The sequence below is a fragment of the Chiroxiphia lanceolata genome, chromosome 23 (genome assembly GCF_009829145.1).
Source record: "Chiroxiphia lanceolata isolate bChiLan1 chromosome 23, bChiLan1.pri, whole genome shotgun sequence".
Classification (NCBI taxonomy): domain Eukaryota; kingdom Metazoa; phylum Chordata; class Aves; order Passeriformes; family Pipridae; genus Chiroxiphia; species Chiroxiphia lanceolata.
The window spans coordinates 6,754,657-6,825,929 of NC_045659.1; the positions used below are offsets into that span (position 1 = coordinate 6,754,657).

At 45.9% G+C, this 71,273-nt stretch overlaps 1 protein-coding gene across 1 annotated transcript; it reads left to right on the plus strand.

Annotated features, from left to right (window-relative positions):
- The first annotated feature begins 8,264 nt into the window (after window positions 1-8,264).
- BARX2 (BARX homeobox 2) lies at window positions 8,265-42,004 on the plus strand. The gene is made up of 4 exons (XM_032709695.1): window positions 8,265-8,680; window positions 36,580-36,874; window positions 39,872-39,956; window positions 40,711-42,004. Exons 1-4 carry the CDS (start codon window positions 8,452-8,454, stop codon window positions 40,963-40,965), a joined length of 864 nt encoding a protein of 287 aa, XP_032565586.1. The 5' UTR covers window positions 8,265-8,451; the 3' UTR covers window positions 40,966-42,004.
- The last annotated feature ends 29,269 nt before the right edge of the window (window positions 42,005-71,273 follow it).

The following is a 71,273-nucleotide window of genomic DNA, read 5'->3' on the forward strand; positions in this document are numbered from 1 at the left end:
GCTGAGTCTGTGTTAAAGATGCTCTGCAATTGCTGCTGTTCTGTCCAGCAAGATGGAGAGTGGAACTTTATCTGCTCCAAGAAAACTTTGAAATAGGTGGAAGGCAAATGAGAACAGTTCTTTCTTGCAAACAGACATGATCAGGATCTGTGCAGTGAGTTAAGCCCTGAATGAAGGACACTGCACCTCTAACCAGGGAGCAGCTGAGACCAGCCTTGAGGTTCCTGAGCTCCCTGGCAGCAGGGATTAAAGCCTTCCAGAAATGCCAGTGGAAAAGGGCTGGAGAGAGCAGGCAAGGAAATTGGTAATGGTGAGAAGACAAACAGCTCAGGGTCAAGCATAAAGCTGAGACTGTGGGCAGAAAAATGGGACAACTGAGTTAAGGAATTTGGAGGTGCTCCTTAAATGCAAGGGGACTGGACTCACTGGACACATGCATCAGTTGTTTGATGTCCTACCTCCCCTTGCACTGATAAAACAGTGAAAACTCTGGGGCTTAACTGTTGGCACCAGGGTCTTAACAGCTCTGTGTGTTTGAATGTCCTAATTACACTGGATGGCAGTGGAATTAGAGCCGATCCCCCCCCACCCCCCACCCCGTTCCTCACGGGAACCAGCTGGTCTGTCTGATCCCTGGGCTGGGCTCAGGGCCTGTCCCTGCCTGGCGCTGGGAGCACCCAAAAAGCTCTGTCTGAGAACACACTGCAGCCCAGAGAGGGGAAGGGAGGCAGAGCTGTGGGGTGAGCGGTGGCACAGCCTGAAGGATTGCAGGTTCCTGTGGTGCCTTGGCTGGTGTTGAGCAATCAGAGTTTGACAGATTTGCTTCCAGAACGTGTGGTGCAGTCAGGTCATTCTGCAGGACCAAATCTTTTAGTCCAAGGCTGCTCTGAGGGTTTCAGTGCTACAAGTAGTTTTGGGTGATGAACCTGAGCACTCCCCAAGCATCCCAGAGTCTCCCATGCAGAGCTCCTGAACCCCTGGAGCTCTGGGCTGGCTCCCAGCTGATGTTGAAATACCCAAGAGGTAACAAATCCTTCTGGGAATGGCACTGCTCTTCAGCTCTGGCCATGGAATGGATTCTAGAACTGTTCCACAGGTAGGAACTTCATGTGAAATTGTGCAGGTCGAGGAAGGACACTGAGCATCACAGGCAGCCAAATTAGGCACTTCTAATAGGAGGGAGACTCTCCTGTGTCTCAAGCCCCAACCCCTCTCTTGGCTGGCTCCATGCACACAGCAGCCCTTTGTGTGAGCAGCCTCCTCAGGAGAGTAAATTTGCCCAGGACCTCTGAGAGGGACTTTTCACTGTAGCTGAGGTTTTGCTCTTTCCTTGTTTAGAAGGAATTAATCTATTTATAGGCATGATCAGGCTCTGCCTCTCTGTCCTTCCCTCAGCATTAGGCAATGAAAGTTCTGGCCTTACCTGTGAACCCCAGAGACCCAGGAATGCTACAGCTAATTCTGGTATGTTTTGTTATTTATTGACTCCCAGAACTCCTGTCTCTCCTTGTTTGTCCTTGTATTAATCAAGTACATCTATAGCAGGGAACGGCACAGCACAGCCCCTGGGTAAATGAAGAGCAAGTCCTACTCCAGCATACTGGGGTAACTGGGCTTCTGACTGGCAGATCCTGACTCTCTGCAGCCTTTTGGGAGGGGATCCTGTAGGACACACAGTCCCTGGGCTCTCTCTGGGATTGGTGGTCTTGGTTTCTCTTGAATGGCTGTGCAAAGATCCATCTACAGGTTTGGATTTGGGTCCTGCAGAGCCCAGAGTGATGAAGGCTGTCTAGAAACCGTTAATAAAACTCAGTCCTTGATGGCATCAATAACCCCCTCTGGGCTTCTTGCAGGCTGAGATAGTGGCAGATTGTCAAAATTACTTCAGGTCCTGGAACACCACCCATTCCAGGATGAATAGGCTTCTTGTGTACAACTCACATGATCCTGGTGTTTTTCTGGTGTCTCTATGGAGACTGGAGACATTCTTCCGATCTGATGGTTTGGGATCTTTGCTGCTTGCAGGTAAATTGTCTTGTAGCAAAAACGAAAGTAGAGATAATCCCCTGAATAATGAATAAAGCATCAGTCACAGAACACCAAAACATCCTGGCTGTTTTATAGAAGGAGTTAGAAATATTTTGATTTTTCCTTTTTAACATGCTACCATCCAGCTTGGCAGAGATTTAGCAAGACTTGTGCAAAAAATAATTTGCCTTAGGCAAAGCTGGATGAAGCAGTGAGCATTCACATGTGGATCCTCACCCAAATGAGGCTGGAGCAGGGATTAAAGAGTGAAGCAGTGTTAGATTTGGGAAGTCTTCCCTGCCAATAATTGGGGGTGCTTTTTGAAAGATGTTCCAGTTCCAAACACTTTTTCTCATGAGATCAGAAACTTCCCCTCACTGTTGGCTCCAGTTCCTCTAGGAAAGTGGGTTAAATGAGATTTTTGTTACCTTGGCCATATTAAAATAGTTGTCTCTGTTTTCATTGGCATCCTGAGGACAGCACTGTGGGGAGGATGAGGATGGTTTGGTGCTTCCTTGCCCTTAGGGGTGGGTTGTCACAACAGTGTGGAATTCACTGGAGAAATGGATGCATGGGGAAAATACTATTTATTGTCCCATGGATATTTGGGAGGAATAGTAGGGGACCAGGTGATTCTGTCTTGCCCAGACTGGCCCCTCAGGTGGTGTGATTAGGACAGGAGCCTTCTGGGATGTTCTCCAGGATTTTTTTTTTGCCTCCTCAGCAGCGGCCTGGCCATGACTGGTACAATCTACTACCTCTGCTCCACAGCGAGTGCCCCCATTGTGTTTTACTGTTCAGGGTGAAATAAAATGCTCTTTGCATTCCTGGTTGCCACTCCCAAACTCCTTAGCCCTAGTTTATGAGCCCAGATCCTACCAGCCATAGCCTGGATAAACAAATCCCACTTGCTGAAGGATGGCAAAACCTCAGGTGTGCACGGTGTCTGTGCAACACCCAGAGAACCAGAGCACCCCATAAATATCTCTCTAAACACCTCTGTTCTGCCAGTGGGGCTGTCTCAGCATTCATTAGCATTTATTCTGTCCAGTTTGGCTGTTCTTTGGTGCCCCAGCACAGCAACGTCCTCGGGGAGCTCACGGAAACCACTTCAACCCCAGTGCCAATGGTGGGGCTGGTTGGATTTTGGCAGCACTAGAGCCCAGGAAAGGAGAAGCTGCTCAGGTGTGTGTCCCTGCAAAGAGGTTACTGGGAAAAGATCAAGACACTGTGTCACAGCCCCTAGGGCTGCTGTGGGGGAAAAATAAGGTCACGGGGGAAAATACTGGGATTTAGACTGTGCTCTGCCTGGACAGGCACGATGGTGAGTGAGGCCTTTGCCTCAGTTTCTCTCCATGTAAATCTGAAGCCGCATCAAGATCTCCTTCTAAGGGACTTTACGATCTGTGGGATGAACTTTGTGGCTTGTGTGTTCTCAGCCCACTATCAGCACTGATAAAAATGGTTATTAGCTGTACTATTACTTTAAAGCAGAGCATCTTAATTAATTTGGGGACTGGCCAATGGATCACTCACATGATAAATACCATTATACTCTATTTCCAGATGATTCAAAGTTGACTCTAAGCAAAGCAGATTAGCTTTAAGGCTTGGGGCAGAACAGGAAACAAAACAAAGGTGTCCCAATTGACAGTTCAGCTTTCAGTATAATTTGGCACCTTGGTTTATTCTGACCATGTCAAGGGCTACTCTGTAGTGCTGCTGCCCCAAGCCCAGGGCTGTCCCTTAGGGACAAAACCTGCCAGTGGAGCCAGGGCTGGTTTGGGCCACACAAATGCTGCAGCACTGCAGTGGGGTGAGAGGGAATAGGGGGACAATCAGTCGGGTTCAGAGTGAGGTGTGGTGAGACCCCAGGAGGCTGCAGACAGGTTTGAAGGTGACAGGGGGAGTAATGGCATTGAGGAGTTGAGACAGGCTCCGTAGCTTTGGGGGCTGGAAGGAAATTCCAATGAAACTGCTGGACTTGGAGGAGTTGTATTCCAGAGTCACTTGGGCCAGGAGTGAATGTGCTTGTCAAGATGAGCTGGGAGCAGCAGCCTCCCTGCAGGGGTGGGGTGGGAGGATGTGCAGTCACTGCTCTGCTCTGGGGTTTCTGTTTCCTCACACACTGGAGTGCCCCAAGGTACCATCCTGCCATCTGCAAAGGGGCCAAGGTAAAGTTCAGGGTCAAGAAACACTAAATTTTCCTCTCCATCCTATGGTGGGATCCTGCTTTTCCAGACGCTTTCCAGGAGATGGGGAGGAGACCCTGCTCAGAGGTGTCTTTGAAAAAGCATTCCTGTCAGGGGAACAGAGAGGACCAAGGGCTCTGTGGGTTTACCTTCTATGTGGGATGTTTTACACTCTTACAGGCTTCAAAACAGTCTTCCTGGCATGGGGCAGATACTACAAATTAGTTTTATTTATGTGAGGCAGATGCTGAGATCTTTTACTCAAAGGGATTTTTATGCACTGAGACCTTTCACACTGAGAGGACAAAGCCTCTGGATCCCCTGGAGTGAAACACTGGCCCAAATTGTGCCTCCCTCTTTCTAGCCACACATTGGATTTTTCTATTCTGGATCAAGTATCCAACCCAATATCACGCCGAAAAAGGCATACACTGGAGATCAGAGCGCTGGTGTTTAGCAGGATTGGTTATGTCTGTACATATCTGTTTTCAAAGGTGGTTGGATTTCACTGGAAAAGGGACTTTTCTAGTGATTAAACCTGGTAATGTCAGGGGCTTGGAAAGGTATCTTTGCCCTTTTGATATGGAAAAAGGAATTCAGAACAAGAGCCAATGCACTTTAAGGCTTTGGCACTTTAGTTTGTCCTGCCCATTCTGTCAAAAAGGGTTTGCATTTTAAATTCGTGTTTGAATGTGGAAACCAGTGAGCTGAAAACCTACTACACAGAATTCCTTTCCTTAGGGAAACGATCCCAGGGTACTTGGCAATGTATAAATACAGAAGCAAGAAATCACAACCAGCTAACTCTGCCCTGAGCAGAGCCAGGTACTTGGGTACTACCTAAATAACAACTTCAGTAATACAGCAGCAGCTTAATTCCCCTTGCCTTAATCACTGTCTTACGATACCGTTTGTGCTGGGACTAAACAAGACAGCTCTAAGGTGCTTAATCCTTTTGCCGGGGTGCCCTGCGCTGGGGCTCCAGCGCTGCTCACAAAGGGCCTGGGAGCACCAATTGTCACAGAATTAAATCGTCTCCAGAAGCGCAAGTTCAGAGCGTCTCCTGCCGTGCCTTTCCCGACTGAACACGACTGCCCTCCTGGAGGACCTGCTTCCAGCCCCGGTGCCGGGTTGCCCTCCCTGCTCCTCCTCAGGAACAGCCCTTGCTGACTACAAGCTCAGAGTTCTATTTTCCTCCTCAATTCTGGCTGAAAAACCGCTTCAGTCAGTGAATTGCGGGATTTTGTCCCCTGGGGTAATTCCCCGGTGGAAAAGGCAGCGATCCCGGTCTCTGCTGTCCCCCCGCATTGGCGCCGTGCAGGTGCCGGGCTCACGCACCTAAACTGCGCCAGGGCTCTGCCCTCAAACCTCCCCGAACGCGCCTTTCCCTTCCCAGCCTCCCGGCCGGCCCCATTCCCCGACCCCAGAGACACCTCCGGGAGAAGCACTTCCCAGCAGGGCTGTCCTGCCTGGGAAGAGTCCTGGGGCTCCAACAGCTGCTCGGGGTTTGAGTCCCCTTGGCAGATGTTCGCTATTCCAGTCACTTCATTAATTTTGGAAACAAAACCCCTGATTATTCACGACCAAAACACCCCCTTTTTGATTGACAGCCAGCGTGTGTTTCAGACAACATAACCCACGTATTGCTCTGTCCACTTGCTTTTTAAAAAATCATAAAAGAAATCAAGTTTCGCGCTGATCCCACCTGCCAGTTCACCCCCCCCCCGGCTCAGGTGAGGGCACTGCGTGCCCGGGGCACGGCAGAGGTGCCAGCCCCTCGTCTCTGGATATTCAGCTCTTCAGATGGGAGAAGGAAACGTTTAAAGAGAAGCAGAGACTCTTGTCCTGGGATCAGTTTGTGTGTGAATTCAGCGAGCCCACACTTTGCTTCCCTTTTTGATTTCTGATCTAGTCAGGATCTTGGGATACTCTCGGATTCCCGGTGTTGTGCTCTCAGTTCAGGAAACATTGCTGTGCTGTCGAGTTTTGCACAGGCAGCGAATGCAGGATGGATTTGGGAGGGGGTGGAGGGGCTGCAGCTCCTTCCCGGACACGGAGGGAAAGCTTTGCTGCAGCTCCGGGGTTTAAATCAGTGGTTTGCTCAGGATGTTGCTTCCAAAATATTCTTTGCAATAATGTGCAGGAAGCACTAATTGCTGAAGGTAACGTTGCTGGTAATTATTTTGTCTCCTAAAAAAAAAATAAAGTGTCTGGAAAAAGCAAAGAAAGTAGCTCTTAAAATGGTTTACGTGTGAACGAAGAGGTGAGTTTTCATAAAGTACATTCACAACAAAGTCAGTTCATCTCCTTAAATATCCATAGTTGGTTTAGGAATTAAAGCAACTGTTTAAGTAATTTAAAAAGAGTTATACCATCAGGGAGGGAAGAAGTCCTTGAACCCTTTAGTTGTTATCATACTAGTGAAATTCCTGGTACCAAGATGACTTTAGTTTTGCAAAATAAAAAGAAACAAAACCATTTCCAGCCAATTTATTTTAAATTGGAATGTCCTCCCAGTGATTTAATGAGCAAAATATTTTTCTTTAGCTTTGTTTTATTATAATTTGCTGTGCAGTGTTTGGTTTTTTTTTTTTTTAAAGTAATAAAGTTTTAAGAAAATAAGTTCAACAGATATATCAAAAGTCTGATATTTCCTTGCTTTTGCCTTCCAGTTTTGACAGCCTGTGGACAACACAAATATCTTATTTTGATTTTGGGGCTCTCCAACTCAGCAAATGTATCTTTGAAATGAAAGGCAAATGGTACTTTCAATTGAAAAAGAAATATTGCTTTCACAAAAGAGGTCAAAGATAGTTTTGTAGTTTTTTGAGGGCTTTTAAAAAATACAGTTGACAAAACAGAAGGTGCCCAAATCGTTGAGGAGAGTTTGAGATGGTTGTTGCCTTCTGCAAAGACAGGTTGAGTTTTCTACGAGTAAAATAGGGGTTTGCTGCCATTTGGATCACCGGAGCATGAGAGTTGAGGGTGGCTGATGACTTTTTGCAGATTATATTTAAATCCTTGTATGAAGCCTACAAATAATAATTTTTTTGGGGGGTGACAGATCTCCATAATGAGCCTCTCTTTTCCCATGTAAAGCCTGCGAGCCGGCTGCGGCTTCTGGAAAACCTGCAGTTCATTGGGAGGATTCCACCGATTCCCCAGTACAGGGTGTCCTGGTGATTCCTGGGCTCAACCAGGTGTCCGAGGCCACGGAGCTGAGAAATAAAACTCAGAGCTCAGCCTGGGAGGGAAATTTTCAGTGGGGAAACCTCTGCCCTCAGAGGAAGGGGCTCAAAGCTCAGCTTGGCGAAAAATCCAGCTGAACTAAGCAGGGATCCGCCAGAATATCCTCTCGGACTCGGGGACCGAGTAACGCCACTTCGGAGAAAAACATCTTCTATATATTAGGTATATATTCTATATATACCTATAGGTGCAAGGCACCTATAAACAGGATTTTTTTCTCTCTCTCTGCCGCTCTCCAGCACTTCGCGGCCGGGGAATGGGTTTGATGCCGGTCCGGGGAAGTTGTCGGGGTCGGGGATGCGGCATTTTAGGTTTTTTTAAGTAATTACAGTCTAGAGGACGGGGAGCGGAGGAAGAAGAAAGGAGGAAAAAAAAATCCAGCCCCAATCTGGACCCTTTCCAGTTTTTGCACCAAGAAAAAAAAAAAAAAAAAAAAAAAAAAAAAAAAAAAAAGCCAAGCCAAGCCACACACCCCGGTATCTTAAAATAGCGAGCAGGGAGGGGAGAGGAGCGGCGGATCCTCCCAGCCCGGTGCGGGGTGACAATGGGGCTCGTCGGGGAGCAGCGGGAGCCCTGATTGACAGCCCGAGCCTCCTAAAAAGGCCGCGAGGCCATGGCAGAGATGCTTCTCGGAGCCTTTATATAGCGGGGAGAGCGCGGAGCGGCCGCGGAGGGACCGGCGGGGACACTGCGGGGAGACACTGCGGGGAGACAGGGGACACAGCGGGGACACAGCGGGGACACAGCGGGGACACCGAGGGGACACCAAGGGGACAGAGCGGAGACACAGAGGGAGACAGAGGGGACAGAGCGGGGGCACAGAGGGGACACAGAGGGAGACAGAGTGGACGGAGTGGGGACACAGCGGGGACACCGCGGGGAGACAGAGGGGACACAGGGGGACACCGCGGGGGCCGCTCGGGCCGCCGGCCGCCCATGCGAGCCGGGCGCGGCCCCGGCAGCCCCGCGCAGGGGTCCCGCCATGCACGGCCACCCCCAGCCCCATTCCCAGCCCCCTCCCGAATCCCAGCCGCATCCCCAGCCGCGGCTCCCCGCGCCCGGCCGGCCCAAGGCAGGCAGGAGGCGCTACAAGACCTTCATGATCGACGAGATTCTCTCCAAGGAGACCTGCGACTACTTCGAGAAACTTTCGCTCTACTCCGTGTGCCCGTCGCTGCTGGTCCGGCCCAAGCCGCTGCACTCCTGCGCCGGTAAGCCCGACCCCTGGGGGCCGGGGGGTTCCCGAGCGATGCCCGGGGCTCGGAGAGGTCGGGGGGGCTAGAGCGAGCGGCTCCTGAATCTCCCACCGCATCCCAGCGCTGCCCTGGATGAACCCCGGCTTTCCCATCCCAACCCCGCGGAAGGGATTGCTCCCACTCCCGCTGTTTGCCAGCGCGGGGATAGTTCTTAGTTACCATCTCCTACTACCGTTGGTTACTATCGGTTGTTAGTTACCATCTCGTACAAACAGTCACCCGTTAGTTACCCTCCGTGGGCAGCGGTGGGTTCAGCCGAATCGCCCTCGGGGTGGTCACAAATCCACAAACAGCTAAAGACGAGGAGTTAAAGAGCTCCACAGGAGCAGAAATCGCCCTTCACCTCGTGCTCATTGAAACCTCCGGTGATTATTTCGTTGCGTCTGTGGGAGTGCAAAGAAATTAAGAGAAATACTGGGAAAAGGAGGAAAAAAATGCTCTAGAGGTACAGCTTTTCTACCCTAAATTCTCACGTCTTTGAAAGAGCTTAAGCTGTTTTTATCAGCAAAGATAGGAAAATAATTCTGATGATTTTGCAAACAGCGACACTACAAATAAATACACCAAGTGGCTCTGCCCTGTACAGGCAACACAAGGAGTGACTGGGTATTGACCATGCACGTTAGAAAATTTCCCAAGCAGACTGGTCTAATGTGAGCCTTTAAAAATCCACATTAAAAGTAAAAATAGCAGTCTTAGAATGCATTTCAGATTCTAATAAATAATAATAATAATAATAATAATAAAAAATCCCTCTGTCTGGTGAAGCAGGAAGTTTTGCAGGTTTCTGTCCTTCTCATAAGGCCACTCTTCCAGTGGTGACACCTGATGTGTTCAGAGAAATGAAACGATGAAACTGCAATTTAAAAATGCAGTCTTCAAAAAATCTTATCTATTGACAAATATTCGTAAAGGACTAATTGACAGTAAAAATAATATCTATTTCAAGGTCATAGAATTTCTAGTTTTCCTTTTTCTCTTTCCTGGGAAGCTCATTTTGTATTTGTATTAAGTTGTGTTCAAAAACTCAGTGCCTGCACTTTGCCTTAGGTTTGTTGGTTTGGTTTGTGGGTTTTTTATTGCTTGGCTGAATATAAATAAGAAGGATCTTTTCAGCTCTTAGCAGAGCTGTGCTAATAGAAAACTTGCTGTTGGGATGTATTAAGAGTTTGACGAGTAGAGTAAATCCTTGGTCCAAGCACAAATCTTCCTCCTACCTCAATATTTATTTTGTAAATACAAGTTATTAAAGATCCAGAAGGGATTAGGGGGCTGGATCAGAATTAAGGCTCATGATGACCAGCTTTGGGGAAGGAGAAGTTGCCTGAATAGTGTGATCCACACTCAACATCTCCTTCTCCCGATGGGTTTGCCCGTGATGTCCCTTCCCTTCCCGAACGAATCGCTGACATGTTTTTATATAGGAACTGGTTGTTAATCAAGATATTGCTGACAAGGGAATTTTTCAGAGCTGATCCCTTGCTACCGCACAGACAGGGAAATTCAGTGCTTGGCCAAATAGGCATGAAGGTCCCAAAGGGGTTCAGTGTGTAACACGCAGAGACCCCGATTCCGCCCGCAGACCTCAATCCACCAGGATAAGGAAAGAGGTTTTCCTCTCCTTCTCTACAGAAGGAGAGAGAATTAGACAAGAAAGTCTCTTTAGCACCCAAAAGGAATATTATCAATGTCCAGAAGCTGTATGAATAACTCAGCATCCAAAAATACAGCCTGGGTGTCACCTAAGGGTTCCTCGGGATTTTGGATGGGTGAGGTGCTTCCCAGCAGCTGGTTTGACTCTCAACAGCCCCATGGGAAAAAAAGAGAAAAATTTTAAATACATTGTTCTGGGTCAAGTGTATCACGTTGTCTGTGCAAGAGGAGTTATATTAATGAAATAATCATTAATATCCTCGGATGATTCAGCAGTGGATTCGGACGTGATGCTGCTGTGCCTCCTGTGCTTACTCTTCAATTAAAGCCCTATTTCTCTTTGTGCCTGGGATCTTTAATGAATTTGCCTCAAGGTTGTGTTTCTGGCCCAAGCTCTGGCCTGTCCCTGTGTCAGCCTGGTTGTGAGTATCTTGCTTTTAATGGAATAAGCTTCATGGACTCGCAGCACTCGGGAAGTGAAATACAGAGAGAGATTGTGGGATTAAAACTAAAGAATAAACTGCTACAAAAGTCCATGGTTCCAAACTGTCAGATCCTAAGGTTTATAGGCACAATTAAAGGATTATGTGTATTAGGTAATGGGAATTTTTTTTAATTATAGAAGACAGGAAATTATTGACTAAGAAACGGACAGTACCACAAAGGAGAACTAAATGTGAAAGACCTTGAACAATATCCAATACAAATCTGTAAATAAAATTAAAAAACCAAATGAACACAAAAAATAACCCAAAGACACACACACAGAGAAAATAAACAAAACAACCCCAAACCACCTGGGAACTAAAGGCTGTAGAAATACAGTACTATGGCATTTAACTTACTGCCCGCCTTTGCTTTGCCTCTCGAGTTAATCAGGACGGAGTGAGCACTTAGCCTCTTCAAGATCTAAAAAACTTAGTCTTAACCCAAACCTAAACCACAGAAATTTGCCTTACTGTAAGGTAAGCTGAGACCTGGGAGGGTTTGAAGCAATGATGAGTAACAAGTTTCTCCAGCTGAACCCCTTTTCAGTGGCTTTTTGTCGAGTCGGGAGTCAGGTTTTGTAGCTGTTTTCATGGGCTAAAGAGTTAATATTTCTTTCATCTTGGGTGAAGTCAGGGAAGGCTGATCTGCCTTTATAATTTATTTGGAGCTGAAAGATAGAAGCTGTTGTACGTGTGCAGTCTGTGTGTTCAACAACAGCCCTCGTTAAGTGACGAGAGATCGGAAAACTTCGGTGACCCGGCAGAAAATGGGGCTCCTTCGGCTGTGATGGAATGTTGGATATTTGAGTGAGTGCAGCTGAATTGGGAAAAAACAGATCGGCCAAGTAGAGGGAGAAGGGGGGTGGAAGGAGCGTTCGGGACTTTTCCTGGGCATGGTGAGGTCACAGATTGACAGTTTAGTTGCAAGGAGCATTCGGGAGGTCTAATGTGAAGCCATCAATGTTCACTGGGAGATTCCTATTGCAGAAGCCTGGAATAACCCCCAACCCAAATTTTTCTTTGGAAAGAAAACTTTTTCCCTGTGAAAGGGTTCCATCATCATCTTAAAATTCGGTGTTTGAAATTGTGGCGTTTACTGAGCAAATAAACAAGGCTGTACCCACACCAAATCTGTAACAAAATGCTGGTCTGTGTCCAGAGCCACTAAAAAAATTTAAAATAAATATTAGAAATATTTTTGGATGGTGGGTAATACTGCTTTCACTTGTGACTTTTTGGGTTGTGAGAACTGAGGGAAAATACAATTTTGTTTCATGGTATTTATATTTTTATTGGCTTTTCATATTCTGTCATAGCTAATTAATTTGTATAAGTAAAGACACAGTGTTAATATACTTGGTTTGTTACACTGATTGCTGAAGGTTTAGCAGACTCCTATAAGAATCACTTTTCAAATTGTCTTTATATAATTTTTCAATTTTGCATTTTAAAATATCCACTGTAGAGTCTGTTCCAATTCTGGTTTGTCTCCTGTATTTTTCATAATCTTGGGTAAACCATACATTTAAAATCCAGTTGCCATATTTGTAGTTTTGTGCGTGACAAAGAATTCAAGGACTTTGTCATCATATGGTGTTACAAGGTAAAATTGGAAATGCTCCCTATTTATAAAAGGAACTAAAATAGTTTAAAAATTAAATCCAAGGTGATCATGGCTGTGGTGTGGAGGGGAATTGTGTGAGATCCCTGGTCAGGGTGGAATTTGTGACATTGTGTATTAATAATCAACAATATTGCTCTTGGATGGTGTTTTTTAAGCTCTCCAAACAAACTGAGATGTCTGGATTGCAAAGCCTTGCATTGCTCTCAGTTACAGACTCTGCAGTCATTTCAGCAAAGTCAGTCGTACAAATTATTCATTGTCTGCTGGGTGTTCATTTGTACCAGGCCCTATTCCAGAGCTCATAAAAAAACCCCAAATTTGAATGTATCTTAGTGGTTTATAATTTAAATCCTAATGAGCATCAGTGTAATTTATGTCTGTCCTAAGCCAAGGTTTTTCCTGGTGCCTGTCTCAGATGGGGCTGTGCTGGTTTCTCTTTAATTGCTATACCTGAACACCACCTTGGAAGGCACAAATACCTCAGTATATTTTGAGAGAATTAGCTACTGCACATAAAGATATTTACCCCCTGTGGAAGGGGAGTTGTGTCCAAGGGGATTCTACTGCTCCACTGTACATTTAAAGCACCACAACTCTGGAAGTGGAACTTTCATCTTCTCCTCTTGTTTACGTAGTTTTGAAAATTTACTACTCTTCTTGCTGTGCAACAAGTTGCCTTTGAAGAACACTAATAATTATTATCACTTGCTTTCCTTGAAATTATTATTGGGATTTTTGGCTTGGTGCATTTTTTTGTTTGGAGCTTTTTTTGAGACCAAGACGTTGCTTGGTGTTTGTGCGATTGGGGTTTCAATGTCGGCAGGTGTCTAAAATTGTTCAAAACTTGAATTCTTCACTTCCAGTTCTGTGTCTGTCTTATGCTGTTTTATATTAGGATGATATTAGGAACTGCTTTTTTTTTTTTTTTGAACTGTCATTTTCCTTGTGTCCATGGTATTTTCTGGATTAAACTAAACGATACCCGCCAGGGCCTGCAGGGACTCATTGCCCAGGAGACAAAGTGTGACCTTTGATGTTTCTGGTTCCTCACTCAGCCTTTTTAGGGAACCACAGTGAGAAAGTAGATTTACTTTACATTCCCTCAGCCTGGAATCTTGATCTAGGGCTGGATTGTTGTCCCCCAGTACACAGCGGCATCCCAGTCAATATTAAAAGGTGTTGGAAAGAGTTTTGCTCTTGCCCGGTGTGAAGTGGGTGCTCAGGAGACCTAAATGTGTGCCTGTGATGTCTCATTAATCCATGGAAAATCTCTATCCTAAAATGTTGAGGGAAGTAGGTCAAAACGAAAATGTGTTTTTATACAGGATTGGTAGGGGCAGACTTAAATTGCAAAGCTGGAAGTGTCTCCCTGTGGAAATCTGCTCTGCTGCAGGGCTGCCTGGGGTTTTTGCTGATTATTTGTGCAGACATATGAGGAAAAACAAGATATTTTGAAAACTGCCTGCATTTATTTGGTTTAGCTTGCAAAGATCTGTACAGTTCTGTAGTTGATAGCAAAAAATAATGGCAAAATGAGAAAGGAAATCTGTTAATCCTGGAAAATACAAAGTGCTGCTTGTGTAGATGTCTGGGATTCCATATTAGTGAAGCTGTTGAGTATTTTTAATAAATGTAAGAGAGTTCAGAGATGATATTGCTGCAGAGAGATCACAGAAAATACCATCACATTCATGCTGGTGTCTTGGAGCGCCCTCGGAAAACTCAGAAAAGTCAGGATTTGCTGTCAGGAAAAAGCCCATGTGAGGAGCAAATGGAACAAGTGTATGGAGTGAAGGGGGATTTCTCTGTAACTGCTGCAGATTGGGAATAAAATGAAATTTTAAACAACTCAGTGTTTTTCAGGGTGGCCACAGTGGTTTTTGCATGTTTTGCTGTCTTTAGCAGAAAACATAGTTCAGAAATGCCCAAAAGGGGCATGTGGGGGAGAATAATGGGCTTGATGCTGCTAAATAGATACTTGGAGAAGTCTCTGCTAATTTTCTCTGTTGGATTATATCCAATATTAGAGGTGATATTTCAGAAGCAAAGCCAGATCAGAGTCTGCAAACTGAGCAGTGAAATCTGGCTCTAAAGAGGTTTCAATGCTAAATATTAAGAAAATTGGAATCAAGACTGATTTTGCTGTCTGTATCTCAGCACTCTTAATAGAGAATATAATAGCGAATAACAGAAATCAGTGAAAGGCAAAGCTACAGAGAACAAAACAAAGATCACACCCCAGTGATTGCAATAAAACCTCCTGTGGCAAATAATCAGCGTTGTGGTTGTGGTTGGGCACGAACAGCATTGTGGAGGAACGTTCTAATAGGGGGTATTAATGAACGTGGGATTCTACTGGGAAAATTGACACCTACACCTCATTTTCTAAAGCCTCTGGAGCACAATTTGAATCCATCTGCTCAGCGAGGGAGGTTTTCTAAAAGGTGTCCTCAGTTTGGCCACTGCTCATGGAGACTGTGCAATGCGGATTAGTGCCTTTATTATTATTTTGATGACTTTAATTCAACTTGCTACTGTAAAATGAAGGAAAAGATAGTCTCATCCGGTAGAACCAGTGACCTCCAGCATTGCTGCCCTCAGGACAAGCTGGGTATGAACAAGGGCAAAAATCCTCCCTGGAGAAGGTGGGGAAGGAATTGAGACTGTTCAGAGCTGATGTGTTGTGTGAAGCTTCCAGTCCTTCCCAGGCTCAGGGAACAGATCCATCAGAGCAGTAGCTAAGGAGACTTGTTGTTTTTCCTTCTGTTTACTTGTGCTGAGCAGTATCTTCGTTTTACACGGGGAAGGACAGCTCCTTGGATCCCAGCCTTGGCAGTGTGTGAACAGCATTGATCCACCCTCAGAGAGAATCTGCTGCTGACAGGGCTGTTGGGAGCAGGTTTGGGAGGTGGAGGGGAATTTCTGCCTTCCGAACTCTCACTTCCATGCTCTTGGTTCGGGTTCGTAGGGAAGGAAGTTTTGCATGGGACTGCACCAGCGGATGGCAGAGCTGATCCCCGGGAACTGATCTTCCCATCAGGAGCTGATCTCTGGAGGCACTGGCTCAGTGCTCTCACGAGACTTGTTTCTAAATCCACTGCTGGCAGTTCCTGGGCTTAGAGAGGCTCTGCTGCTCCGATAATCCTCACTTCTCCATTCTGATGATCATTCCTCCCGCTCGCTCCCTTGGTCCCTTGTCTGGTCAGAAGCGACTGTGCAGCCCTGCTGGGAGGAACTGGAAACTTGGGATTTGCATCTGCAGACCCTGCACAAAATCTCATCCCATCCAGGTGAAAATAGGAGTAGTCAGAAAAATGGATGTTTTGGTTTGTTGGTAGATTGAAAAAATAGTCATCACTTGTCCACTTTAGTTGAGAGTAAAGGAAAACGTTACAGATTTTGTTTGGCAAGGTAAAGGTTTAAAAAGCGTGTGTGTGGAAAACCAGATCAGAGAAAATACTTGATCTGGAATAAAATATTGAAAAATTATCTTCTAAAGGCTGAAACAAAACTGTATAGCTCTTGCCTTTTTATGAGACATTTGGCAAAGCAATGAAGTTAGTTTTGGTATTGCTAAATTTTCTTTCTTTTTATTTTTATTTTTCTTTTTTGAGGAAATAAAACCATTTTCAGTTAGTTCTGTGTAAGCATTCTGGATTGTAGAACCCAGGACATGTTAACATGAGCTCATTGCTAGGAAGTAACAGTTCCTTGGAAAATCTGGGACCTATTTTGTGATCTCAGCTGTATTTGTGTAAGTCAAGTCAAGACAAGGCCTGTAACAGGATGGGATCACAAGGACAAGCTTATGAGAGCTGGGTAGTAGAATTCCAACGTTATCCATTATTTCTTGAGTTCCCAGGACTGTGGGAGAATCCATCTGAAAGGCCCAGTGAGTGATGTAAAATTCCCAAAACTGCATTTTAATGACACCTTAAAAAATAGAGCCCTGTGGTATTAGGACCTGGCTAATACAGTAAATACTTAACATTTTCCATTTTCCAATATTTTCCCACCTTTATGTTTTGACTGATTCTTGGCCAGAAGTCAGCTCAGAACACCACGTCACCAGTTGCAGGTACTTTGAACAGGTGTTTGGGAACAGCTGAGACCCATTTGAGTGGCTGAAGGGAAGGGTAAAAAACACCCTTTCTACAAAATATCCTCCATCTGCCCCAACGTGTACTCCTGCACTGATAGTCAAACCTCACTGGGCTGCAGTGAACACATCCCGAATATTTAAGCTCTAAAACCAAAACCTGTAAGAACCCTGTCCTTGATAGACAAAACCTCTGCTTTGCTGTTCTTTTTTCTGTTTAAAAAAATCACACTTTTTTTCTGTTTTCTGACAGAAGGAGAAAAACAGTTTTCCACAATTTCCTATATAACAAAATTACAACTCTGTTTGGAGATGTGATGACAGAAAATTTGTGAATATATGGTCTTTTTGTCAGAGTAACAACTTTCAGTGATCTTAAAATGTGCTTGGATGTGCGTGTTCAGGTCTTATCCTGTAAATTCTTTGACAAGCCAGTGGTTTTTATTCGTGTAGTTGATTTTCTGACTCCAACAGGACTGCTTATGCAGAGAAGGGCTTGAACCGAATTTATATTTGCCCTGTATCTTGGATCATCTTACTACTCATTTTGAGGATTTTCTCCAAAATCAGAGAGTTTTCCATATAGTCACCAACTCGTCTTTAAACACTTGACCACCATTTGGCTTTGGACATTCTGCTCTTTGGATATTCTAATAATAATTTTGCAAGTCCCTGGGTAGTTAATGCTACTTTTCCTGCAGTGCAAACTATTATTATTTTTTTTAAGCTGAGATTTCACCTTACAGGGGTTGAATTTCATCTGAATTCAATTTTAATAGACATCTTGAAAACTAATGTTGAAGCAACAAGTAGCTTGGAGTGTACAGGTACCTCTTGCCACATCTTGCGTAGAGCTGCCTACGTTGATCCATTAAAAGCCAGAACACTCTTGTGTAAGCACGGAGGGTTGAAGCCTTAATAAAAGCATCTCCTTTTCTTTTAGAAGACAGAGAAGTGTGCGTGATGCTTAAGTAGGGTATTCTATGACAGATTAGCTTGTCATCTTTACAGCAAAATTAGCAGTGGTGTACTTTATTGTGGAAAACATCTCCTTCCATGTCGTACTTAACATGATCCATCTTATGGAAGGCCCAGTACTCTGGGTGGGGTTTATTCCTGGGGCTCAAAGAGCAAAAAGATGAAAATTTTCCCTGAAATAGAAACCAGTAATGAGACAGTAAAATGGGGTTTTTTTGGCCACAAAACATTTGTGTGAGTTTTGAATACATTTCACTTCATCCTTCTGCCTGTTTTGTTCCAAACCTCCTCCTGACAGCTTTGCTAACAGTTAATTTTGTTCCTGTGGCGACTAAAGGCTGGAGGAGCTGATATTTGGGGGTTGCTGTGACAGCAGAGGACGGTACCACTTTGGGGCTCTCTGTGTTCTTTGCTTCCCTCAAGCAGAGCTGCTTTAGGTGGCTGCTCACAGGCAAGTTCTCCGCTGAGGGACAGGAGGCTGTGCCAGAAGTTGAAAGGGTTCGTTTCACCTTGTTGCAATAAATTATAGAGCAATCATAAATGATAGGAAGGAGCTTGATGAAGTGGGTGAGGAACAATTGATGGATTATTTTAGTTAAAATTACTTAGAGCCCAGTCCAACTCCCACTGAAGTCAATTAAATCACAGCTGGATCAGGGCCAAAATGAGTCAAATTCAATTATGCCTTAACTGTAAACATTTGAAAGCACGTTACTGTAAGGTAGTTCAGCACTTAAATTACATTAAAACAAAAGCATTTCTGAACCCCCAGCTGATTGTGTTGTATTTGTACAGCTCTGGTGAAACCCTTTTTCTGGGGGCTGGGACACAGGGACCTTTTTGAGTGGTGCCTGATCCCCACAGCACCTGCCTGTGGTGGAGAGATGGCTCAGACATTGATACTGGAGATGGATTTCTGTCCCTCACTGACTCGCTGGGGGAGCGGTTGCATCACAAGAGGCAGCAAAGATGACTGAGACGAGCTTGTAGAAATCCTGGTGCTGTTTCATCTAATTGTCAGGATTTAGGGAGCTTACTTGTGTAAGTATCAGCTCATAAATTAATGGAACTCTCACACGAGCTAATCTCAAAGCTATTGCTCATGGGTGTTCATCTGTGTCTCAGCTGAGAAAAGTACAGCATCCAAAACATTAGTTACAAAGAAAGAACCTACATGATAAAAAAATGGAATTAGAAATAATTCATCAAGTTCAACCACATATGGTGGTGTTTTCACAAAACTGGGCAGATTATCTTTTAAATAGTGATTCACAAGCCTCATTAAAGACAATTTCTATATTTTTTAATAAATTTGGGATTGATCCTTTTTGTTCTGTCCTCAGGATTTCTCTCCCTGTTCCTTTTCCAGCAGGGCCAAGGTTCCGAGTTGCAGGTTTAGGATTTCCTGGCTGGCATTTGTCTGCTGGGGTTTAACTCCACATCCCAAGTGCCATCCCATCAAAACCTTGGGATGTGGGAGCCTGTGTGGACAGCAGGGAACAGCTGTTCACTGGGGTCATTCCCATCTCCAAGTGAACTAAATTCATCCCCACAGATAGACGAGCTCCCAGTCCATGCCAAGCTCTTCTGGAGGGTTAGGATCAGTCTGGTTTCGTTTCTGCCTTTGTAGCAGTTGTGTTAAAATGATCGGTTTTTTCTGAATAAATTTGAAATCAGGTTACTGCTTAATTTTGAATGGCCTCACCAGGGGGAACTACACACAAAATGGGTGAAGACCGTAATGTAAGGCAGAGGATAGAAATGTAGGTGCCACAAAAACCCTGTGGTTTTACTGGCTTGCCCAGGAACTGGTTCTCCAACAGGAAAGAAGCTACTCCATGTCTGGATAGTTATATTTGTGTCCTTAAGAGAAATTTCTGAACCTTACAATTAAAGTCTTCAAAAACCCTAACTGAAGTATCTCCCACATGACAGTCCAATAGTGCTTGCTGTGGGAATTCAGAGAGGAATTTATACACCGCCTACATGTGTTAAAATGACAGATAGGCCTGATCCTGGTTTTAATGATAGGACATCTCTCTGACTCTGTCAGAGGCCTTTGTGGGGGATGGAAGTGCTGGACGTTTGCAGAGCAGTGAGAAGACAGAAAATGGGACACGGGTGGGAATTAAAAAGCTCAGTTTGGCTGCTTGCCCAGCTGGCACAGTAGTGCTGGGGTGTCTTAGAGCTGTACCTGGCTCAGCGGACTGGGTTTTAGTCTCAAAACTCAGTTTGGTAAATTATTTCCTTTCCTTTTTTTGCTGTTTTTGCAGGCATTTGGCTTTTTTTTTTTATCCTTTTCTCTTTTCCATGCTTTTCTATTAATAGCAGGATCAATTAATAGCTTCCACTGACACATTCTAAAGAGCTTGCAACTATGAAATAGCAATTTGTCCTTTGGAGAAGAGGAAAAGTGATACCCACCCAGCAGCTTGAATCAGGAAAAAGGGACAGAACCATGATAAATATTGGTACAGGATTTCCATGGTACATTCTCAACTCAGAAAAAATACTGCCCATTTTCTTCCCTGTCAGTGAACAAAAACACCACCAATGAGACACTTTGATAGCAATAGGTGACTGTGGCTTTAATATGTTTCAAAAAGCTGATTTCTGTGATCCATGCCTTATGTCTCCCTTCTTAATATTAAGATTAGTGATGTTACAACTTGCAAAAATGCATTAAAGTGGGTTGACAGCTATTTAAAACCCCAGCTTTGCTGTTCTCTGCTTCCAGATACTGCCCAGCACAGCTTTGGCATGAGGGCTTTGACTCATCAACTCCCTAGTGAGCTCCAATTTGGTATTGCCTTTCACAAACCAAACTCAGTCATAATGCGCTTTCCTGCTGTATTTATCTCTGAGTGTACACCTGCAAAGTGAAAATGGTACTTTCCTGGAGTAAATTATGGGATAGAAAATCCTTTTGGCAGTGAAGGTTGCCCAGAACACTTTCATACATCACAGCGCCTTGAAGGCAACTTCGCTGGAAGAAAAACATTTCCTTCAGGTGAATTACCTTGGGAAAACTCCCAGTATTTCCTAGGAAGCAGAGCTGGTGGTGAATTTCTGAGTACCTCTGGTGTGGTTTTCGAGGTGTCCTGTGCAGTTGGACTCTGTGACCCCTGTGGGTCCTTTTTAAGCCAGGATATTGCGTGGTTTTGACTCCTTGCTGAGCATTTGCTGGGGCACATCCCACTTGCCTATGAGATATTCACTGAGCATTTCTTACATATGGAGTAAGTTATCATAGAATTGCTGCTGCCAGCCAGTGCTGCTTTGTTAATTAACTGAAAAATCCCCCCAGAACTTAAGTGTTCATTTCCAGTAACTGGTGTATGGCTTTAGTGTAACTTAAAATGCAGTGGACTCTTAATCTGTCTTCTCAAAATGTTTGTTTTCCCCAAAGCCAATCATGGCTCATTTGCTTCCAGTAATTGATACCAACATCGGAAATATTTGTCCAGTTGTCAAGAAACTTAATTGAAGTGTTTGACAAATGACTTTGTCTGATTAAACTGGGGCCAGTTTTCACACTGGGAGAAAATTCAAGTGCACACCTTATCTAGTTTGTCTCCGTAAGAATTGTCTTCATTCAGGTGTCTCACTTGTTACAACTCTCAGTAAATAGCAAGGCTTTGGTATTTTCATGCTGCACATGATGGCAAAACATTGCTTTTCTCAGCACCTCTTGATTCCCCTCCTGTCCCCACTTATTTACTCCTTGAAGTCAACAGAAGTTTTGGGTGTGTAGAAAAAGAAAAGGAATTGCATCAGACTACAAATATATCAGCATTTTCTGCTGAGCATTCATTTACTGGCAACCTGGGACACGCCGTGGATCTCTGACTGGAGCCGGGATTCTGCAGAGCCCATGGAAGAGCTGGGAGCTTTGCAGGGGTTTTGGCCATCCCTACTTGGTTTTGTCCTTGACTTAATGTATGCCATGGAGCTGTTACATGCTCACTGAATTCCTCATCCTTCCCATTTTTTAAAGAAAAGAAGTGTTTCATTACACACTTACGTGAAAATCCTTTACTAAGAAATGCAAGAGAAGCCCAAAGTAATGTGGGCGTGGGGACTATGCATGTTAACATGAAGATTAATTAAGTACAAATAAAATTCTTCAGCTTATTCCCAGCACAGTGAAGTCTGTAGGAGGGAAGAGACTTCCCCACAAATCACATAAAATAAGTGTTAAGACAAAGCTGTTTTGATTACTTTGTAGGGATTTCAACTCATTCATCACCAATTTTTATGCATACTTTGACTCTTTACTGGATTTTTACACTCTGTCCATGCCCTGTGGGGTTTTCAGATTTGCTCTTTCACTGCCTTCCTCCCCTTGAGCTTCTTCTCCCTCAGCACAAACTGCACCTGAGAACGTTTGAGTTCAGGCCGAACTTTCGAACCCGTGACGTCAGGTTTGGTTTGGAATTAGGCAGAACCAGTTTGCCCATCCCTCACTGTAAAAGGGTTAAGCCTCTAAACTATTGAGAGCCAGGGCAGGGAATTATGAAAGAAGCCCCTGTTTTATAAGCATTTGTGTTGCCAGTGGTTGAATGCCGTAATAAGTGGGTTGTGCGGTGATTAATGACTGTGTTTTACACGCTGAGGATGGATGATGTGTCTCATTGGAGGAGCCATTTATTTTTATTCAGGCTCCTCACCCAAGCAGTGCTGGAAATGAGATGTTAATGTCTTGGTGGGAGTGTGTTTTGTTCTCAACAATTGCATGAAAGGTGACCCACAGAGAGGAGAAAATAATTAATAGGATGCCTTTTTCTTGCCTCTTTTTAATGTGTGCAAAGACAACTCACATAATTATTTTTTTACATGGGACTTTTCCTTTCGAGATTCCTGTTTTGTTCCCTCCAAACTGGGAACAAGTAGGAAGGTACTGACATTCCAAAACTATAAATTTCAAAGGGGCAAAATACTCAAGTGACTTAAATTCCATTGGTCTTTGTTTTCTTGTTGTATTTTTAATAAAGGACTAAAATAATTTGAAATCTTTAGGTATTTTGAGCCAATTCTTGTATTGGATTATAAGTTTCTGATCTTGCTTTAGTTTCAGCTGCACTTTTCCCCGCACTATGTCATTGTGTACATGTAAAGGAGGTGGTGGTTGAGTCTTTTTTTTTTAGAAGTGGTTGGAATGCACAGACCAGACACAGAATTCATCATTTAATTAACAAACAATACATTTATATCTGTATGGATTCAACATTGCATCCATCTAATGTCAAGATTGTCGGTTCTGTAAAATGGCTTAAAGAAAGGAGGAAAAGGATTTAAAAAGCACTTTTTAATTAATTTGAGTAAATCTAGTTCAAGACAGTGAAATGAGTTGCAGTGTCCAAGAAAATCTTTCTTAAGTTCTGCATAAACTGAAAATCCTTCCCAGCAGATCTCCTGGGATGGAATCAGAGCCAGCTCTGGGCATGGCATCAATACTTCAACAGAGAGTAAAACATGAGGAGGATGTTCACAAAAATGTTCAAATTGAAACTGTTTTTTTCATATGGGCTTCACCAAACCTGAATTAAAGGTTCTCAGAATTTGAAAGATCCCTCCAAATTATCACACCATTGTTGAGCAAAGCAAACCAATTCAGGGAGATGGGTCAGAAGTGTTGGTTGTTTTGCATCATAGAGCAGTAAATGCCAATAATTGCCTAAATTCTCTGGACAGCTTAATATTACAGGTGGGGTACAGCCCCTCTTTCAAAGCTTAATGAAAATGTACAGATTCTGTCTGCTAGAGTTTCATCCCAACAGCACCCCATAAGAGTCTGGGAATGGTGATATTTGGGAAACATAAAAAAATATTCCCTGTAGACTCATTTAGAGCAGCAGCATCATGTTAAAATTGGCAGCCACAGCCAAGCTTGGGCAGAATATTTTTCTTAGGTCGGGAGAACTTTCGAAAATTGAGTTGAAAAAGAACTATTTTGGTTTGAAAAACCACGCGCTGCATCTGTGCCTGGTATGGGAGGGGTTCCCGTGGAAACATTGAGGGTTGCACAAGAATAGGACACAGGCATGGCTTCCAAATTAGCATATATATTAATGGCACATTAAGGGATTTCGTAATCCTGTGACACAAAGGAGAGTTCTCAACACAGGCCTCACGCAATCTATTAATGGGCAATGTCTGCAGCAAGACAAAAACACCTCTACCCCCCTCGTGGCTGCTCTTGGAGTTCTTTCCAGCCCAGACAAAGCGCTTTGCTGGGTGTTATCTCCCTCATTTTGTATGTGGGGAGAACAGAAATCCAGTGGGATTCAGGGATTTGGCTGAGATGGAACATTAAGGCAGTGTCAGGGTTGGAAACACTGTGCCCAATGTCCACTTTCCCCAAAATCTACACCAAGTGAGCAAATCTTTGTTCTTTTGGTGCTTTAAGGGACAGGGTAAAGTTGGTGGGAATGTGACAATATTCCCATCAGCCTGGAGCTGTTTCTAGCACAAGTGGGAGCTGCACACCCACTCACTGGGGGAGGGCAGAAAGGGCTGCATTGTTATTTTGCCTGTTGACTTCTCTGATTGGTATTTAAATGAGATTATGGAGGCCCAACATACCTGTGGAACAACGGTGACTGTGCATTCCACAGTGACAGAGCCATGGAGATTTACAGGGAAATAGATGTGCTGATGGGTGAGAACCAAGGCTTGGACTCCAAACCCTCCAAATCTTAGATTGAGGGAGGGGTTACCACCTGGATCCCTGAATCAGAGTGTTTCTAGATTGGAGCTGTCAGGAACAGTTGTGCTTCTAACATTTCTGCCCATAATGGCATTAATTCACAGTTAAAGCTGGCAGAATTTGGGCACTGTTGAAACCTAATTCCATCCCTTATGATTAATTAGGGCCTGTCTCCACCCAAAGTTTAATCTTTATTTGTCTGGTGATGTGAAAACAGTCTCCTTGGCTGACTTCCTATCAGAACAGAAAAAAACATGCAGGCTGATGTTGGACATGAGAGGGGGCTTGTATTTGGAGCTTGTATTTGGAATCTCAGAATGTTTTGGGTTGGAAGGGACCTTAAGGTTTATCCAGTCCTACCTGCTGCCATGAGCAGGAACACCTTCCACTAGCCCAGGTTGCTCCAAGCCCTGTCCAACCTGGCCTTGGACACTTCCAGGGATGGGGCAGCCACAGCTTCTCTGGGCAAGAGTAGCTCAGGACACCTAGAGTTCACCAGCTGGAATTTCTGGCTCATCCTTCTCTCACAGCTGTGGTGACTGGGAGAACCTCGTCATTGCTTTGCTGACACGGACATGGTTTCACACCTCCAAAGCACTTTGCAACTCCAGATGGACATTTTTCTCATAGAACTGCTGATTTTGGATGTGTCCTTTTAGGGACTGCCCATTCTTGATACATTTTCCCAGCCTGCTTTTTGAGATTGGATGAATTTCAGTAAGAGTGAAACTTGCCTTGTGTTTCAGCTGAAAAAGACCAAAACGCCACCGACGCTGAAATGAATGACCTGAGCCTTGGCTACTACAAATCAAGCTGGAACAGACAGTGCAACCTGACTTAGAGTGGGCTGAGTGGCTGTTTGGAGTCCTCTAGGTCCTTCTCCACCAAGAAATGGGCTGTTCTGGTTGTTGAGCTTTCACCCTGTGCTCTGCTCACAGTGACAGGACACATGTGATGTGCTGCCTGACAGGCTCTTTCCACAGTGTCTGTAGGACTGAGCACGGCTTTCCTTGTCCTCACTCACTCACTCCTGGGCCATAGGGCAGGCTAATTAAACACAGTTTGCCTGGAGATGGGGGTGCAACCCTTGGGAGTATCCAGCTCCCGGTGTCCATATGGAGCAGCTACGGCTGCAGATGTGTGTGGGGGTGAAACCATGACTGAGGGGTCTTGCAACATCTCCAGCTCATGACTGACTGTACACAATATAAATAGACCTGAAGTCAAGGATGCTGCTTCGGGGTTGAAGTTGCCAGCACTGATTTTTATATTCCAGAATAGTTGGCAGAAAAGTTTCTATAAACTGGAAATTCAGCTGTATTTTTTCCTCCATCCAAAACGTGAAAGCTTAGCTGTCGGTTTTGGGTTAAGGTTGAATAGAGGGGGTGACATGGGTGTGCTGTTACTTGATGTGAAGGGAGTAAAAATAGCCATGCCCTGTGCTGGTGGAAGCTGTGACATAGTCTTTGTCAGCTTATTCAACCAAAGAGATCAGGTTTTGAAGGAAATGCTGTTCCAAGGTGCTCTAGATTCTGATAATGGGGCTTGAGCTTCCTGGAATAACTCTGTGATGTGCATTAATGCTCAGCTTTGTTCCCCATCTCTCCTCCTTACCCAGCCACAAGTGCTGGGTTACAATCACTGATCTAATTGGCAGCCACAAAGGACGGGCAGGCTGTGAACAAAACCTGCTCATATATCATTTGCATCCTTCTAAATTGCATTGTTTGTGCAGCTGTTTGGCCAAATTGGCCACAGAGTTTATTTTCATCCATAGAGAAAACAGAGATGAGTTTTCTCTCTGCTAGGGCAGATGTAAGATCAAAGAATCATATATGCAGCTCAGAGAGACCAACCTCTCTGCTAAATGTGTCCTAATGGGGGCAAGATTATTAATAAAGCAACCCTTGAGATGATAAGCCACAGTTATAAGAGGCAGAGGCTTTGCCAAGATGTGACAGGTCCCTTTCAGGTTAACAGTGGGACTTGCTGAAGTCTCCCTTTCATTTCAGCCAGGAGGAAAAGAGGGGGATGTCTGTGTATTTTAAACACAGATCTACTATTCTCCTGAGAAGAAAAAAGCATTTTCCAAAAGATCCATCAGGCAAAATTTACACAGTGTTGGGAAACAATTGCACTTTCTTCCTTCCCATGTGTCACTCAGCAGCGTGTTTTAGAGCTCGGAGCAGGAAGAGGTGGTGATATTTATGGGCAGCTCTCTGCTGGAGCTACACAAGGGTGGGCTTGAGAAACCTGAAGAGTGCTTTTGTGTGCACAGCCAGTCAGCTGGCCAGGGCTGGTGTTTGCTTATGGATGTTGTGATAATAATTAACAGAGCAGGAAGTGAGGGGCTGATTGATTTATGCGCTCATGGCATTGTGCCTTTGAACTTGGACAGAAACTGTGAAATCCTGAGAGGAGGCAGATTTATTTCTCAGATGTGTGAGGATGCAAGAATGGCCATAATGTGTGAGCCCCAAGTCCATATAGACTCGGAGCTTGGGTGGTGGCCAGGCAGGGATGCTCAGGGAGCCACAGAAAGCACAGAACGTGACTTACCCTTCCATTAAACTCCACCCTCTCAGTTCTGATGAGCTGTTTCTCGATCCAAGTCCAAATCTTGCTCCTTGACCAGTGACACCTTCTGGACAGAGGATTGGATTTGGCCTCCTGCGTTGCTCCCCAGTGCCCCTGATGTCTGGTCATGTCTGTCATCAGGGAAGACAGAACCTTGCTTCACCGTAAGCTGAGACACCCTGAGAGTTGTGTCATCCCAGCACCGTGTTCCTCCTCCCCCTAGGAGCCAAGACCAGACTCCCTGTAAAGCCATTCTGTCATCCTTTGGCTACTCTGCTTGTTCAGTGTGGGTCCAACTGGTGATGAGCTCTAGAGCTGAGCCTTATCCTTGGGAATGGAAGGAACTCTTGGCTGATGTGTTTTAACGTGACTCAATCCAACAGAAGGAGCTTCAGGTTAATGGAGCCCAAGTGTCCCTTGGTACAGATCTGGTGGCTCCTGTCCCAGGAACTCCCCTGCCCTCCTGAGTACTGTCATTTATGGGGATGTCCTGGTGGTTATTTCCCTGGGACTGGTGTGGTCTTGTCTTAGAACTCCCTTGGAGTCCCACCAGTGAGGGTCTGGAATGGAGATTCACTTCCAAACCCACCATCCCTTGGGAGATGTTTTCAACTCTGATGGCCTTGGGCCCATATATCCCAGTAGGAGATATTAGGGCAGATCTGCTTGTGTTCAGTGCACCTCCTTTCCCACTGAGTAGGATTTAAAGGAATCATCAGCTAAAGATGAGGAATCCCAGACAGATTCCCTCTGTGTAGCCTCAGACAAAGAGCAGGACCTCTCTGAGCCACCCTTAGTTTGGCTGGAGGGTGTGGGTTTGGGTCAAAGGAGGCACCCACCCAAAAGGCAGGTTGTCATTTGAGTACGTGGAGCAGAATAATTCAGAATAGAGCAGTGGTGTGTGTTCTGATTCATTCTGCACTGATGAAGCCACGTTTGCTGCAAAGGATTTCTGGAGTGCTGGCCAAATAGATTCTTTAAATGCTTCTTTAAAACAAAATAAATCTTCTTTATGTATACATTTTCCTCTTCACTGAGGATCTGACACGGTCCTGGCACACTCCCCTGCTTGACAGACAGCCTGGAAGAAAGGCTGTGTGTGCAAGGAGAGCAACCCATGGCACCCAGGTGGAGATGGCTTATCTCCTTCCGGAAACTGGGAAGAAACTCGGCAGCTGAGCATTGCTGGGATACCAGGGAACCATGGCACAGTAACAGCCCCAGGACAGCAGCATAGCCAGGCCTTCTCATCTCCTCCCCCTCTGATGGCCCTGAACAAAGGCAGCTGGTCAGAATGGTGATCACCAGCCCTGCCAGGAGAGCCCTAATGCCATCCCTCAGGGATCTGCCAGCCCTGGAGGCACTGATGCTGTAGGAGAGTTTTGGAGTGTGGTTTTAGCATAGATGCTTGCCCCCCATGCAGCCCTGTGTAAGGCAGGGTGTTCCACATCTGCCCTGGCAGCAGGGAATGGGATGAGTCTCAGTCAGGGAGGCTCTTGGGCTCCTCAGTTGTTCAAGGCCAATTACTTACTGTGGTACAGGGCCTTAAACATATAAAAACCCCCAATATGAATATTAAATGTCATTATTAAGTCAGAATAATTACATTACTAGTTGGTTTTTGTGGAGGCCTGTGGCACACACACCTCACACCCTCCAAACTTACTCATTACTGTTATGTGGAAGTTGATACATTGCTAATGGGGACAAGCTTGAAGAGGAAAATCTGGATCTCACAGCTCCAAGGCCTGAGGAAATTTCCTTTGTGGTTTTGAAATTGGGTTGAACTCAACCACAGCTCAAAGTGCTCCAGCTGTGTCCAGCTCCATCATCCCCAGGGAGCTGTTCTGGAAGTTGCACGGGGAGAGATACTTTGGGGAAGAGCATCTTTTAATTTAATGTTTACAGATACCAGTGGTTTTGTTTGAAACTGAGTGAGCTGAAAACCTACTCTCTCAAAAAACTGATTGGAGAAGGGATTGTTCTCTTAGGGAAGGCAAAACAGGACTCCTGGATGAGTCCCAATTTTCTCCCACTGAGAAGCTGATGTCAAAATGTACCATTTGATCAGATGCCACTTATTTCTGCCACTCACACTTGGCTCATACAGAAGGTGCAGGTCCTGAAAGAACTGGCTTTCAGTCAGAATGCCTGTAGAAAGGATTGTTTTAGCTGTGCTAAAATTAGCTGCACTGATTTTCTTTTTTTTTTTTTTTTGTTTTCTGTGTTCCCTCTGTGGACACACACAGGTGAAATCCTGGCTCCACAGCAGCTCATGGGCATTTTGCCGTGGCCACCAGTTGGGTCTGGATTCTTCCACAATGGGGAGAAACCAGCTGCTACCCAGCAGACTTTTTGCTGCGTTGTAGATTTGCATTTAATTTTTGCAAGACTCTTGGTCCTTGTCGGGCTAATGGGGTTCATTGCAGTCCAAATAGAACGTGGTGTGAACTGTACCTGCAGTCTTTGATTGAGGAGCAATTAAACTTTCCTCCAAGGAACCTCTCTGATGCTATTTTGGAGCCCCAACAGCGTCTGTTTGTGTTCCAGCTCTGCACTTAAGATTTCAGGGTTGAGAGCTATGCTTTCCTGTGGCCTCCGTGACATGATTCCCATGGAAATTTTGTCTCTGTGCATTTGGATTGAGTCTTGAGACTATTTTTGGAAGCTCTCAAAATGTCCCAGAAGTGCCCTTCACCTCTGCTCTTGTGTAAAGACTTTGACTCCAGCTTAGCTACAACTGGTTTTCATGTGTAACCAAAGAAAAAGAGAACAAGTAGAAAAAGAAACAAACCCAAAGACAATTCTCCTTTCTCAAAACAGGGTTAATTCTCAGTGACTGAGCTCTGAGTGCTGGAGAAGAGGAATTGCAATAAAGAGCACTTTCAAGCACTCCCAGTGTTTCCAGGATTCCTATTTAATATGCAATAATCATAGAAAAATCTGATTATAGAGTTGAGAAATTGGCACCTGTAAAGGCTCTGAGGATCTCCTGCAGGTTTTCCAGCGATTCCAATATTCAAAGAGGTGTAGGAAGTGTAAAAGAGTATCAGAGGGTTGTCTTACAGTAAGACTGGAAAGAATGAGAAGAGAATCAATGTCTGAACTGGTCAATACAAGGGTTCCTTACAAATCACCTGCCACCACATCTCTGGCCAAGCTTTTTTTGCAAGGGTGCTGAAAACATTGAAGTCCATACATAGGTATCACCCCTGGGCTGGAGGCTCATTTGCCTTGTGGTGACAGCTTTAGGAAGACTTTGTGGCTGTGCCTGGACCTCCAGCCCATTCCAAGAAGACACGAGGCGTGTCCAGTCCTGGAAGCCGCTCTGTGTCCATGTGTTCCCAGGGCAAACACCCAGGCCCATGTGTAGTGTGTGGGAGCTGTGGAGCTGCCAACACAGTGCTCACAGCCTCCCTGGCCCACCCCTGCCCAGAAATCCTGGGCTCCGGTCCCATTCTGGGGACGGCTGAGAGATCTGTGTTCCCACCACACACAGGGCAGACATCACCCTTCAAACCTGGCATTCAAGTGTTAATGGCAGTGCTCCAGACTGGATCTTGGGCTGTTCACAAGGAGTCTGGCAGACCTGGTTATTGCCCTCCTAAGCACTTGTTCCTAAGGGGATATGAATTTACCTGGTATATGCACAGCCCTCCGCTGTTCTCGTTCCTTGTGCCTCTCTGTCCTTACCAGGGTGCTTGGTGGAGCACAGCATTGGTCCTGGGAGGAACCTGATGCAAGCTGATTCTAACAGTTAATAGAGAAGAGACCCTCATGTCTGGGAACTGCTCAGTGCCTGAGCCTGGTGCAGATGGAACAGAGAAGGTTTAAATCCAATGTCACCACAAACAGATGGGCTGGGGTCACATCTGAGCACAGCAAGGGCTTTGCTGCCCTCAGTGGGGTTTCTGATGGACAAGAGAGGTGCTGCAGGTCCATGTGGTGCCTGCTGGCTGAGGAAGCTCAGCAGAGGAGCACAGCCCTTGTGCAAGAGTCCTGTCAGGTCCCTGGTCAGCCTTTGGCAGCTCTGGCAACCCCCAGCCAAGGCCAAGGAGCCCACTCTGACCCAGAGAACGTCCCATGTCCTGGGCACACAGTGGGCACCTGGCTGTTGTCTTCAGCCACTTGGTTCCTGGGCCATGTTGAGTTTCTGGGCTGTACCAGCTCCCTGCTCAGCCCTGGCTCCGCTGGTAAAATCCAGCCAAGATCCATGAGAGTGGCATGGCTGGCAAATCCAAGCCTTTGGGGCTCTGTGGTGGAAAAAGGAGATGTAACACCCTCCCCACTAAAGAAACTGTGTGTGGTTCAACTAATTCTCAACATTTCCTTGCTTCCTTTGCTTTCTTTGCTTCACTCAGGGCTTGCTCCTCCCTGTCAGGAGGCTGCCTGCTCCTTCAGTAAAATGCAGCTCTTTGCTAAATGAACTCAACTCCTTCTTGATTTCCTTTTGTTTGACACTCAGGAGATGATGGATTTATAGACCTTCCTGAGTCGTAAGTTCATTTTCTTTTATTATTTGCCTTTCAGTGCAGCCCATTCTGACTGAGATTTCATTCTGCCTCCGAGCAGGGTTGACCTGCCAAGAGGAGCTGATCCATAAATCTTTCCTTCCTTTTGCTTTCTTTCTTTCCAAAACAGCATTAGTTGAGTTTGCCTGGGAGGAAAACTGTTCTGCCATTGCCGGCAGTCAAACAGTGCAACTAATTAGTGCTTTCCCTTTTCCCTTCCCTTTAGTCTGTGTCTGCTGGGGTTGAAATTAAGCCAGGGAGGAGGAGGAGGAGGGAGGGAAAAAGAAGGGGAGAAGATTTGTTTGAAGTACTTATTTTTAATTAAAACTTTTGCAAGGTGATTTGATGTAGTGGTGGTGATACACACTGTGTCATATCTAGTGGTGAGAAGGAATTTAAAGAAAGCAGGTGAGTAGAGATGGCTTCAGGTTGGTCATCTGGTCTAGCACCTTGTGGATGTTGCTGCTGAAGAGCAAAACAAGTGAGAAAAAAATCTTTGGATATATTAAATCCCAATATATTTATAGGACAAATATTTTACATATAATTAGGAAACAGGAGTCCAGGGTTCTCCCAGACCTGTGTGGTTTGAGTGAGTCAATTCATTTCAAGGTGGTGTGTCAGTGCTTAGTTAGATCTATTATTCACTGCCCAGGGCTGCCAACAGAGATCAATTTAAACAGTAAAATGTTTTCAGATAGTAAAAAACACTCTGCAGATCCGATGTCCTTTTTGTTTTTAGCTCTTGGTTGGTTCAAGCAGCAGACTGGCCAGATGTTGACTTTATGGAATGGACAAGAGCTTTCGTGCCACTTGGAACTGAGGTTATTCAAATCCTTAAAAAAAGAACTCCGGGAAAAATTCTGTTGTTGAGGCAGCACTGCCTCAGTTGTGAGCGATGTGAAGTGTGGATTACATTAATGCTTCCCAAGCATTTAGCAGCAAAGTGAGCCCAAGACCACCCCAGGCTTTGGGGTGATTAAGACTATTCCAATAGATAAAACTGGGACTTTTCTGAATGAAGCCCCTGTCCCTGTGAAGAGCACTGAGACCTCCTGAGTCCTAAACTACTGTTGGATTCGGTGTTGCACTGGGGGTCTCTTGGTTGTTTTTGATGGAAACAGTAACCCACAGGAAGTGTGTTCCTAGGGTAGCAAATTCCTCACTTTCTGGCTTTTGTGGGAAGCTTTTTGGTTTTCATGTGCAAAAGACTAATGGAGCAGGCCTGGAAAAGGTGCTCAGACAACAGTGAGGGTGAGTACACATTGAAACAACAGCTGGAACTGCTGGGAAAGGCAGGGATGAAAAGGAAAGAACCCTTCACTTCCATTCATCCCACCCTGGGAGACAGAGCATGTCCCAACAGTGCTGAGCAGACAATAGCTCCTTGCCAGCATTTAATTTGTTGAAGATTAGGGAATTATTCCATTCTTATAATACCATGTCAGTCTTGAAATACCTTTGAACTCTGGGGGATGTGAAGTTTAGATCCAGCTCAGATTTCACAGTGTTTGGAAGGCATGGCTCAACCAGGGTGAGAACTGTATGGACGGTTTAAGGGGAGTCATGTTCATGGAGACAGTGGGCTGGCTCAACTTCAGCGGCCTCTGAACTGTGGGATAACTAGATCCAGAGCAGGACACTAAACCTGGGCTTTTTTTCTTTGGGATCTAAAAGCTGGCTAGTGCAAAGCAGGGGTCAGGGAGCTCTGGTTTGCTCTGTCTGCAAGGAGAGTTGGCTGCTAAAGCATTGCCCCCTTTCTGAGCTGGAGCTTCCCCCCTGAAAACATCTGCAGCCTTGAAGCCCTATGTTTCTCTAGATATCATCCTTACTCCACGCCCCAACCACACTGTGTCCTCCTCAGGCTGAGGGTAGAACACTGAGCTTGGATAAGCTGGGCTCTACATCAGCAGGCGATTTCATTATTTATGATGGTTTCTAAGAGCTCTGTCACAACTGTTGGTGTCAAACCATAAGCAAAGGCTTCTCTTAGGGACATGGATGATGAACATATACATGACACTTGGTGTCAACAGCCTCCCAGATCTGTTCCCCACCTGGAGCTCGAAGCAGCTCAGCAGTTACAAACCACAACTCGCGCACGAGTCACACAGCAGTTTCAGAAGGGCTGTAAATAAATTTGTGTCCTGACGTGGGCACCAAAAATAAGCCTGTGCTGAGCCTTTCTGAGCCTTGGGCCAGGGCACAGCTGCTGCTGAACGTTTGGGAAAACGAATCCCCTCATTCAGGTGCTCAACACTTGAAAACACGGATCTGAACAAGTGCAGTGTCATCTGCTGCTCTAATAACCGAGCACTGTCGGACCCTGCAAAAACAGCCAAGTCCTTGCTGCTGAGCAGGCAAGGAGCAAGGCAGTTCTTTTCATCCTCATCCTACTGGTTATTAGAAAAACAGGCTGAAGAGACTTTTCTCTTTGGTTAAGGTAGAGCATAAGCTCTGGGACTACTGTAACTATCCTCCCCTCACTCCAAGCAGTCCCATGTGCTGCTGCCACGGCTTACAGGAAAGCAAATATCCCTGGTTGCTCTGATATCAAATAGCTTTTGCTGACCTCCCTTGAAGAAAGTTCCTTGTAAAAATCCTTTTGTCCAGAGGTTTCAGTCACTTGGACCCTTACAGGGCTTTCTGAGCTCTGGTGATTTTTACTCCTCAGTAATTTTGTGTTTTATGGAGAGCCCTGCTGGAAATATACGGGGCTACAAGGGTAGAAGTATCAATTAACCAGTGCCAAAAGCCACCCAAGAGCAAGGAGAGGAATGGGACAGGCTATGGGATACAGCTTGGAGGATAAACTTGTAGAGGAGCAGGAGCTCTGTGATGGGCAAGTTTGAACCAGGACCCCATAACAGCAGGATAAGGGAGTGTAGTAAGGCTGGATCCACTCCTTCAGGGAGTAACGTAGGGCATCAGTTTTCAGTCTCCTTACTCAGAGCAGGGTGGAACTGAGATCTGTGAAGCCTCTTCTCTTAGATCCTCTGTGAACAGGAGCAGCGGTGCAGGGCTGAGCACCAGCTGAAGACGCCAACACAGCTCACGGCTCCCCCAGGAACATCGTGGTGAAGGTGGCTTCAGGGTTCCTGCAGGGCACTCTGGCAATGGAGGAGCCCTTCAAGAAGGGAAGAGGGGCTGGTTCTTTTTGGCATATTTGGCTGAAAGAGAGGAAATGGTCTGTTCCATTGGTGGGTCGGCATATTTTCGTTATCCCAGGTGTCAGTGGGTGCTGACGAAGAGGACACAGGATATGGGAGCAGGCTCTGGTTTACCTTTGTGTAACTGGCTGGTGTCAGAGGGTGCAGAAGTATCAGAGAGCACGGGATTAGTAGTGTAAAACAAAGGACAGCGTGCTCTGTCCTTATTTACGGTCTTTGAACAGCCACAGAGGTTGTAAATCAAGGCAGAGTTTCTGCCAGGTCCCTCAGTGATGCTGTAGATCAGCACAAATACACAGAAAGAAAAGGTAGGTAAAGCTTTACACAAGCTAAATGTTGGCTGGGCAATTCTGATCTCATCTCTCAAGTACTTCCTTGGTGGTTTAAACGGAAGACTTTCAATTCAATGGAAATATTTTGAGTTTTGGCATTGCAGAGATGTGGAGGAGAAAGGATGATTTAAGTTGCAGTCTGTCTAAACCCCAGTCTGTAGTCATGGTCGTGCTCACATCCCAGTCTGTTGGGATTCACAGTGCTTTGGCAATAGTTTCCCAAACTTGCTTTGTAAGTGCCTGGATTTTGCACAACTTGTCATGGTTGTGGAGAGAAGCAATGACCAACACTCTGTGGGATTCTTTGATGTCTCCTGAGCACCACAGCTTTCCTGGGACCTGGTTTCTGGGATCACAGCCCTTTACTCCGGGAGGAGAGTAAGGAATACAGGTCACCAGCAGGCCAGGCTGGGAACTCCTCTCTTCCACAGTGAGGAGCTACTCACCACAACAGACTCATGAGGTCTGTAGATCATTATTTTCATTAGTGAGGGTTTCCCAATCAGGCCTGCTGGTGTAACACGTTCCTTTCCACAGCACCATTTATCTAAAGATCTCCAAATACTTTATGTACATTAAACTTTAATCCATGTTTTACCACCAGTGAAGTAGGTGAGGAGGATCATTTCCATTTGGCAAATGAGCGCAAGAAAGTGCCTTGCCCAAGACTCTGCAGGTTGGTTGCAAAGTTGTGGATCTGACAGTGAGTGTTTGTTTCCCGTATGTGGCCCTATTTCCCTGCCCAGATTTTAAAGGAACATTTGATTTCCTGGGGCTAAGGCTGAGCAGGAATCGGCCACAGCTGTAAATCAGAAGGCCTGATATGAATCAGAACTTCCTCTAGAGCTTGGGATTTGGATTTGTCATCCCAGAACGGCCCTGACCTGAAAGGATTGGAGCAGAACTGGTTCATTTATGGGGATGGTATCAACTAGTTGGTGCAAGTTGTGGAGTCAAGAGTCAGTGAAGAACTTTTGGGACCTATTCATCCTCATCTTCCTATATGGTCAGTGTGGACAATGGAGGCTGCAAGTGTGATTCATGTGATGCAGGGAATGAGCTGTGACTTAAACTGTGTTGTCTCTTGGCTGGAAGGGGAGATGAGGTGACTGTCTCAAGTGAACCCTGTCCTGGTGTCCACAGGGAAGCAAAGTTGGGAACTGAATGGGGACAGATTTCAACATTTGCTTGAAGTTTCATCTCTTGTGGTAATTAGACGTGACTTCATTGGGGTGTGTTATAACAGCCCCTACAAAGAGAAAAACTAGTCAGTGGAAAGGCAATCCTTCCTTCCCTGGGCTGACCTAGCAAGACCCCCCCGCCCAAGGAAAGCTGTGCAACTTGGGAGAATCACAGAGTAGGGGAGGTTGGAAGGGACCTCTGGAGATCATCCAGTCCAACCCCCTTGCCAAAGCAGAGTGACCTAGAACAGGTGACATAGGAATTCGTCCATGTGGGAAGGAACAGGCCAGAGAGGGGAACTGAGTTGCTTGTGGTCATTTGGGGATGGTCCCATGCAGGGCTGAGGGTTGGACTCCATGATCGTGGTGGGACCCTTCCAACTCAGCATGTTCTGTGATCCTGTGATTTAACAAGCGAATGACAGAGCCAGGACAGCTATTCCTGTCTCCCTCCTGTCCCCAAGTGCTCCCACCACTTGAACACGTTGCCACTGAAGTGACCTTTCTCCCCCTCTGCTTCCCTCCCTGCCAGGTTCCCCCCTGCGGGCATATCCCCTCATCTCCGTCATCACCAGGCAGCCCTCCGTGGTCCCCCCCCTGCTCCCCGCTGCCACCAGCTCCCGGGTGCTGCCAGCCCAGCCCTGCCCAGGCCCTGGGGGCTCGGAGCCCGTGGCCAGCGAGGCCCAGGGCAGCAGCGAGTCGGAGGCAGAGCAGCCCACGCCCAGGATCAAGAAGCCGCGCCGCAGTAGGACCATCTTCACCGAGATCCAGCTCATGGGCCTGGAGAAGAAATTCCAGAAGCAGAAGTATCTCTCTACCCCTGACAGGTAGGTCAGTGGCTCACAGCAGGATCAAGGATGAAAAGAAGGGCTGCTCCAGCCCTGCTCAGCTGTCCCCACACTGAACACTCCCTGCGGATGTGCTGCCTTCTGGCTCCACAGAGAGGTCTCCGCATACCATATGGGCAGACCATAAAATCACAAAATGGGCTGTGTTGGAAGGGACCCTCAAGGATAATCAGTCCAACTCCTGGCCCTGCCCAGACACCCCAACAATCCCACCCTGTGCTCAGAGTGTTGGCCAAATGCTCCTGCAGCTCTGGCACTTCAGAGCACAGGGGGATGGCACCAAAGGAAAACAAAACTTTGGAGCTGGTGAGTTTTTGATGAAGATTGAAGTAATACAACCTCATTCCTTCCTGTCCTACCTTTCATGATGCAGATTTCCCCAAATCATTCAAAGGTGGACAGCACTCAGTTTAACTTACAGCTCTGCTGGGACTTGAGATCCAGATCAAACCCCTCCCCACTGCCAGCCCTGGGTGGGCAGGGCTGAGGAACACTCACAACATCCTCATGGGGATGGACCTGGCAGGAATTCAGCCCTCTGCAATCAGGAGCCTCCTGGACCAGCTCAGACCCAGGGCAGCTGCATGTTAGAGACTGGCTGCTGGGTGGCCAGATTCAAGTTCAAGGCTAACTTCTCCTGGGATCAAAGGTAGCAGGAATAGAGCACATCAGTGGAAATGCCAGCTGTGGTGTATGTGATTGGAGCAGGTCTCCAGGCTCAGAGGTACAGAGCAAGAGCTCTCTGTCTTTCCCACTCCTGCTGCACACTTGAAAAAAGACGAAGCCTGTCTTGCTCTGAGCTCTAGTGGGGGATGGTGTGTGTCCATGGCACCTGAGGGGTTGGATCTCCAGCTGGCTGCTGATCTGGCTCCATCCAGCACCTTGGGTAGCAATTCAGTGGGAAGGTGGTGTGTCCTGTCCATCAGCTTAGAAAACAGAGCCAGGGTTGCCTGGAGTTGACTTCTGCCTGCAAAGGCACAGGCAAGTTCCTTGTCATTTGAAGGAAAAGGTGAGTTCTTAGGGACTACTTGGCACCACATGGGCAAACCAAACTAAGAGAGGCTTTAGCTTTTTTAAAGCCTTTCAATTCTACTCTTCAAATTTTAGTTATAGGGAAAAGACCCATCCAATTTCTACAAAGTTTGTAAACCTAGAGAAGGTACAGGAAAAAGACCCATCCAATTCCTATGAAGTTTGTAAACCTAGAGAGGGTTTGAAAGGTACCCCAGCCCTGGATTTAAATTTAAACTGAAGATGGCATTCTCTGCTGCCTGTCACCAAAGCCAAGGGTCACAGCAAGACCAGATTTCCTGGCCATGGCCACCCTGTCTCACAGCAGAGTTCCTAATGCACTGACTCCTCACAGCTTCATTTCACAAGGTGGTTGACACTTGCTGAAGCCCTTCAGGCTGTTAATTAACATTATCATGTGACTGTTCCTTGGCTTTGTACACGTTTGGGGCTGACAAGCAATTCCTGTCCATGCACCACGTCCCCTGTGTTTGTTTCCTTGGGTTTCCAGGCAGTGCTGGTGACAGAGGTGTGTGGCAAGAGGTGGCACCCTGCTTGCAGGTAGTCAAAGAGTTACAGGACATGTGAACTAAGTCACCAAGAGTTGGCCAAGCTGTGCTTCTCTCTGTCAGCTCCTGGCTGGAAACGTGATGGCAAAACAGTGGATTGCGATCCATGTTCACTCCTGCAGTTTTTGGCCTGGAGAGAAGGTTGTACCCCTGAGAGAGCACCTGGAGCACCTGGTTTATTGGTAGTGAGGGAGTGTGGTGTGACAGGGAAACAACTGCCAGATTCTGCTCTTAAATATCAGCAATGGCATCTTAAATCAATGGGGTACAGACATTATGTGGTGGCATAATAAACCTGCAGGTCCAGAGTGATTCCAAAGCGGGGGAGAAGCAGGAATCCATGAGAGTGAGTTGGAGCCCAGGGAGGTGGTGTGGGGGATGTGGGTGCTTGCAAATACAAGTCTCGTTGCCCCAGGAGCCCAACTGAAACAACAGTTTTATTATGAAAAACTCAGCCTTGACAAATGTGCTCCCCCATCCAAAGGCGAGCAGATATTTGCCAAGAAGTCACAGAATCCAGAACACTTTGGAATGTGGCTCTGAGTTGGAGCTGTCCCACCTGCAGGACTCATGTGACTCTGTGGGGCACTTTCCTGGCATTGCTGAGGATTTCCAACCCCATCCCTTGTGCAATTCCATTACAAAACTGCCACATTCATGTGCTGTCACCTGTGGGGAAGGATCAGGAGTTACCCTGAGCTGCATTTGCCTCATATCCTGGGGTTTAATATAGAAATAATGAATGGCTTCACATGAACTTGCCTGGGTTAGAAATTTGTGGAGGATGAATGAGGATTACGGGTTGTCTGCCACTCAGACCCTGAAGCAAAACACACAAATAATGAATTCCCTTATAAGCCCAAATTGCCTACAATGGCAGAGTGCTGATGAAATGAATAGATTAAGATGTACCCCTGTTCCATTAGAAATGGGAAAGGATTATTATTTATGTAGGTAGTGAAGAAGAAATATGATACAAAGAGTAGCACTTTCAAAGGCAGACTGATGCTGGTGTCTCTTCCTACGTATTTGCTTCAAACAGCAGAGGCCTGTTTTTCAGGGATGTGATGTCCCTAAGTCATGGGCAAACACGGAGTGCCAGTGGTTGGAGTGCAGCAGGTCTGTGTTTCCAAGAGGGCAGGCAAACCCTGTGACTTCTAGGAGGAGAAAAGGGAACAGAGAGTCTCAAAACACCTAAATATTCCCATTTCTTCCATAGCAGCCTCTATCTTTACATCCTAAATTCATGGTATTTACTGCTTTTGTGGGACTGTTCTCAAAACAACAGATCAGAGGACACTGTTGAATGCTCTTACAGTGTTGGATTGACTGTACCTGGCATCTGAGCTCTTCTTGTCCTCTGTAAACTCATTTCAGTGTCTGTTTTGTCTCCCAGGCTCGACTTAGCCCAGTCCTTGGGGCTGACTCAGCTCCAGGTGAAGACATGGTACCAGAACCGTAGGATGAAGTGGAAGAAAATGGTGAGTGATTCCTTGTCATGTCCCCACGGTCCTTAAAAACTAGTTGCAAAAGAACAGATTTGAAAGCTGAGCATCCTGTCAGTAATTTGAGTCTATTTATACCAAGTTTGGTTTTATTATTGATCGTTTTTCCTAGAGATGGTCTCTTTTTTTAACGTGTTCATACTGCAGCATGTGTGGTGGGCAAGGGGGGACCACAGGCAGGAGGAAGGATACAAAGCAAAGGGATGAAAGAAATGAGAGTAGAACAGAGAGAAGAACCAAAATATCTCCCTCTGCATTTTTGGCACTCCTGTGATCTCAGTGCTTTGGGATTGGTTCTGCACACAGACAAAAAGGTTGTGTTGCTCTGCAGAAAACAGTGCAGTTTGGAGAGCTGATATCGCTAATTCCTGCCTTTCATCTCTTCTTTTCTCCTCTTTCACTTATTCTCAACTTCGTGGCCCTTTCCCAGTTAAAACCTTTTTAGAAAGGAGACCCATGCAATAAGTCCTGGTTGGGAACCACAATGCTGTGACATTCTCCAGTGGAGGTGTTTGTGAATTCTGATCTGGGAGAGGACATGCAGTTCTAGGCTGTTCCTTGGAATGTATGTGACAGTTACTGCTACTTCAAACCAATTTGGGATTAGCTTGGATACAGATCTTTGGCTGGAAGTCTTGCTGCTGCAGTGATGGTGTAAAGGGAGAGGGAATTAGACACAGGAACAGGATGGAGTTCAAGTTGATCCTGATGGTTCATCTCTTTGCTCCAGGTGCTGAAGGGGGGCCAGGAAGCTCCAACGAAGCCCAAAGGCCGCCCCAAGAAAAACTCCATTCCCACCTCGGAGGAGATTGAAGCAGAGGAGAAAATGAACAGCCAGGCCCAGAGTCAGGAGCCAGAGGGATCTCAAGCCCCTGAGGAGCCTAAACTGACAGAGGAGAAGCCAAAAGAAGCCTCATTGGAGACACAGAAGTCTCCAGAACATATACCAGAGTCCTCCTCAGAGGAGACTACACCACTAAGTTAAAAGGGAAAGAAAGGAGGGAAAAAGAAAAGCAAAAAAGAGATAAAAGAGAAAAACCCAAACCAAATATATATATATGTATATGTATATTTAAATATGTATGTAATGGTGTGTGTGTACATATATATATAAATATATATATATGTAGACCTTGTGCATAAGTCTAAAGATTGGTCACTTTGTGCCTTTGGGAATCAACCATCGTGGGCCAGGTGGAACAAAGACATCCCGTGGGAGTGGTGCCAACCTGTCCCTCTGGTGAGGAAGCTTTGGGATGGGGGCCTGAACATGATTCCAGGGAAAGCACATCTGGAACCCCAAGACAGCTCCTGGAGAGGTCCAGAAGAAGGTGGGAGGCAGAGGTGTGTGGTGTGGCTGGGTTGGAGGGCTCAGAGTGTTCTCTTGGCTTTATCCTTGCCCTGGAGTTGTGCAAAAGAACAAAGAGCTTGGCCTGGTCTCAGACCAGCGGCAGACAAGGAACGGGAGCTCCAACGGCACCATTTCCTCCTGTAACCAGCACTGATTTCTGTCAGGGATGGGCCCGACTTCAAACAACTCTAGGAAGGGGCTCAGCCCCCCAGGTTTGCTTTGGCCCAGGGTGAGCTCAAAGCTTCCAAAGGGAGATCCTCTCCCGGGTCAGGATTCCAATTGCATCTTTCTGGGTTGTTTGGGTGCTGTGTCTGAATTTGCAGTGATCCAGGATTAAACTTGGAATGAGATGAGGGTTTGGATTTCAGTCTGCTCCAAAAGCTTTGGGATGCTTGGATCTGGGATTTTTGCTTTGGGCCCACTTCTAATTTTTGTAGGTTTTTTTTTTTTTTTTTTTTTTTTAATGAACTTTTCAATGTTTTCAGGGTTTAGGCAGGATGATGAATTTCAGAAGTTGCTGCAGAAAGTTGGTGTTTGTTTAAGATGTGTGCCAAGAATAGATGTGCATCATGTTTCATAAAGTCTTGGTAAGGGTGCATTTTGCCCAAAGGCTGCAAGAGATGTATTAAGATAACCTTTATTTTTTAATTAAAAATTAAATATATAAATCAAACCGCTGTGGTGGTTGTTTCTCTTTCAGAGAGTCTCACTTCAGAGTGTTAGACAGGGACTTTTTTGGGCTTGTTTTTTCTATTCTAACAAAACCTGGAGAAAGGGGAGTCATCAGACTTTCCTGCACAGAAAGCTCTGTGTAAACTACTTGTAGCACCTTGCTACGGTGAGAGTGTAAATGCCACTTGTCACTGGGTGAATGTGCCAGACCCAGGGCACTATTTTCTGTCACCTCCCCTGCTCCAGTTTTGGACACCCAAATAATGTCTCTTTGTGACAATGTGAAGATGATTTCTGAATATCCCTTTTTTGGAGTGGTGGCAAGGATTACACCCAGAGATCTCCAGTGCCTTATCCAAGGAGAGCTGAGTGGGGAGAAAGGATTTCTTTTCTCCCCAGTTTCTTGCTCAGAGGTCTTTGGAAGTGTCTAATTACAGCTATGCATCAGCTCTGACATGGGATTACCTGAATCCAGTAATACTCAGGTGGTGAAACTCCAGCTGCCTTCAACCAAGCCAGGGTGGGACACGCTCCACTCACCGTGTGTTTAACACACAATAATCCACTTGGGAAAAGGCAGCTACTGCTTGAAGTGCATTTACAGGTTTGCACCTAAACCTAATCCAGACTTACCACAGCAAGGCTCATTTACAAAGAACTTGGAACCCCTCAGGTATTTGATGGCTTTTATGCTCCTTTTTCCTATGTGAGATGGAATGGGATAAAACATTTCCCTCTTGCCAGTTGTGTTGAAGACAGCTAGGAGCTGCAAAGTCTTTCCTCTGCCATTAAAATGCATCAAAATTTGGTTGTCTTTGGACATTTTTTCTTTCCACGGAGCCCTGACAGGCTCATGACAGGCACAGTGAGAGGCAAAGGTGGTGGGGCAGGATTTTGGCACTTGCCTGGAGTGTGTTGTTTGCACATTTTTATCCGTCCATGTCTTTTTTCCCCTTTTCTTTCCAGAACTGTGCTTTAGTTCAACCGTATCTATTGGCCTTGAAATGGCATTTAATTTAAAAAAGGCCTATAGCCTGTTTATACAGGAATTAGATTAGATGGTCTCTGAGATCCATAATCATCTTCTATTGTTCTTGGATAGTGGCATCAGCACTCTTATCTCAAAATAAAATGTTTGCACAAGTCTGAAATGCCACAGTACTCGGGGAGGGTGAGAGCAATTTACTGGAAATAATTTGTCTAATAGTGAGTTTCACCATCAGATTACAAAAAAACCCTGTGCAAGAATCTCTACTCCATTGACTTATAAGCCTGAATAATTGATTAAATCAAATTTTACATGCAGAACATTCTAGAAACAAAAAGCTGACTGTCAGGGAAGGCATCAAAGATATTTTAACTTGTCTGAGTTCAAAGTGAAATATAGTGAATCTGTTCTCAAGGCCAGGCTAGACAAGGCTTGGAACAACCTGGTCTATGGAAGGTGTTCCTTCCCATGGCAGGGGCTGAAATGGGATGAGCTCTAAGATCCCTTCCAGCCCAAATCATTCTGGGATTTTATTAATTTTTCAAGATAAATTTCAGAGGTGTGTTTTAAACACAGCATTTTGGGAATTTCAGTGTTTAGCCTTTCATTCAACTCAAGCATATTCCATACAATAATAATGAGCGTGGGTTTGGTGGTTTTTTTGCTTTTTGTCCCAATGGATTTGTCTAAATTACTGAAGAATTTTGATAGATTTAGGTAAGAAGAAACAGAGGGGGAAAATCATTTTCTTGCCCAGAACTAGGAAGTGGTGTGTGGGGTTTCTGCACTATCCAATGAAATGGATAAGAATGAAAACAAAACATTTCCAAAAATTTTAAGGATATGTGTCTAAACCCCAAGCAAAGCAAAGTTGGCCATTTTCCAGCCAAGGGTAAAGTGAGTTTTACAAAATGACATTTCCCACTTCACAGATGAAAATAATTGCTTCTGACTCAGCCCCATTTTGCAGTGGGAACAGTTCCAGTGATGTTTTAATTATTTTTTTTCCTTGTTAATCCCATTCTAATCACTTATGAGTCAATCTGGGTGAAAATGCAATACTCCAACTGCCTGGGCTAGTTTTTAATGAGTCCATAAGACACTGAAGATGTTTTTGTTCCTCCTTTGTCAGAGTAGCAATCTCAGTATCTGATTTTTCAATGTGATTGTTTAAGTGCAAAATGAGCCTTCAGAACACCCTCTGCTCTGCTCACACCGAATGACTTTCACTGACTCTCCTGATAATCTCCGGAGTGTCTATGGAAAGCACAATCAAAACGTGTGTTTGGATGGAGAGGAAACAGCTGGGGAGAAATGGGGGAACCACTGAATTATTTCTTGTCTAAATATTTTCATCCTTCTTGTCTGCTCCATGTTGGAGTAAAACATCTACAAATTCTGGTGGAACTAAACATACTGATCCCATCCATTGCTGGGAGGCAAGTGCTGCTTTTCCTTTTGTTTTAAGATTTTTCCTCCTTTGGGCTGATTTTTGGTGGAATGCCAAGAATTGAGCAACTCTTCCATTTGCCTTGGGCTGAGCTGAGCTGGGCTGGCGGAAGTTTAGCTTTGGAGTTTAGCCCCTAACAAGGGCTGTGGTGCTGCCCAGCTCTTGTGGCTGTGAGCTGAGTTTGTTCCCAGCTCCTGAGACCCAGAAAGAACAGCACAGGTCTCTGTGCTGTCCCTGTGCTGGCTCTGCCTCTTGGCCTTAATTCAGATGTGAAGCCAAACTGCTGCTCCCTGGGCTGGGGACTGAGGGAATGTTCACCAAGAGGCTTCACCTGCACTCCCAGAGTGACAGCCAAGGGCTGTCCAAGGGCCTTTAGTGGGTCCTGAAGGTACTTTTATTCCTATAAAAGGCTGGTGAGTGTTGTGCCTCCCAGGAGCTGCTGTCCCAGGAGTATTGGTTGCTCATCCCAGGAGCCTGACCAGAGACATGAGCCCTTGGGGGCTGAACCTCCTGAAGTTCAGGGGTGTTTGGCTTCCAGTTCCAGTCCTGACAGCGAGAAACAAGCCCCGGTGTCGAAATCCAAACTCCCCTGCAGGGATGGAAACTGCTCATATCCGGAGTTCTGGCTGGGACCCACCTCTGATTGCACCCACTGCCGAGATAATTCTGCAAAGCTCTGAGCTCATCCCACAGGCTGGTTCCCCCAGGTCCCAGCAAGGATGAACAAGGAAAAAAAAAAAGTCTAGATTCATTTAACTTCTGGCCAGTACAATGAAATTTGGTGTTTGGGTGGGTTTAGCGTTCCCCCCTCTTTCCATCATCTTTCTTCAGCAGCAAAATGGAAAAGGATAGTAAGAAAGGAATGAGTGAAAAAAGAGGAGCCAAGGAAGAGGTGAAAGAAAAGGCAAAAGGGAAAAGCTTAACTGCATCAAACTACACAATGAAACTACATAAACATAACAATTAGGAGGAAAATAATTGTGGTGAAAAGTCAACTATTTTTTTGGACAGATAAAGCTCTATTTCTGTAAAGTGAGATTTTTCTAGGGTTTAGCTACATGTGCAAGGATGATGACTGACAGGTTTTTTCATAAGTTTATTTTTATATAATAGAAGTTAAAGTGTAGCTGCGTAAAGAACAGTTGGATTAGACTTAGGCTACAATACTGGATTTGAGCCCAAATTTGTGACTTGACAAAGGGAGAGATTTGGTGAAACCTAGATCCTACAGAATCTTACATGTTGGGCATGGATACCCCATGAGAACCCAGCTCCTCTTTCTTCCCAGGGTCTGGTACTGCCAGGGAGGATTTATCAGGTTTTATTGTAAACTGAAGAAGAGGTGGTCTGGAGACATCAATCTCTGGAGCACAGTAGCTTTTTGTTTTTACACTGAAGTTGCCATTTAAATCTCCTAAATTAGAGCTATTTGGTTAAAATACAATAAAAAACCCCCACCAGAACAGAAAAGCCCCACTCAACCTATCACTTGTCTTGTGTCTAGGAATCTATTACTGGATACAAGCTTTAGACCTTGAAGTCTTGCAGTTTGAGTTCATGAGGGTGACTTTCAATGTTGGGCTTTGAACCCTAAAATTCAAATATATTTTCCCCCAGCAGAAATAGAATTATTTTGGTTGTTGGGTTTTTTTAAACCAGTTACCCAGTTTCTAGGCTTTGCCCCCCAATTCCAGACCCTTCTCACATTGTGAACCTCCTGTAATGTACTGTCCCAATGCAATGGAATGATTACAGACGCTGCTGGGAAGGGAACCTCTTATCACTGCTGGGATCTCTCCCCAAGGGGGAGGTGGCTCCAAACGGAGAAAGAGGCAGCTCCAAGGGGAGAGGGGCTGCTCCAAATGGAGAGGGGCTGCTCCAAATGGAGAGGGGCTGCTCCAAGGGCAGAGGGGCTGCTCGGCTGCCAATGGACAGGGACCCCCCCCCCCCCCCCGCCTGCTCTGACAGGTCCGCTCACTGCTGGAAACACCCGAGCTCCTGTTTTGTCAAACAGCTGAGAGTAATAGAAAGTGTTACTCACTAAGAGAGTTTCCTGAAATCATCTGCTCCTGGATAACCTTCCTGCAGGCAGCTGGGAGGAGGGGCTTTCCCTCCAGAGCTCAGTGAGAAACGAATTTATCAAGGAGGAATTTCAGAACTCAAAGTTTCCTGGGGAAGGAGGCGGCTGAACGTACTGAAGCACTAACAAAAGGGGAGGAAGTGCTGGTTACCCCCTGGTCAAATGCTTCTGGTATTTGCATAAACCAAAGGAACCAAACCCTTGTAGATAAAACAACAGTGAAATATTTCAGGCCTTTTGCAATTCCCACATGAGGGCCATTAATGTCCTTCCCAAACAGGCCTTGTCAGGTGGTAAAGGTTGAGTTTCTGGACACTTCACCATTCTCACAACACCCAGAGAGCCCAGCTCTTACTTAAACTGAAGCAAAACCTTTATTAGTTATATCAGAGCTGCAAAACCCAATTCTGATGCTGATTCTTACAGACCCCAATGAGCTCAGGCAGGTTTGACCTATGAAGAAGAGACCCTGCAGTCCTATGAGATGTCAGAGAGGCTGTTGCAGAATGGTAATTAAGTTGGAGCAGGTCTGAGAGCTGCCTGAAGTCAGTCAGGTCCTCGTATTTATGCAAGAAGGAACCCAGTGGGGAAAGCTTTCAGCAGCATCCTTTCCTGTCACAGCTTGGGCAGTTGCTCCAGCAGTGTCACCTCGTAATTCTGATATTATAGTCCCGCTCTTACTTATTTACTCTTAGGAAAGAAAAGCAGTGTCAACTGTCATGAAAACAGCAGGGCTTTGTCCTTGAGGCTGTTGGATACAAACCCTGCAGATTTTTGGGCCTTTCAAGAACTTTTTAGCAAGCCAACATTTAGAGGGGAAAATTATCTGTAAAGCCAGAACACACAGTTCTCTGTGGAGCTTTCCTGGTGCCTCTGCAGAACACAGATTCTCCTAAACATTTAGTAGCTAAATGAGGAGAAAAAATTTGGAAGTGGTGGATTATAAGTGATAAATACACAGGCAGGTCACAGGCTGGGGGTTCTTGCTCACAGTGAATCTGTTTGGAGCTGGTGGCACCAGCTCAGTGAGGAGAAACTTCTCCTCCATCTTCCATCCCTGACCTTTAGTGCACATGCAAGCCTTGGTCTTCTGGGTCCAAGGTCCTGCCAGGAGGGGAGTTTCCCTATCCTTACTGGAAGTTTGGATTGCCCACAATTCCAGCTCTCTTCCAAACCTTCCTGTCTCTGCCCCTTCCTGGTCAGAGTTGTTCCCATGGCAGGTCTGGGGAATTGCACCTCCTGGAATTCCCGGAGCTGTGATCCACCCCCACTGATGGGATCAGAACAGCTGATGCCTGAGGCTGCTCCCAAGCCACAAGCTCCAGGACAATTTCTGTATCCAGAACAATCTCGGCCTTTTTCCTGTACCGGTGCCCATCCCTGGATTGGTGTGGGAGGACTGGAGGAGCACAGCTTCAGTCTGAGAGGCCTGATCCCTTGCAAACAAGGGATCCAGAGCATCAGCTCTCTGCAAACCTCAAAGAGAGAAAAGATCTGGGCTACCTCCCTTTCCATGTTGGGATTTGCACCCAGGAGCTGTTTCATGGTAAAAATTAACAGCAGCTAATCCATAACGTCATCTGCTCCTCCACACAGAGATATAGCTATTATTTGGGTGGGGAACATGACTCAGAGAAATTATTTCCTCTCCTGTCCATGCTTCTCATTACTGGAAAGACGGTGGTATTTTCCCCCCGTGTTTCATTTTGTAGTATTTAGGATAATGATGCTGAGGAGGTGTCTGATAATGGGATTAGAAGCCCAGACTGGGAGTTACCTCCCTTATTCTCCATGTGCCTCCGTGAATATTTACCCCTGAGGTAATAATTAGATCCATTCATGCAGTGAAAAGTCACCCATGGTGCAGTGAGATGAAGATGTCAGAGAGCAGAGTATGGCTTGGCATTTGTTCCAAGCTCGAGGAGAGAGGGAATAAGTCATTCCTGAAGCATCAGCCAGTCATTTCCCTGCTCAGTCTGAGGTTCATTGTTCCCTTTCCCCAGGACCTGCCGCTCTGCTCCTGCCATGTCACCACCAGGGATGAGCAGCAGACCATGAACTTGCTCCTCCCCTTCACGGCACTGTTGGAAAGCTGTGGAACACTCTCCCTGAACCCCTGCCCAGGGAATGCACTGCTCCCTGGCTCCCAGCCCTGGGCTGGATTAGGCCAAGCATGTTGACCTTTTGGACACCGCCCATCTGCTCAGGCAGCGATCTGTGGGGAGTCCGAGGCAGCAGAGAGGGAGCTTTCCCTGATTTCCTCAGTGCTGTGGGCAGTTTGTGTGGGACAAGGGCCAAGATGAGCCCTTGTCTCACTTTGACTTTGAGACTCTGAGACACCCAGAACAAATCCTGACTTCCAAGCAGCTCTCTGGAGGTGCAGAGCCCTTTGGAGGGTGTCACACGTGTCTCCCCCAGCTGTGGTTCCCCTAAGTCAGGACTTACTGCACATCCATCAAAGGCAGGTTGTTTTTTTCTTTCCAGAAAAACAAAACTTTCTAAATTTTCTCTCTTTTTCAAGACTTGCTGTTAGCAAAGAAACTGAATTCTAGTTGTGGGCAATAAACCTGGAGCAGGTAAACAGGGGAGTGTTGCCAAACCACTGATGTTCCAAGTGCTCCTCAGAGCTGTGTGTCCTCTTCGCGGGATCCTATTTTTATCAGTTTTATTTCCTGCTTGTTCTTTCTTACTGCTCACTTTGATTAAACTCAGAGTAGTTACAACATCATCAGACTGGGAAAAGGATACTTGTGAAATATAACACAAATATTCCCCTTTTCCCTGTACAAAAAGGTTCTGTGTGTTAGTGCTGGGTGGGGGCTTTCAAGCTGGAATCCTGTACCATGGCAGGAGATAAAAGTCAGGATTAGCAGCATTTGTTGGGATAATACGGCCAGGTTGTTGCAATTCCATGTGTTTGTTCATCCTTTCTCTTTCGCAAATATTTCAGACTCTGTTTAAAAAAAAATTGAGGGGTTTTTCAGGTTTCTACTCCTCTTGGAAAGCTGTTGCAGAGCCCAATTCCTGTGGCATCCCTTCATTACATTTTCTATCTACGCTTCTCTATGTTCCATTTCACTGCATTTTATTTTTTCCCTGGCACTGTCCACTAGCACAAGCAGTTCTCCCTCTCTGCTGCTTCTCTCCCTGGGTATTTAAAGCTGGAGATCAGATCTCACAGCAGCCTTTATCCTGTCAGCCTCCTGGAGGCTTGTCCCATGAGATAAACTCCTTCCCAGGATCACTCCCATATCCTCCTGCTGCTTCTGTTCCAGGCTGGATTTATCTTTCTTGAACGCAGGTGATGAAAATTACACACGTTGCTGCAGCAAAGGTCTCCCAGCAGTGTAGCCTCCACCCCGGATATCTTATCTGGCTCATTTTGGAGTTCAAATTGCTGGTTTTTTGAAGGTGGGCCACCTGATTTTGGTAGCCAGAGACCTCATTTAATCATTCAGTGATTACCACCCTCGTGGTCTACTCCTTCCATGTCCTCCCTCTTTCCTGTGCTCCTGTCCTCCATCTCCTGTTTTCCTGCAGATGGTACAATTCCTTTGGGGAATGGCAGTCTGACTCAGCTTTTTGTCATCAGCAAACTTTGACGGCTCAATGCTGCTTTTACTGCCCGTGGTTTTAATTAAATACTTATATAAAATTAGTCTCAGTCAGGATCCTGACCAACTTGTTAATAAACTTCCTTGAGCCCGCTTGTCTCTCTCTGAACATGTTTTCCTGAGATCTCTGGACCCTCTCACACAACCCCCTGCTTTTGTCAGTGAAGTTATTAATTCCCTTTACAGAATTAGAGAGTCTACACAAATTGCTGGTGGACAGCCCTTGCTTTGTCCAGAAAATCCATCATCCTATTGAAGAGAGAGATTATCCACAGCAAACATCTTCCCACATTATCCCATTTCCCTGTATCTCCTCTGTGTTTGGGGTTGCTTTATTTTCTGAGGCTATTTAAGTCTGTTATGTCAAATTTTCTTCCCAGTTCTTAAATACAGGTGGCATTTTTTCAGTGCTGGGTTGGTTTATTAAAACTTTTGCTCTTGGGGTTTGTGGTTCTGTGATAAGGATCTTGTTTGTGACATGAGATTTGTTTCTTACTGGATTGTAGTAGTTCCAGATTTTCTGTTCTAATTTCCCTCCTCAGTCTGGTTCTTGCTTTCATCAATTTGAGGATTTGCCTTCATTTTTCCTGTATGGAATCAGGGTTACCATTTCATAAATGCAAATTTTGCTTTCCACGAGTCCTTTGGCTAATTCAGGAGGTGCCAGTGGATGAGGAACCTGCCCAGAGACAGGGACAGATGGCTCTGCAGTGCCCACAGCACATTTGTCTGACCAAAACCAGAGTTGCCAGACATTAGCCCAGCCCTTCTTCTTCTGAGAATTCAAAGGTCAGGCAAACAGGAGGGGGAAATGGGAGCAATGCTACTCAATACACTCCAAACACTTTTAATGACAATGTCCTTTCATACCTGCCAGCGATTTTTTTTTAATTTTCCTTTTTAACTCCCTGCCATTGTTAATCTTTTTTTCCCTCTCGTCCTCTATGTTTATTTTTGTTGTAGATTTATTGGGTGCACAGTTAAGTGCCATTTAGCTTTGCAGAACTGTCATCGCCAGCACTTTATGAATGGGATCATTCACTGACAAACTATTTAAACACTAAAAGGGGGGAAAATTTACTGCTCCAGGTCAATGAAGAAGCCAAGATCAACTGAAACCCAGCTGTGTTTCTCCTTGAACACAGGAATGTGATGAAGGAGTTTTCTTTAATGAATTCTCATCCTTAATTTATCCTCACACGTCAAACTGAATGTCACTGGTTTGCAGTGCTATTTTTCCTAAAATAATGCCTTTTTTTTCCCAACAGCTTGCAAGAGCCCAGAGATCTAAAAATGTGGCTGTACAGGCACTCACACACCTGCTAATTAAGGCTATGAATAACCTGTGACCAGTCATGCAGCCACTGACAACCAGGCCCAGGCCAGGAGGATTTTTAGGAAGAAAGCAGGGAGAGTTCTGGGGATCAAATGCAGTCCTGGATATGGGAGCCTAGGAGCAGGTCTGACCTTTTCTCCTTGATAACCTTGAAAAAAATCTTGCTGTCCTTTAATCTTCCTGCCCCACAGCTGCCAGAAGGGTAGAGTGGTGCATCCTGTCTTTTGCTGACAGATTCAAGGGAATTCCTCCCTGTGAGGGTGGGGAGGCCCTGGCACAGGTTGCCCAGAGAAGCTGTGGCTGCTCCATCCCTGGCGGTGTCCAAGGCCAGGCTGGATGGGGCTTGGAGCAACCTGGGCTAGTGGAAGGTGACCCTGCCCATGGCAGGGGGTGGAATGGGATGATCTTTAATGTCTCCTCCAACCCAAACCATTCTGAGATTTTGTGATTCTATGTCAGAGCTGATTTTTCCCTTGGAAACTTCTTCCATCCATGGAGCCTGGTAGCAACTTCTACAGGTCAGTGCCTAGACCACTACAACTATTACAAGTGGTTTTGTCTGCCCTCTTTCAGCTGAACCATCTCATAAGCCAGGGAAGTGCTTCAGGAAGCTGCACCTGCTTTATTTTTGATGTTCTTCTTGCAAGGGAATTGTCTCCCCCTATTTTAGCATCATAATGTGTATAACCTTCAAACCGGGGAGCAAGGTTGTCTGTTTGTTCATGTTATTTCATATGTTTAATCACGTCCTTCACATCCTAATCTTTCATAGTTGTCTTTAATACTTTGGGAGTGTGTAAACATATATTTATATGTGTGTGTGTGACTGTAGGTTTGCAGCAGGACTGGACGAGCTCCAGGAGCGCAGCCGGTGGGGACTGTGGGGTGTTGAGTGAGGGAGCAAGGTGGCCTCAGGTTTCCCATCTCTCATGTCTCTGATGCTCTGACCCTCTGAATTCCTCTGTTTTTTTCCCAAGTGAAAGTTTTCTCTTCACCTGATCCCAGGATATTGCCAGGCTTACAGCTCATTATACATGGGGGATCAAATTGTATTGTGAAGTTGACAAAAACGACAATTTTATATATTTTCCTCCAGCAGTTCCATGTTACTGTGGAATCTTTTTGACTAATCCACTCAGATTCAGACTTAATCCTTGTGCACTTGGTATATTTGCGTGTAGGTATTTGAGAGATTTAAATGGACACCACTAACCCCTCTGGGGTCTCGGTTCTTAACATACCTTAGAAACTCAATCTCACGGAGGAAGATGAGACACAAAGGCTTCTCTTCTGTAGCTATGAGCTTTGATTTTGCTCTCCTCACAGGGTGAAATCAAGACAACAAGAACTCCATGGCCATGATTTTAATGCTTTAGCAACATTAGTTAATGCAGAACTTCTAAGTTAAGTGCCCATTTTACAGATGTGGAAACTAAAAGCACAAAGAGCTGAAGCACAAATCCCAAAATAACAAAGACGAGTGGCAGGAGTGCAGAGCCCAGGGGTCCTGTCTGACAGCAGTGAGCATGGACATGAGTTCAGCTGCTCATAAGAAGTCTATTGCAATGCCTTCAAAAGGCTTTGGCCAGAGTTGTTCATAAATTCTCCTAAATTTACATGCTTTTGGTGCATGGGGAAATATTATAACAGACTTTCTGGTAATATTTTATCACCTGTAATTCTAGTCCAGTCAGCAGGTGCAGGAGGAGATGAGAGGTAGGAATGGGAGCAATTCAGGTCTGGAGTTGTGTATCAGGGCTTAATGTTATCAACAAAGATGTTGATACTTTTGGTCTGTGTTTGGCCCAGCCACTTGTGAAAGTTTGTTCTTTTCCTGCCAAATTATGAGAAAACAAGCACTGATAAACGAGAACTTGTATAAACTGAAATTAATTGCTGTCTTATGATCACCTTTCAAGGGCATTTGAAGGAGAAAGTGAAGAGGAGGAGGATGAAGTAAGCCCCCAGACTCATTTAGAAAAGACCCCTGAGGTATAACGCGCAAGCGCGGGGGGAATTCCAAGGTACCCCCGCATGTGCCGAGGAGATGCCACTTGCATAACAGGGGGAGGGACCAAAGTCCTCTGCGCTGATCCACCCCTTGCCCATGGAGGATGGGGGCAAGGACATGCCCTGGGCACCCTCATGTGCCTTTGGGTCACAGTCCTGGCCTCCTTCTCTCACTTGGTCCTCATGCTGTCAGCAGGTAAGAGCAGAATCAAACCCATCATCTCTGTAATTGCTGGTGTTTATAATTAACAAAAATCTATTTTTATCCAGATTTTTTTTCAGGAGTTCTGGGTGCTTTGGTGTATTAACAGATGTTGCAGTAAAAATAGGTGCTCTCTGAACAGGCTGTGAGTGGGGATGTTGTGTTGAGCCTTTGTTTTTAACCTGGGGAACGAGCAGAGAAAATGCTGCAGTTGCTTAATGCTTAATAACTGTTACAATCCCCTTTGGATTGTCAGGCTCAGGGTTTTTGAATGGACACAGCATTAATGTGGCTGGGGCAGTACAGAACCTTCTATTCACAGGGCTGGGCTGTGCCAAGTGCCTTCATGCAGGGCTCTACATTGGCAGCAAGTTCAGCAGCTCTTGGGCTCCAGTCGAAAGCAAAGAGATGCAATTTCAGCTTCTGGAGAATCAAATCCTTGGGGAAGGTTTTGTGTAATTAACATTTTTTCTTTCCTGCATTAAAAACTGATATAGAAGCTGAAATGACACAGGTCTCATTTCTAAATCTGCTGGATTTTCCCTAATGGAGAGGATGGATGGAGGAAACAGTGGGGGAGACATTTTACCAGCGCGAATAATCGAGCACGGAACAGTGCCCAGGCTATGGGGGATTTGCCATTACTGGAAACACTTGATATCCAGGGTAAATTTCTCTTCTTAAGAGACTTCCTCTAGTTAAAATTAATTCTGTGCTTGTGTTCTAAGGGGGATGAAAAGAGGGGATCACACTGGTTACCCCTCATGGTGTTACGTTACCTCCCAGCCCGGCACTGCTGGATCACCACGACTCTTTAGGAAAAGGATGGAATAACCCCCAAGAGCTGATGGATGCTCTGGGCTGGGTCTGTGGTCACTCAGTACACACAGTGGGGGCTCCAGGATTCCTCTTTCCTGCAGAATTGCTCGCTGGACAGTGCCTGGAATCCTGCAGTGTAGCGAGGCTTAATCCTGCCTTGGCAGTGCCCATGTTCCCACAGGCCTGGCCCGGCCACCTTGCTTTATAGAGAGAGGGAGCAGGGGGGAAATCCCAGGAGAGGAGCATTTGGGGTCGGTGACATCGTGTCACCGCACAGGGATCAGTGGTGGCTGAGGTGTGGATGGCACAGACCTGCAGGGTCCTGCAGCTCCAGCCCCGTCCCAGGCACTGGGCATCAGCATCCGGGGAGGCAGAGGGGTGGCAGGAGGGAAAGAGGGAATGGACAGACATCTGTAGGTGGGACAGACTGGAATGATGGAAAATGCAGAGAACAGGGCATCTTGTTAGATTGGGTTTTGTATCTCCCCTAGGCTGTTTCTGTTGATGTTTCCTGAAAAAAACCCAGAGATTAATTTATCATTTCATTATCTTGCAGCACCCACTTTTCAGCATTCCCAGCATCCAAGGCCTGGAGTTTACAACCAAACACGGATGGTTTTATGAAGTTTCTTGATCTCTTCTTTGTGGGGACCAGGAACAGGACCCAAGGGCATGGCCTGAAGTTGTGTCAGGGGAGGTTTAGCATATTAGGAAAAGGTATAATGCGGTTAAAAAAACTTCAGAAACTTAGATAAGTGCCAGAAAGGTAATCATATCGGGGGGTTTTTTTGTTTGTTTTCTGGTTTGTTTGTTGGGGTTTTTTTAATTAAATAATTTGGTGATTTGTATTCCATTGGGGCAGGAGAAGGGAACAGCCTGTTGCAGTAGTCTGAAATTTTTGCTTATCTACAATTCTTGGGTTCAAGTGCAGCATAGTGAGATGTTATACAGATATCATACAGAAACCTGGGGATGTAGTTGAGTTGTATTTCCAGCTGACATAAATCAGAGGGGAGCCATTTCTACCCTCTGAGCATCTGGCTGGGGATTAGGTGTGTCATCTTCTGCCCTCTCTGCCAGGGGCTCATCCCATGAACAAGGAACAGCTTTGACCCAGAGATATGAGCAAAAAAGGTCAGGGTCACACACAGAGCAGCTCCTGAAAATCCACTGAGGGTGGGAATTTGCAGCTCTTAATGTCACGTTGATGGGAAGTTCATTACCTCTCCATTTTGGAGAGGAAGGAGAAGTGATGCTCCAGTGGTGGAGGCAGCGATGCCAAGGGTTTCCCAGGCTGGGATCATCGTGTGGAGAACACAGGCTATAAGAAAGTCCAGTGCTGGGGAACGATGGGAGCCGTAATTGCAGATAAACACTGGGAAAGCCACATGAATCATGAGGCCATGTATTGAAATGTTTTGGAGAGGAAAAAGAAGAGTCTCAGCCAGTGAAGCCTGGCCTTGGCAGAAGCTGTTTCCACCTATTATCTTTTGAGGCAGACAAAGGGTGAAAAAAAAAGGAAAGAGAAGGTAGAAACCACATATAAACACTAATTAATGCTCTTCAGGCTTCTTCTTCTTGGTCATGTTAAACCTTTAATCCCTGGGATTGAAAACGGTGGTTTTTTATTTGTCTCCAGATAACAAGTGAGGAAAGGGAGTGCTGGGGGAAAACCTTGGCATCCAGCTTCTCATTGCTGTGCTGGGCACCCTGTTTGCACAGCCTGCATCCCATGGGAATGATGATGCTCCAAAGTCTGCTCCACTTGGGCTCACCTTCCCCATGTTTGCCTTAGCCCCTCTCCTTTTCCATTTGCAGCTGGTTAAGGGAGCGTCTATGGTCAATCATGGAAAGGTGGTAATTTTGGGGAACATGTGATACCCCTTCATTCTCAAATACAAAATCATGGAACCACTGAGGCTGGAAAAGACCTTTAAGCCTATCAAGACCAACCACCCAGATGCTCTTCCAAAGTGCATTGGTACCCTGGAGATAACATAGCTCCTGGAGGGAACAAGGTGCCTTGGATGTGTCCCTGCTATGTGGGTGAAGCACTGGGTGGCTGCTGGCAGGGAGGGGAGGGCTGGGATGGATTTCTTCTCCAGGGATTACTGCTTCTCCTTGGCAAGGGGAAATGCTCCCTTGCTTGAACTCTTGAGGTTAAGCCACATCATTCCTGAGTGTCACTCAGCGCTTAAAGGTGCTGTCAAGAGGATGATACAAGAATTTGTTAAGAAACTGATGTTTCCCCTCATCCCCTGCTGTCCCTCAGGGCTCACAGGCACTGGGTAAAGGAAACTGTGATGAGAGGGGAGGAATTAAATCCCATTGCAGCTGCCCCAGAGCCAACACTGGGACTGGCTTCTGGCCCTCCCTGGGCTCTGTGTCCTTCCTGGGCAAAACAAGGAAGACAGAAGCTCTGGGCACTTTTCCTAACTGTATCAATGTGTTTAACCCCAATTATTGTCATTTCTGGGACCCCAAGAATCTTCAGTGTTTATTCCTTACCCCCTTTTTGCAAATGAGTGGCCGAGACTTGACCACCTGGCAGTGTTTCCCAACCTGACTCGCTCTTGCAAGCAACAGATAATATCAGCTTTAAGAGACAAGAAAATAGCACATTTCCATGGATATTTCTGCAAGCTGAACATGCAAGAATCACTTATCCTTCCAACAAGTAGGAGCGAGCCCAAAATGCAGTCGGGGAGGGTGCTCAGCCCAAGAGGGTCTCCTCTTTCAGGAGCTCTGCTCTTTTTTCATGTGCAGGGCAAACCATTCATTTTCCCCAGCAAATAATGATAGTTTGAGGTTTAGATTTATGGCAGGGCTCTTAGTGTCTCGATGGTAGATATGCAAGGCTATTTAGCTGTTGCCCAAGGTGGAAATTTGTAAAGATGATGAAAGTGTCTCTCCCCAGACAGCACAAAAGATTGTTTGTTTTTTTCCCTGGAGATCTCTCTGAGCCAGCAAGGCTGTTATTTTTCCTCTCCTCCCCTTTCCCTTGGCACACGTGGTGTACATTGCTTTGCTCCTCTGGTTTTATGGGTGAACAAGGGAGCAGGAAAAGTCTTTCTCATTTACTTTCTGTCCCTCACTACTTGTGTTTTTCCCCTGATGTCTCTCATCCAAGTTCAAAGCTTCCAGCCTGAGCACCTTTGTACTACCTTTCTCCCAGCTCCTTCCCAGGCTCTTTCCTGTCCAACTGCTCCACACCACTCTGAAATTTTAGGTGTTTTCTCCCCATGGCTTGCTTAGTTCATGAATTCCCCTCAAACATGCAGATATATTTTTTCTGTTGGGAAAACAAGAGGACGCAAAAATAAAATCCCAACATGGGTATTTCAGTCCAAGACAACAACAGTAATAATAAAAATTATATTAATAGTAGTAAAAATTAAATTATAATAAAGGGAATGTATAGGAAACTGAGTGCTTTGCCTAAATTTTCCCCACCATCTTGGGTCTCAAGTGGAGCCTCATCCTGCTTGTCCAAACCCTTCTCCCCCATCCCACACCACCCCACTGGCACAGCCCATGTCCAACTGCTTGGGAGCAGAGACGAGCACAAGGACACACAATCAACAGAGGTGACCCAGCCAAGCCAAAGCAAGAAGGAAAAAGCCCCGATAATCATTTTGGCAAAAGAGATTTGAGAGCAAGCAGTGGGGAGCAGGAGAGAAGGCTGGGGCTGTGCTGGGGCCTGGCTGGGGTGGCCCTGGCCCTCAGCAGGGTCTGTCCCTGCACGTCAGGGGGAACCTCCCCACTCATGGCTCTCATCGGGGAGGGTGCATGTTGGCTTCCCAAAAAACTGATCTCCTGAACAAGAAGTGGCCTCTAGGAAAGGGGCTTTGCCCTGTGCCTTGAGACCATCCATCCAATTCCACTAAGAGGGGAATTTCCAGAAAGCAGAATTAGAAAATCTTTTCCAATCTCCTGCCCCTGGGGAGCAGAGGAGGGATGGCACAGCCAAGCCCTGAGTGCCAGTGATGCCCCTCCTGCCAAAACATGGGAGTGACCCACCAAACGCACTCAGCTGGCAAGTTTCTCTCTTCTCACAGGTCCTCCTTTTGGCTTTCAGGCTCATTTAGTCCATTAAAAAATTGGAATTGCTTCATGAATAGGCATGAGAGAACAAATAGTTGGGTTGTTTTCCCCTTTTATCACAACCATTGGGTGTTTATTGACTTAGCTGGGCAGAAACCACATCAGCCTGGGAGCACTGGAAAGTGGTGCTGGGTCGAGAGACAGAGCAGTTGGTGTTGGGCACTCAATCCCACCATCCCAAAACCCTGAATTCCTCAGGTAAGGTGAGCTGGGGACAGTAGCTGGACTCTTCTCATCCAGTTTCTTGGAAATTGCAGCCAGAATGTGCCCTGGAAGATGAGAGAGCTCAAAGAAGACATGTAGCAACCCAATAGCAATCCCTGGTGAGGCCTTTTTAAATACAATTATTTCAGGTTCTGGCCCCAGTGCTCCAAGTCTCATGTTAGAATGATCTTTAAAGAAAAAGGGAAGAAATATGCACTTAGTGGGGGGGGGGGGAGGAAGATTGATAAGTAAAAGCTCATTTTCCATCAGATCCATGAGCAAGTAATTTGGTCTTCCACAGAATACATTCCATAGACTTTTATGTGCAGTGACTGTGTCAGAAGGTGCCATCATAGCACTAACTTTCTACCAGCAAGTGATGGACCATTACAGGCTTCTTGTCCCAGGGAACTCAATGGGCAAAGCAGGAGGAGACGAAGTGAACCATAGAAAAATGACTCATGGAAAACTCCATGCTCCAAAAGAAGGGTCTCAGACATGACTACCACTGGATTTATCTTGGGTGAGTGAAGAATTAGAAGAGGAGGAGAGGACTCAGCTCTTTGCTGTGTGAACGGTCACCAGGATAAGGTGAACACATCCCGTGCCCACCACCTGTCCTTGATCATGGCTCCCCTGCCAGGAGTGGGATGAGAAGAAACTCTTGAAGGATCTCTCCTTTACCTCATCTCTTCCCTCTCTGGGGTAATGGACATTAATTTTCCTACCAAACTTTCGGGACAATCATGCTTTTCTGTCTTCTTTAGCCAAGCCTGCACAGCAAACCTCTGCTGTTCAGAGGCCAGGTGAGAGCCAGGAAGAGCTTTGCTCTCCCTCAGGCATGGAAACCCTGAGTGCAGCACTAGCCCTGCCCACCTTTGGATGCTTTCTGATAACAATGTTTTAATAAAGGAACTGTCACTCAAATATTTCCGAATCATTAAAGAAAAAAGGAATGAAAAGGAGTAATTGGAACTCTGAGCCCAAAGGGGTAATGTAAAAAAACCCAGCAAACCTACAACCCAACCAACCACAGAGGGGTTGAGAGACCCTAAACTTGAAGCTGAGCCTCAAAATCCCTCTGGGAATTATTTTTCTTGTCTGAAATCCAGAGGGATCCATGATTCATAGCCCCATCCTGCCCTACAAGAGCAGCTGCAGAGGGTAGGAGGTGTATTCAGGTGTTAAATGCTTTCTCTGTGCTCCACCACTGGGTTTGAGCTGGAAATGGAGCAGTGGGAGGAGAGCCAGGAAGGAGTGAAACATCTCAAGCCAGAGCTGATCACGGGCCAGAGCTCTCGGTTCCCACTCAGGTAGTGCTCCCACAGTATGAGGCCTTTGCCAGCTCCTGGGATTCTTTCTGCTGGATATCGAGGATAGGTGGTGTTTGTCCAAAAATCCTTGGCTCAAGGAGTCCTGGGATCTCCTGACAGCCTCATTTCCTGGGAGAAGTGAAGAGGAAAATAAATCAGGATATTTCCACCTCTTGCAGTAGGTGGGAAAAGCTGGAAAAAGTGCCTTCAGCTTAGGAGACAACCTTTATTGTATTCAGAATGTGGTCTCTTTAAAGCTGATCTCATTATCAGGGGATGAGTCACGGGGGTTTGGGCTTGTGTGGGTGGCAATATAAAAATTTCCTCTGAGTAAGGAGCGCACGGTTTGGCGAGTGGGCACTTGGTACTTTCTCCTCTCCTCCTACAACGAGACAGTGTCGCTTCCAAAGGTGCTGCAGTGAATCATTTCTCCTCCTTTAATGGCAGTTCTGTGTCTGCACCACCCGTCCCCAGCTAACTGTTGTTTAAAACCCACTTAACTGAGCCCTGCACAAATGATCTCTATTTGCAAAGGGTTTTTTCAGGAAGAGAGGAGTTTGCAGGCTGGGGGTGAGGGTTCTTTGTCACCTTCCCTGGTGACCAGCAGCATCTCCTCCACCTGGTGAATGCAATGAAGGGAGATAAAAAACTCCAGTGGGGTCATTAATCAAAGGTCGTGGCCTGTGCAGGCCCCGTATCGGCACTCGCTGCCTCGGGCTCCTCTCCCTGTCAGTTGATAATGCTCCTCTCATCCTGTGAAACAAACTTGGGTGGAGCTTCCCTTTTCACCCCTGTGATTGTTCCTCTGGAATCCTAGGGGACTGGTAATGAAACACATTGGCTTAAAGTGATGTTCCCCAGATCAGCAACTGGATCCTGGGAGGATCCCCCGGGGCGGTTTTCCACCAGGTGGGAAGAGGGATGTGTCTCACTGTGCTGACCCCTGCTAAGGCAAGCACATGCTTGAGTCACTTACTTGCTTTTATTTGCATGATTTAGCTCAATAAATCATGCTTGTCTTTCCCAGGACACTTTTCCATCCCATCTCAAAGCTCTCTAACCCCCTGAGCTGCCCAGGGACTCATTTTACCTGTTGACAGACATCTGCATTGGCAGCACTCACCTCTGGCAGGTGAAGGTCCCACCTCCTGCCTCGCTGATATGGTGTGAAAAGGAAAGGACTTGTCCACTGAGAAGCAAATAGACTCTACTCAGCTTCTTGGAAAGTAATTTCTGTTGAGAAATAGAAACATTAAACCAGGTAATTTATTCCTTGAAGAAATTATCAATGTATTGGATAAATGTTGGTAGGAAGGTTTTTATGGTTAAGGATGTCTTGGCTTTATCCTTCCAGCCCATTTTTCTGTGGAAGAGAACACAAATTAATCACTTCCATGTTATCCTCATGGATGTTATTTATATTTCTGTCTGGCCCAGGTCAGTGGAAACCCTCCATTTTAGGTGCTCTCTGGCAAAACAGCCAAAAACATGCTTAGAAATCCCTGAAAATCATGAAACTCCTTCCTTCCAGGACACAGAAGTTGTCTGCTTTTGGATATTTATCAGATTAGCTATTCTGAAATAACTATTTTGGTAGGAAAATTTGCAGCTAGGAAGAATTGTCTTTTTCCTCTTTATCTTAACACAACTTGAAGGATGATTTCTCCATATCCATTGGGCAACTCATCACAAGATAGTTCACACTGTAATGCATAATATTTCCTTCTCATGCTGGATCTTACGCTCCAGGATTTCCAGGTCTTTGACAGTTCACAGCACCTTCAATGGGGTGATTAAGTCCTGTTTAATCTCCTTCATACAGAGAGTCAGGAACTGGTGCAGCAGCTCAGGGTCTTGTTACAAAAGGACTTGTGAGTACAGAATCTTGGAATTGTTTAGGTTGGAAAAAACCTCTAAGTTCATTGAGCCCAACTGTTCCCCAAGGCCACCACTAAAACATATCCCCACATGCCACATCCACACCTCTTGTAAACCCTTCCAGGGATGGGGACTCCTGTGCCAGGGCTGGACAATCCTTTTCCAGGAAGGAATTTTTCCAGTGTCCAGCCTAAACTTCCCCTGGTGCAACTTGAGGCCTTTTCCTCTCGTCCTCAGGGTTGATTCGTTTGGCCCATTGGGCTCCTTCCCCATCCTGGGGGTTCCTCCAGGGTCCATCTGGGGTCTCAGGGCAGGGGGTGAGTGCAGAGCAGTGGTTTCCTCAGCACCCCTGAGCTCTGCCAGGAGCTCCCTCAGCGGTGCCACACGTCCATCCCAGCACTCCAACAGCTGGAGGAGGTGCCCGCTCTGCCTGGGCTCTGTTGTGGTGCCTGTTGCTATAAACACTCTGGAGATTTGCACAAGTCTGTGACATTGTAAACGTTCCTGAAAGATTTTATCTGATTGAGTTTGGCTCAGAGCCCTTTATTCACATAGAAACGCCAGGTAGAAAGACAATACGTGTGTATCCATGTGTATATTTTCAACTTCCTAAAGGCCATTAAATTGGAAAGGGAGTGGGTTTGTTTTACTCAAACAACTCCTGAGTTGAAGACAAGGTAAGCCAGGAAAAGCCTTTCCTTTTTAAAAAAAAAACAAAACAATATAAGTGTTGCTTCTCCCTGCACAGATTGTCTGGGCACTCTGAAACGATCTCTTGTACCTCTGAGTTATTTTGATTTTAAAATATTAGTTCATAACAAATCTTGAGCTGTCAGAACTAAAGGATTGTACAAAAGAACTTCAAGGTTACATAAACAGAGGAGCTGGGAAACAACTGGGTAACACAAATTCAAAAAACAATGAGGTTTTTAATGAAAAGCAACTGGGGATGGGAAGGATGGGGGTATAAATTAGGGTGTGCTTGTGCTGAGGGGGGAAACAAGTGGGGAATAATGATGATAATGATAATAACAATAATATCAAGGAGAGAAGGTAAGTGAGAGCCTGAGAGCAGCTGAAAGTAAAGGGAAGGTAAGGAACTCCTGGGAAGACCATCTAGGAAGGGAAAACCATGAGAAATTTGGGTCAGAAGAACAGAAAACGAGAATAAATGTGAGGTGTTCTGGAATTTTTGGGGGAATAGATTAGTACACACAGAGGATCCTTTGGAGACAGTAGGTGACAAAGAAGAGATGTATCTGCAGTGGTAAGGGCAAGCCATTCCCTCTGTCCTGGAGGAATTTAGGACCCAACACCTCTGAAAAAGAGAAGGATCCAGGGTTTCCCTACAGTTGGGAGTGGAAAGGAAAGAGCTATGAAGCTGGCTGTGACCCACTTGCTCTAAGGAGACCCCAAGGCTTCCAGGGAAGGAAAGAGGTGGGTGAAAATTAGAAGGAGCAAATTGCAAATACGGTATGAGATGGAGGAGGCTGCACTGGAAGGAGTAGTTGAAGTTTGGGGTGTGAGAAAGCTCTGCATTTAAAATTGTTGGTGGTGGAAGGAGAGGGCTGAAGTGGAGATGGAAATAGGAGCAGGAGAGAATGACTGGGAGAATGTGGAGCCTGTGGTGGACAGAGGAGAGGTACAAGAAGGATGTTATGATGCAGAAGAGGACTGTGATGGGACAAAGCTGGTAGGAGGACATCTGGCTAAACTCTCCTTCAGGGCCCTCTGCAATAACCTTCCCTCCCTGTAGCTGGAAATCTTACTGCACCAGGGCAAAGTGCCAGAGCAAGCTGCTTCTCACTCCACATGTGCATGTTATCCTTTTAAAGTGAGTAGGATCAACAACAGGAGGTGCCTGTTGCTGTGCCCCTTCTGAGCTCCAGCTGTTTTCTTTCCTCAATATTTTTCTGGATATTTTTTCCCCAGCTGCAAATCTGCATTCACTACATTAATATCAGCACAGCTTCCTAGGTGCTTACGGGAGCTGTGTATTTATACTGACCCTAATTCAGCAAAACACTTCAGCACATGTCTGACTTGGAGCAACTGAATGGGCCAATGGGGCTTCGGTGTAATTAAAGCTAAACATAACTTAGTGTCTCGTTTATCGAAGGCCTACTCAACTAATTAGTTAAACCTTTCATGAAAAGTCACCAGGATCCTTAATAGAGCAATGCTCTACAAACAGCTGCTGTGGGACTCTGCCCAGGTCACATTATCTTGTTTGCAGTTTAGATGCCTGAAATATCTGACTTGCCTTTTTTTTTTTTTTTGGTGTGTCTGGGGTTTACTGTTCATGAGAAACTCTCCCTCCTTCCCCAGCAAGGTATAAAGCCACCAAACATTAATTGATTTCAGTCCACACAGTATCCACCAGGTAGATGTGGTAAATCACAGTTGTCAGGTGATTAAACACAACCCGTAAATCACACGGGAGCATGTGAACCAGGCATTCAGTGTCAATGCTTTTTAATTAATGTTGTAAAACAATATTTCAGGCTTAGATCGAGTGTACAAGGCAGATAACATATCAAATTGGGGCTAATAAAATACCAGCAGTGGGTATGGCACTAATCACCAGTAGCCCCACAATCCCAAACACCCCGATTGCACCCCAACAGGTGGCCCTGCTTGGAAAGGTGGTATGCAATGTTATTGCAGGGGGATTAGGAGCGGTCATTAGACTCTTGTAACACTGGATTAATTAACCAGCCAGCAGAATTATCTGCCCCCAGATCCATCACCTGCTAAAACAGACCAGTGGGTCATGGAAGATTGGATCTGGGAGGGAGGGGGGCACTGATTTGGCCCCTCCTCACAGTGTCCATGCCTGTGCTGGTGGTGGGCTCCTCCCTCGTTTGTACCTCTGGCAATGGCAGGAGGGGCAGCCTGGCAGAGAAAAAGGGATTGAAAAGACATATGGGACATGTATTGGCAACACTTTCAGGCACATGGTGGGACTCTTGGGGTGTCCTGTGCAGGGCTGGGAGGTGGACTCCATGATCCTCGTGGGTCACTTCCAACTCGGCATATTCTGTGATTCTATGATAAGCAAAGGGTCAGATTTTTAAAGCAACATTAAAGAGTGGGGTGTGGGTGGACAAGAGGCTCAATGTGACTTCGGAAAACCAACTGTGTCCTGGGCTGATCCCACAGCATGGGCAGCAGGTGAGAGGGGATTCTGCCCCTCTGCTCAGGTAAGATCTCACTGGCAGTGCTGCCTCCAGCTCTGGGACCCCCAACGTCAGAAGGACACGGAGCTGCTGGAGCAAGACCAGAGACAGACTGGGGTCGTTCAGCCTGGAAAAGAGAAGATTCCTGGGAGATCTTAGAGTCCAGGGCCTAAAGGGGCTCCAGGAGAGCTGGAGAGGGACTTGGGACAAGGGATGGGGGGACAGCACAAGGGGGAATGCTTCCCACTGCCAGAGGGCAGGGTTAGATGGAATATTGGGAAGAAATTCCTGGCTATGAGGGTGGGGAGGCCGTGGCACAGGTTGCCCAGAGAAGCTGTGGCTGCCCCTGGATCCCTGGAAGTGTCCAAGGCCAGGTTGGACAGGGCTTGGAGCAACCTGGGCTAGTGGAAGGTGTCTGGGGTGGGACTGGATGGCCTTTAAGGTCCCTCCCAACCCAAACAAACTGTTCTATGATTCTATGAGTGTCAAACTGTGTTCCAACAGCAAACTCTGATGCTTTAGAAATTTCTGTGTTTATTTTCCTGCTGGTCTTGGATGGGTCAGTGGCTCTGAGCAAATTTTCCGCAGAAAGATGGGGTGACCGACCTCTCTGGGACACAGCATTGGGGACACTCAAGTTTTGGGATGCAGGGAGTCAGGCAAAGTGCTCGTGGGACCAGCCGGGTGTCCGGGATGCCGAGGGTGAAAGTCAACCATTGAGTGGCACATCCCAAATCCTGCAAACTCCTTTGTGATGTTCTGCCCAGGTTACAGTAAATCCTCCGCTGTGCAGAAGGACTTTGGGGTGGATTAATGAGTGGAAAACCTTTGCTTGAACCACGTGGGTGCTTGCTGGGGCAAACAGCTCATGACCATTTATGCTCTAAACATCCCACTTGACACAGGAATGCTGAGAGTCTGAGATAATTGAATTATGTTGCATTTGAGGAACACTGAGCAATCAAACTGAAAAAAAATTGAAATGTCCTTTTAAAAAATTTAAATTAGTGCTTAATCTTAACAGCCCTTGTTTTTCACCAAAAGCTTCCTTTTTGAAGCAGAAATCCTTGTTGATAAATCAGTGCTTTGCTGATAAGGCCATTAGCTATAATTTTCTTAAAGGCCATTGACATAGAAAAAGTCTCAAATGTTGAAGAAAGATCAATCTGAGCACTTCAAAATGCTTGATTTTCATATTGTGATCTTTTTTATTTTACCCACAAAAGAAAACAACTTTGTCTTTAAGCCAGTTCCTCATTTCCTTCTATCCACCTCCAGGTTCTCCCATGCTTTAAAAAACTGTCCTCTTCCCACGGAGCACTTTAATTCCACCAGGCCAGTGTTTCTCCTGTTTAAATTCATATCTAATTGGTCTTCTCATCTCTTCTTTCCTCTCCTCACTCAGCCATTTAGTTATTAAAAGTATCCAGATAGTCTTTATAACCCCTTTACATACAAATTATCTGTAATTTATTAAGGATTAAGGCTTACCTAAAACCCACTACTTTACTCACATATCCATTACATCACTCTGAATTTGCCTTAAAAGTGCTTTTTGGCTGGCAGAGCTCCCCGTGGGAGGAAGTTTAAGTTCAGACCAAATTTATCGTGTCCTAAATGCCTGGTTGGAAGGAGCCAATGTCATCACTCAAGATTTCCTGCAGATCTTTGCGATTTAACAGGGCTTAAAGTCCACCATTAAAAATTCTCTGGGATTTGTTGTGCAAGTGAAATATTGTCCTGATGATGTCTGTAGCTAAATTTGAGTTGGTGGCTCAGCAGTGGGTTTGGAGTGCAATGAGGGTCCTGTTGGGTGAGAAGAGATGCTGTGCTGTTCCAAATTATAGAAGACTGGAGTGGAAGGGACATGCCCAGGAATTCTGGCTCTGAAACTCTCCTCCTGCCTCCCCTGCAGGGATTTCTCTCTTCTGTCCTGCTCCTTCCTCTTCTCCCTTTTAAACAGTGGAGCTGGGCCATTGGTTTGCACCCTCGTTCCTCAGAGCTGCTCCACTGGTCCGGGAGGGGAGTGGGAACAAACAGGCTTTGTGTGCTTTCCAGATGACTGTCGAAGCCCCATGACTGTCCCTTTGGCTGAAAGGGAAAAGGACCAGAAAAAAAAAAAGGCAAATAAATATTTTGTCCCTCCTCTCTTACATCTTTATTTTGTTCCTGGATGTGTTGGCTGGACAAAGCTGGTGCTCACCTACTGCTTGTCTTGCCAAAGGGCCTTGAATCATTTTCCTCTTTCCTTGACTCTGTTATTTGCTTATTCTTTCAGTGTCCTTGGGGGAGGAAAGAGAGAACAATCCTCTGGCTTTTGAGATGCTTGTTCAGACCAGGTTGCACAGGGTTTGGAGCAACCTGGTCTATTAGAAGGTATCCCTGCCCATGGCAGGGGGTGGAATGAGATGGGCTTTAATGTCTCTTCCAATCCAAACCATTCCAGGATTCTATGCTCAGGGTGGGGAGGGTGGTCAAGAGCATCTTATGTTTGAAGATCTTTCCTCTGAAGCTCACTGCCCACCTCAATTATGATGCTGGACCTGGATCCTGTAATTTGGATGAGTCAGTTGAGACTCAGTAGGTGCAGAGAATATAGTTTCAGGTTGTTTCCTGCATTCCCATTGATCCCTGTGTTATTCCAGACACATTTTCTAATTATTTTTTTCCCTGGGCAGAAAAGACTGGAAAATAATAGTGAGCAACAGCTGCCTTTCTCCTTTTATCCTCTCTCCTCCTCGCACAGGCAAAGCTTGTCTTCCCTGCATGTGCTCACCCTCTGAAGATGGGTTTGCTTGTTTGGGTTTGTGTTTTCTCAGTGCCTGGCACTGAGGGGCTGTGAGGCTTTATGGGTTCCATGATAAATGTCATAACTAATAGTGCTGTCAATGCTCATGTAACCCCAGGAAGTGGGGCATGAATCTGCCAGGAGCTGAGCAACGTTCTGGCAGCACCACTGCTGAAATGTAGGTGATTCTGTGGCAGAAAATGTCATGCTGGGACCTCTACTCTCATTTGTGTTCCTCTCCACTTGCCTGCTCTTTTCCCTTTTCTTTTTCTGTTTACTCCACATCCCTTGCCAACAAAGCAGCAAAATAAATCTGATACAGCCTTGGTGGCTTTTCCTCTCTCCTCAAGAAGGGATGTTAAACCTCCTGCAACCTGGCAACTCAGCTCAAAGGCAGAAGGAGGTGGGGTGTCACATTTAAACTGCCAAAGGGCAGGTTAGATGGGATATTGGGAAGGAATTCTGCCCTGTGAAGGTGGTGAGGCCCTGGAACAGGTTGCCCAGAGAAGCTGTGGCTGCCCCATCTCTGGAAATGTCCAAGGCCAGGTTGGATGGGGCTTGGAGCAACCTGGTCTAGTGGAAGGTGTTCCTGCCCATGGCAGGGGGTGGAACTGGATTTTTAAGTTCACTTCCAACACAAACAATTGTATGGTTTTATGTCACCCCCTCCTTAACAGCCAGCAACCCTTGAAATGCTCAGCTACAGGTTGGCAATAACCTCCTGTGCAAGTCCTCGGGGTGTTTGCAGTATCACAACAGCGACTTTTTTACCCCCTTGAGCCAAAGCAATAACTTGGGGCTGTTGGAGGTTGGACACCACTTGTCCCCTGTGTGTGTCATACCTCGCCTGCTCTTCCAACCTCACTCTGCCACAGGGCTGGCCTTAATAGCTCACAGAGCTTAATTGTTCTTCCACAGCACTAAATAATTCACACCCCAGGGCTCCATTGTTCCTGTGCACCAATTCCCCCATTGCACTCCAGGGCTTCCTGTGGATTCTGTGGGCACAGCTCATAGAAACAGAGGGGGACAAATAGGGCAGGAGTGAGTGACATGCCCAAGGCTGGCTTTCCCCCTCTCCATTCCCGCTTTCCAAGCCCTCCTCTCTCCAGGCACACACGTTGAGGCAGTTCTCAGTGATCTGGGTGAGAAGCTGGCAGAGCAGAAGCTAAAATCTCAATTAACTTCCTCCTTGTCCGTTTGCACAGGATCCTTATCTCCCTCTGTGAAACTCTCCGTATTTAATTATACAATGATAATCCTTCACACACTAAGTGCATTATTAAGCAATTCCTAAGTATTTTCCGGATTCCCAATTATGATTAGATATTGGCAATCAAGCTGTCTTCCACTCTCCCTTCTGGGGCTGGCCTGCCAAAGCCAGGCTTGTTTGGGTAGGTGAGACACAAGACCCATGTGGGAATGAGAAATTTAGGTAAGAGATGGTCTGTGGGTAGAAGGTGCAGTTGACCATACAGGGCTCTGTGAAGCTCATTCAGATATGGATTTTGGGGTAGCTTTGCTGTCCCAGGTGCAGCCATGTATTCTCCACAGGTGTGTTTCACATCCTAATCCATCATTTGAGTCATGGAGGCCACAAAGTTGCTGCAGGTCTTGGGTTTTGTGGTTTTCTTTGCAGTCTTTGCCATGGCAGTCAGGGTGGGAGAGCTCTTTTTGCAGCCAGGTTGTGATGTTGGGTTTGTTACAGATTCACAGTCTGAATCTGAGCATCAGTGGAAATGAGTTCCTTCCATGTCTTTATACATGTTCCCTGGTCCTCTGACCATTTCTGTTGAGTTCTTCTGCTCCCTCCTCAATACACTGAATCCCAGAATGGTTGGAAGGGACCTTAAAGACCATTCAGTTCCAACCTTCATATCAGGAGCAGGGACACCTCTTACTAGTCCATGTTGCTCCAAGCCCCATCTTACCAGTGCTGGGAAGACGAACTGAAATCTTTGCAACTTGGGAAAGGCTTTAGCAGCCCAGAATGCTTTAGTGTGGCTGGGTGGGTTCCTCCTTGCCTTCCTACCTTATCCCTCCCAAATATCGCAGGGCAGGGATGAGGGTCAGCAGAGTGGGATCAGGGGGGCACGTGGAGCTCCCAGATATCCAGCAAGGGGATCTGATCAGGCCCCATGGTCAGTCAGTGCCATCTCTTGCAGCAGAGTGTTCCCTCTTTTGCCATCTCCAGTTATCTCCTTGTGGTCCCCTCATCCAAGTGATCCCCCCGCCCTGCCCACTGGAGACCCACTGGGCTGGCAGCCCACAGGATCATGGCCACATGGCATATCATCGCTGAGCTACAATGGCAAAGGGATTATGGAGATTGCTCCTAATTCTGTAGAGGAAAATGCTGTTTGTCAGTGTAATTGAGAGGGTGGCTTTAGAATTGATGACTCTCAGCTTATGTTGTAGATGGATCACGTTTCACCTCTTTCAAAGCATTTAAGAACTTACCAGAAAAACAAATGTCATTGCTCAGTGTGCCAAGTGTCTCTAATGCAACTTGCTGTCTCAGTTCCTTCCATCCAAGATACAGTGAAATTAGATTCTTTTTGCTTTTCAGACCCTCCAAAGGTCACAGTTGTCCCCTCCTTCAGTGCTGATGTGTCTATGTGTGTATGTGTGTAAGGTACACATGTCCCTGTACCTGCTAAGGGTATCTCCAGATACTCCTGGTGAAGGAAATATTTAGTCATAGCTGCTTGTGGGAAATCTTCAATCTTAACTTTGCAATGTATGTGCCTCTATGACTTGCACAAGGACAGAGTGAAAGGGTAGATGCACAGTCTGTAGAACATATTTTTCCCCTTATCTCAATATTCAGTCATGATTAGGTCAGTCCTGATATTTGCACTCAAATGTGTGGGAGCAACTTAACATAACCCCCAACCTATAGAGCCTTCTGCGCTATATTTAACCATTGTCAGACCCGACGTCTGACTGTAAAAAAAGGCTAAAAGAGTCTAAAAGAGAGTGGGTTTAGATGGGATATTGGGAAGAAATCCTTCCTGGTGAGGGTGAGGAGGCCCTGGCACAGGTTGCCCAGGGAAGCTGTGGCTGCCCCATCCCTGAAAGTGTCCAAGGCCAGGTTGGACGGGGCTTGGAACAACCTGGGCTAGTGGAAGGTGTCCACTGGTTTGTCTTTAAGGTCCCTTCCAACCCAAACCATTCTGAAATTCTATGTACTGAGGCTGTCAAAACTATAGATACCTACCATTAATGCAAGGGTTAAACAGGGATTGAGGGACAGGAGGGCTAAACCCCTAAAACTTGATGCTGAATTTGCTGCTTGAAGATTG

Excerpts from the sequence above, each read along its gene's own strand:
- BARX2 (XM_032709695.1), top strand. The coding sequence starts at position 8,452 with ATGCACGGCCACCCCCAGCCCCATTCCCAGCCCCCTCCCGAATCCCAG. Across the intron at positions 8,681-36,579 it reads GCCGCTGCACTCCTGCGCCG|GTTCCCCCCTGCGGGCATAT; the intron begins GTAAGCCCGACC and ends CCTCCCTGCCAG. Across the intron at positions 36,875-39,871 it reads TATCTCTCTACCCCTGACAG|GCTCGACTTAGCCCAGTCCT; the intron begins GTAGGTCAGTGG and ends TTTGTCTCCCAG.